This window comes from Cibotium barometz, chromosome 13 (assembly GCF_041138505.1).
Source record: "Cibotium barometz isolate CiBa-2024 chromosome 13, ASM4113850v1, whole genome shotgun sequence".
In the NCBI taxonomy this organism is placed as follows: Eukaryota; Viridiplantae; Streptophyta; class Polypodiopsida; order Cyatheales; family Cibotiaceae; genus Cibotium; species Cibotium barometz.
Window position 1 is genome coordinate 45,036,996 of NC_141058.1, and position 63,506 is coordinate 45,100,501.

At 44.6% G+C, this 63,506-nt stretch overlaps 1 protein-coding gene across 1 annotated transcript; it reads left to right on the plus strand.

The window, feature by feature from the left end:
* The first annotated feature begins 14,261 nt into the window (after nt 1–14,261).
* LOC147632730 (uncharacterized) lies at nt 14,262–57,268 on the plus strand. The gene is made up of 6 exons (XM_086807568.1): nt 14,262–14,775; nt 47,528–47,779; nt 47,942–48,277; nt 48,374–48,538; nt 56,234–56,317; nt 56,398–57,268. The coding sequence occupies exons 1-6, from the start codon at nt 14,353–14,355 to the stop codon at nt 56,515–56,517; spliced, it is 1,380 nt and encodes a 459-aa protein (XP_086663694.1). The 5' UTR covers nt 14,262–14,352; the 3' UTR covers nt 56,518–57,268.
* Nucleotides 57,269–63,506: the final 6,238 nt, after the last annotated feature.

The window sequence follows — 63,506 nt, forward strand, 5'->3', positions numbered from 1 at the left end:
ATTCGGATATGGAGAAACCGATGGATTTGGATAAGGACCAACATAAAATAAACCAAATTTTATTCCTGAATATTCAGTTTGATAACCAGCTACTAGTTCTTCTTCCGCTTCAGGTAAGGCAAACGGTAATTCTCTCACATTCTGCCAATGAGACGAAATGAAGAACACTATGAAACCTATGGGTTGACGCCACAAGTTCCATCCCCAAAAACCATATCTAGATTGCGTTTCAACTATATCAACTGTACTCAAGCTACCGGATAAGGATAGTCGACGGTATGGTTTACCTAAAAAGAAAGGGCATATCTATAGCATTTAGAGGGATCATATTTTCTTGCATCAACGGGTTCTAATTTTACAACAACATTGATTAATGTTGCAAGTTTGCAATAGTGATCAAGAAGGGACTCAAGATTTATAATGATGATAAAGTCATGCAAAAAATGCATTTTAGACCAAAAAGGACTTGAGTTTTTATTAGATAATCGCTCAATTTCTCCCTCTCCTTGCATCTCAAGTTAAGGTACTTCATGTATGCAATATAATCTTTGAAAGACTCCTCTAGCTTATTTTCTATGCTTTGTAGCTTTATGGTTGAGCTCAACCTCTGACCTTGGGGCTCATGAGAACCCAATAATAAAGGTTAATTTCACTAAGTGAAATTCATGCTTACTTTTTATTTTAAGCAGAACCATTACCATCAAGGTGAACAGGGTCACATATTCCATTATATTTGGTCACATTAGCTTGAAAATTTCAACTTGCCTTAGTTCTCATTATGATGGTGGTAATAGATGCTCACCCCCTTTCCTAGTTCACAAGATTGTCTTCTCTAAATCCGAAGGTCAATGGGGTAAGAGTTGGCTACCTAAGGGGAATAAAATCTTAGTTTGTGTAGATGGGCTGGGAATTAAAAACCATGCCCCCTACACGTTAGGTCCAATTGGTCTAGGGACATAAAAGGTGTATATGGTGGTTGATGTGTGCACAACAAGTTCCTTGAGGAAACTGATGGAATTTGAGAGGTTTAGATAATTCTCTACTTTTACCACTTGTGAATAAGGGTTGCAACTGCCTCGCAATGGTCTTGTAAGGAAATAAGTCAATTGTTCAGTTAAGGCTTCTATATTGAATATAAATTTAAGGGGGGCTCTAGTGAGATATGGGACATTTGTGGTGTTCTTTTGGATTTGTAGACCTAGTCCCGCTCATCACAAGTCTATATCTCATCATATCATAATGTTTGATTGAAAGCTAGAGGAAAATGGACAAGCCATATCACAATCATGAAGGATTGCTTTATACATGATTTGGACCTTTAGAGACGTTTTTACACTCTCTTATAACCTAGCAAACGGCCTCTAAAACCAGTACTTGCTTAGTTTGCAATCCCTCAAACCAAGGTACTTTTCATAGTTTAACAGTCATGCATGAGTTAGTCAATGTAATATGCCATGATAAAGCTTATAATAAATATTTACTACACAAAGCTCTGCATCAAAGGTGATTTAGAAGTGTAGAGCACATTGAGGTGGCCAGTTTGCACCCTTAGATGATGAAAATTGAACTTTTGGGTGCAAATCAGGGCCTAAAATAGTTTTCTAGAAAATTGCACACGTGGGACATGGAAAGTTTTACTCAAAAACATGTTTAAACTATGCTCGTACATGGGTTTGTACATAGATTATGGTCATGTGATGAGAGGTTATAAGATCATGGTTCTAACTTTAAACCTGACATGGTCTTCTTGTGCATTGGAGAAAGGATGTGGTTTTATAACATGTTTAAATATGTGAGTTCTTATCATGCATGGTGTGAAAGGATTTGGTTTTATAATGGGTTTAAATATGTGAGTTTTGATTGTACATGGTTGGCCATACAATGATGTCAAATAAATGGGTTTATTGGTTGAATATGTGTGGTTGCATATATAATTGATCAAGCTTGGTCATACAATAGGTTCAAACTTGGGAAGTTCAAACTCGAAGAGGTCCAAACTTTGGATTCACGCACCTTGGGCAATTCTGGATAGCGGTTTGATATTTGACAAATTTACTATCATAGTCGGCTAGATAGATATCTCTCTTTATGTTTTTATGAAAGCAGATGTTATAATTTAATTCTTCTTTTCTTCGACATTAGTAGGAGAAGAAAGAAAAGCTCTAGAAGGTTACTTTTTTGGGTCGAATGCCCATATATTAATGCTAGGTTACTTGTTTGGGTCAAACAAGTAACCTAGCATCAATATATGGGCATTCGTTACTTGTTTGGGTCGAATGCCCATATATTGATGCTAGGTTACTTGTTTGGGTCAAACGCCCATATATTGAGTTAATACTATGATAATGTTTGAGAAGAAAGAAAAGCTCTAAAAGGTTACTTGTTTGGGTCTAATGCCCATATATTGATGCTAGGTTACTTGTTTGGGTCAAACGCCCATATATTGAGTTAATACTATGATAATGTTTGAGTTTTTATTAATACAATTAGCAAAAAAGCAATGATTAGCTCTGATAAAAGCTATAATATGAGGAAATAATCTAAGTAAGGAAATGTATCAAAGTAGTAGAAAAAAGCTCTAAAGGTAAAGCTAGAGGATTAGCCTAAGAAGGGAGACCATCATGCATAATAAAATAAAGGAAGGCGCTTGTAAAAGCCCTTCATAGCCTATGCACTTGCAGGAGTGGCAAACAATTAATTAATGTGGAATATCCATTTTTAAAAAATGAACCTTAGGACTTTGAAAGGTCAATGTTCCAAAATAGAAGATTTCTATTCTTTTAGCACGAAATCTAGCATGCAGGGTTTTGCACATGGTGAGGCAAAAGGAGCGATTCTCTCTGTCACATAATTTATATAAATAGATTGCGGTTAGTGTCTCTCTCTCTCTATGTGATGCACTCATGTATGGATTGTGGTTATTCTCTCTCTCTGTGTGCTACATTCATGTTTGAGAGGTTGGAGGCATTTTGTTGTTAGAATATTCCGCTGGTGGTGGTAGATATTAGTAAGCACCTCAAAACACGAACACCGTGTCGATTCCGTGGATGCAAGCAAGAACCTTAGTTCATTGTTGTGTCTCTTTCCAACAGTTGGAATTATGGGGTGAACGTTATTTTTCCCTTCTCTTGTGTGTCATACCTGCTTTCTAGTGGAGGCAATACCATAACTAGATGTGGGGGCCCTAAATTGCCTCATGTGGGCATTGTGTCAAGGCCACTTAAAGAATTTCAAAGTCACAAAGCGCAAGTATTATAAGCCTTCCTTTAAAGAACAAGGAATACATCCTATGGATGTTCACGAAGCCCTGCCTATATTTAGAGAGAGAGAGAGAGAGAGAGAGAGAGAGAGAGAGAGAGAGAGAGAGAGGATACCAACAAAAATTTCTACTTATTATGCCCCAAAAACTTCCCTAGCCAAAAACCTCAAGTGAACACTAAGGCCTTTACATGGCAGCAGGGCTAATTTTTTATGCCACCCGTTTTACATGTTTTTGAGGGTTTTAGACGTTTTACCCAACAAATATTTTATATAATATATATGTCACACATAATTAATTAATAAACCTTACAAAAACTTTCACCTTACACTCTGACTCCCATAGATTTTACACTTTGACTCCCATAAATCTGTGGATAAAATTTGCCTGCAAGTTGATCATTCACTTCATTGGTGGCAAAAAATTTATCACCAAATTCAAATGCAGTTTTCAACTTTCCCGCCTTTCCATTGGTCTCAACACTTCAACAAGTAGCCTTATTAATTGGTGAGCTCTTTGAGTTCTCAACGATTCTTGCTTTTGTTAACTTGTTGTAGCTAAGATAGAATGTGATAGCTCATTTGCAAGAAGACAATTGATCATCAATAGTGAAGTAAAAGCATGGAATATTGCACCGAGCACAAGCAAGAAAGCAGCTCAGGCGTGAAGGAACATAGATGTGTGTGTGTGTGTGGGAGGTCTCATCATTGCTTGAGTAGGACATGTAGAAAAGCTAAGTTGGGTTTTATAGCCTTTTGTGTGGTTCTTGTAGTGCATTTGCTCTAAATATTTGAACTCAGGCCAACGACATTACTAGTCTACCTACGTAGGTGTTGCCCATGAGCAAATTAAATTGCTCCCACTATGCAATGTCTATAGTGAATGGCAATACGACGCAAACTAAACCACCCTCATTGTGTGAGCTTCTTGCCAGGACCTATAAGATCAAATTCTAATTTCTCAACACAAAAATTAGAGCATAACATATAATTCCACAAAGTAAAAGCATAAACCTTAATAAACCAAATTAAAAAGCCACTAACCCATAAACTTCTTCTAGTTCTGATTTCCACATCACTTGAGTCCACTACTAATTTGCATCGGATTCTTTCGACATTTAGTCCTTTATATGTATTAGAAAAGGCGCTTGCTTTCCAAAAAATAATTCCAAAAACAAAGCACAAGTGCTTTTGAGTTTATGAGCATGCAAGCTCTACAAAAATATAGCAAGCAATAATATAAAGTCTTGGGCCTACCAAAAGCATAAAATATTATTTGGTATGTACAAAGGTATGAGAACTTAGCCTTATAAAAATATTGATGCCTAAATATAAAACCATATAAAGTGTTTACATGTTTTCCAAAATATCCCATAGTGGTCCAACACATGTTCCACCCATGACGATTAACACATAATTTGCCACTCAATCATTGCCTTCATCTAAAATAATATCAGTAAGTGCACACAGTTCATTAAACACATTAATCCCGAATATATCATACCAGTGCACACAAGTGATTAGACACATCAATCCCGAATATATTATACCAGCGCACACAACTGATTAGACACATTAATCCCGACTATATTATACCAATGCACACAGCTAATTAAACACATTAATCCCGACTATATCATGCCAGCACACACAATTGATTAGACACATCAATCCTAGTACAGACATCATACTAGCGCACACAGCTTGATTAAACACATTAATCATGGTAGATGATATAAATAAAAGGTGCATCCAAATAAAATATCTCGAAATAAAATAATGGAAATTCCCATAAAGGCTACATTCCCTCTTTTTTGGGTTGCAATTGACCTCAATTGCATGAATGGTAAGAGTGAATGAGACTTTGGCAAGAACGGGAAAAAAATTTATGGTATCCATTTAGCATCTTTAATAGGATGGTTCTTGAAAGTCACAAGATACTTAACATAAGTGTTACCTATGCGTGCAGTGGTGGTCTCATGGTTGATATTAGACTTAGGCACAATGTTTTTCTAATTTTAGTATATGTAATTTCCTTGTTCTTAATTTGTCATTTCATTTTCATTTTATTATTATTATTAGTATTATTATAGAAGCATATGAGGTGAGAGTTTATTTTTAGAATCATTGAAAATATTTACTTTATATCATTGCTTGCTATAATTTTGTATAGTTTGCACGCTCATAAACTCAAAAGCACTTATGCTTTGTTTTTGGAATTATCTTTTTGGAAAGCAAGCACTTTTTCTAATACATATAAATATGGGTGAGAGGTACAAGGGACACATCATCCCAAGGGAGATTTAACCCAATCTTGTGTAGACAGTGATCTCTACTCTATTTTCCATCTCTCTTGTTTATTTAATTTGGTTTATTAAGGTTTATGCATTTGATTTGTGCAAGTATATAATGTTATGCTCTAATTTATGTGTTGAGAAATTAGAATTCCTTCTTCCAGGGTCTTAAAGGTTGCGATGATCTCTACAGTGAGGGTAGAATAGTCTCTTTTGTTGTGTCAATACGAGCACACTATAATGCTCGCCCTCATAAGTGTATCTTGAGTAATGATATCATCCAACATCAAGCACTGCAATGGATGTCATTTTAAATTGGTTTTTGTAAAAATATTTGTCTTAAGCATTTAGAAAACCTTAATCTTTTGATTTTTTTTCAAGTAAAGCTAATGCCCATGTTTTGACTAATTTGTTATAACTTTTTGCTTAACAAGTGTTGAGGCTAGTTGACCCCTTCTCTCCATCGCCAACTTACTATTAGCCAACAAATCTCCATAAAGTTTATGGTCCAAAGGTGTCTACAAGTCCCCATTCAATATGGGTGCCAAATTCTTTTGGACCATTAATTAATTAATGGCAGTGAAGGGTTAAGGCGGTAACGTTACATTATTATTATTTTTTAAATTGCATAAGGTTTAAGGCGGTGATGTAATTTTTGGAAAGAGAACTGTTTGGAACATCTAGAGACTTCTGGGATGAAGGTTATAAAAGCCATTTAAGTTGCATTTTCAGGCTGGGGAATAGCCCCACGCATGAGAGAGAGAGAGAGAGAGAGAGAGAGAGAGAGAGAGAGAGAGAGAGAGAGAGAGAGAGAGAGAGGAGATGAATAAATGGCTTAGAGCTCCGATAAACGATAAGAGAGAGAGAGAGAGAGAGAGAGAGAGAGAGAGAGAGAGAGAGAGAGAGATGAACGAACCCCTCATGATTGAGAGAGATGCTCAAACGATGCAAGAGTAAGGAAATATGCTACGTTAATACATTCATTTTTTAATGTGCAAGGTTTCACTTTAATCTCCAAGTTAGCAATTTTTCTTTTTTGTATTGTTTTCACATCTTTATTTGAGTTAAAATTTGATCGTTTTGTTAATCAACGTTTAATATTTGACTCGAAAATTGTAAGGGAGCTTTTAAGAGGGTGCAATAATCCTACACACCTATTTGTAATTACATTTTCTAAGTTTTCTTAACAAGTACAAAGCAACCAATTTCTTTTAGTCTTCTTTACTTTCCTCACAAAGTTTCCTTCTTTTTTCTTGGCCAAATTTTGCATTGTACATTCCTTAGTGCATAACATTCATTACATTTTCAATATGTATTTGGATTAGGAGGTACTAAGTTGAACTAGCTCAAAAAAAAGTACAAACTAAACTAGTGCAATGTTTTGATAGAATGTGTGTACATTTAGAATACATTACATAAAAGCCTATAATACAATGAAATTTTTGAAAGGCAATTTTATTTGAAAAACGTCAAATAAAGGGCACTATTAAGAAGGTGGAATAATCCATTGGTTCGCACAAGCAGCCCCCACCCGTGTAGCTCACAAGCATCGAACCCCGGTGCCCATCATGAGACTTGACCGTTCTACCAGCTCGACTACATGCCCAAGGGCCCTATCAGATAAAGGGCACTATCAAGCCGATTCTGTCATCAAAAATTTACATGACAGGCATACCTCCCCGTAAAAAAGCAACCCTGCATGGTAGGCAAAAAAAGGTATATATAAATTTTAGCCATGCTAAGTTTAATATGATTTTTTTAGTGGAAACAAAATAGAAAAACGTGCTTTAAAATAAATAAAATTTGATTTGGAGACGAAAAACATGTTGCCCATGTAAACATATTGAGAGGCTCGCATTAATTAACTGCTCAACTAAACATATATTGATAAGGACCCAAAATGTTTGTTTTGAAATAAATAATGCTGGTGTCCTAAAATCTTGTTTCATTTAATCTTAGGAAAAACCAAAGATTGGAACATTTTTAAAGGCTAAAAGACCTATTTTATTTTAGAAACAAATCTTCTAGAATCTGCTTAAAATAGTAGAGGCATGCATGCTTTTCTATCGCATCCATTCTCTCTCTCTCTCTCTCTCTCTCTCTCTCTCTCTCTCTCTCTCTCTCTCTCTCTCTCTCTCTCTCTCTTCTAGGAAGGGAGGGAGGCATAATTGAAAACTGTGTGGAGCTTGCCATGGCTGAGAACTGGCTTATTTTGAGGAATAGGGAACCCTCATAATTCGAGTGCTTATTAGTTTAATTGCTTTTTTTAGAATGCATTGCCCCTTTACGTGTACATTGTGTGGGATTTCCATAGACTCTCGAAGTGCCACGATGGAACATTAATCAATCCTACAAAAGAAGCACACAATTTAATTAATGCCCCACCAAAAAAACCTTCCACTCAATAATTAACAAAGATGCGGATTTATTAATATGTTTTTTTTACACGTGTCGTGTGCAGGTTTTTTGGTGAGGCCACGTTGTCGCTTGCATGTTTTCAAGGCACCTAACACTTGTTGCATGTGCTCGTATTAAACTCCACATGCGTCAACACATGCGCAGTTAAGTCATCTTCTTCTTCTGTGAGTGGCGCTAGTCTATCCGTTCAGTTTATTATATTTTGGGTGTTGTGTTTTTGTTTGCCTAAACCGTCCCTCGGGCCTCTGTTCGAGCAATGGTGGTGCCATCATGCCTTGTTTGAGCCATTTGTTCGTTTGCCTAAACTGTCTCTCTATTCGAGCCGTCTGTTCGTTCGAGCCCTCTGTTTGGGTGTTGTGTGTTCATTTGCCTAAACCGTCCCTCGAGCCTCTGTTGGAGCAATACTGGTGCCATCATGCCTCGTTTGAGCCGTCTGTTTGTTTGCCTAAACCGTCCCTCTGTTCAAGACCTCTGTTCGTTCAAACCCTTTGTTTGAGCAGTCTATCCCTTTGTTCTAGCAAGCGAACGTCGAATTTGTCAACTGTGGTAATTTTTGTTTTTTGGTGAGGCCACGTTGTCGCTTGCATTTTTTTTTTGGCAAGGACACCTAACACGTGTCACATGTGCTCATATTTAACTGCATGTGTTAGCATATGCGCATTTAACTCGTTGTCTTCTTCTTCTGTGAGTGGCGCTAATCTATCTAACTGCATGTGTTAGCATATGCGCATTTAACTCATTGTCTTCTTCTTCTGTGAGTGGCGCTAATCTATCTGTTCAGTTTATTAAAGTCATTTTGGGCGCATATTTTTGGTGCTGTCTGTTCATTTGCCTAAAACGTCCCTTGGGCCTCTGTTCGAGCAATGGTGGTGCCGTCTGTTCGTTTGCCTAAACCGTCCCCTTGTTCGAGCTATCTGATCCTTCCAATAGAACGATGAATTTCTCAACTATGGTAATTTCCCTATTTAACTTGTGAATTTGTTGTAATTTCCTACTGCTGGAGTTGTGCTGTTTTGCCTTCAAATGATTTTAAAAGTTTCGCATACGCATTTCTCATTCTCTCTGCTACTTTTTTTTAGGATTCTGTGTACATGCAAGGGACACAATTGAATCCGATCGTTTCGACGTTGACCATGTGCACGTAGTCATGCTGATATTACTGTAGATGCTGGCCATGTGTACGTAGTCATGCTGTACGTGCATGTCTCTTTTTTTGTCCATGTTTCTTTTGGAAGTACAATTTTCTTCTTCTTCCATGCTGTACGAATCATTCAACCCATACTGTGCTGTGGATTTCTTATTATAGACATAACATTGCTTATTTAAGAACTTCATTTCTTCGATTTCTACAGTAATTCTGTTATGTAATCGTGATGCCTCCAAGAAGAAAGCCCTTTGATGACATTAGTAATATAATGATAGATCGAGGCCCTTGCTCTTCGTCTATGTTATGTTGATGCATGGACCCTGGTCCATCTTCTACGCTGTTGTTGTGCAATGAGGCTCAACCCTCTGCATCGACTGTTCCAAGAGCTGAGTGCATTCCCGTATAGCGTCCAGAATCGCGACACCTCCAGAAGGCTCCTTAGTTGTTCGCAATTTGCATGCAGTGAAGCAGAAAGCCGGGTCCTCAGGTGTGGATGTATTCCATGAAGCAGTATACTACTGTGTTTTTTTCATGTCCCTTCATGGTTTAATAGTACATCTGCATCCTGTTTTTGTTGCAGGTTCTTCTGAAGTTCCAAACAAAGGCAAAAAGCTAATACCTCGACCTTTTGTTGCCCCTCCGCCCAATGATAGGAATACAGACTCTGAACCTTCTGTCCACAAAATCCCTAAATTTCCATCAAAGAAAAAAACTAAATTGTTTGAAGTCTCTGTAACAGTTGTTATAGGGAATAGAGATATTAATGTTTGTTCCTAGAACCACTAGAAGAATTTGTTAGGATGGAATGCCTAAAGGGTTTGTTTGCCCCTTGAAAGGAGGTACTCTAAATCACCTCCATTTCTAGATGGTGATAAGTATCATGGCTCCTTCACTCTCATTGTAAAACCTTCAGACGATACCTAGGATGGGAGTTCTGTAAACCAAAAGGAGCCATAGTCATGTGTAGAGGGCTACGACAGATTCGAATGCATACATTCGAAGGCATTGTTGGTTATTGCATGAAAGATCTTCACAGAGAACACTTCAAATTCTTCTCACACAATGTATCAGCAGAAGAAACAACTAGAGGCAGACATCTTTACGCACTCTATGGACAGGCAGATCTAAAAAATAAAGTTTGTTTATCTCCTGTAAATCTTTTTGAGAGAGCCTATGTTTTTTATGGATAACTATGTATCTAACAAGCTAGGTGCATCGCTTGAAAGCACGCTTCTGAAAATGGTACACACAGGCAAGTACTACCCGCCACGTCTTGGATAATACCGAAGACAAGGAATGGAATGAGGAGGAGGAGGTCAGCAACGATTTGGAAGGTGATGAAACTATCTCACCTAACACAATGCACCGAAATTGATGAGATTTTCTTTGCAGAGAACCCTGGAGGTAGAGGGAGATATTTTGATGCAACATATCAACATCCGGACAGCGATGAAGATGAAATTTCGAGGAACAATGGAACGGATGTCGACATGCGGCCTGGGAGTCAGAACAATCCTATTATCATAGATGATAATGATGGTAGTTCCACGCAGAGCCAAATTACAGTCAATCTTATCTCTCTGTTTGTGAGAGAACATATAAGTTCAAAAAATCTATCGTGGATGGTGATGAGTTTGTTCCACTATCACCTTCCGTCTATAAATATGTTGGCCTTACAGAGGAAGAGGAATGTTTTCTCTAGTTAAATTTACCTTTTGTCTGTAAAAATAACATACAATGGAATATTCTGGTTTTTTGCGATTTGTTTTGGAGTCCCTGTGTAATACTGTGGTTTTCACAGGGAAGATGGTTGCTACATGTACATTGCTTTTATTATGATGCCTTTGCACTATCACATGTATAATTTCTCATGAATATGATGAGCAGTTTTCCAATATTGGGTTTCTCCAATTTTCCTTGTATATTTTGTCGTCAATATAACATATAATACAATATTTCCAGAATTCTCGATTATTTATTGAATTCGTCAAATATTTGTTGTTTTCAATAATAGTTTGGTGAATTTGTAATTTGCCTTTAAGTCTAATCTTCAAACCTTCGTTTATGAATATTTTGTTTGTCAAATATTTATTATTTTCAACAAATGTTAATTAAATTAAAATATTTACCTTTAATCCTTGATGTGATGAGCTTCGAAGCCTTTGATTATTAATGTTATAATATTGATTAGCTGCATTTATGCAACTAATTAATGCAACAAGGAAAAAAAACTTGAATATGCAACAACAAAAAAAAACTGAATAAAGATGATATATCCTCTTTAGATAGGCGAGAAAAAGCCTTGCTGCATGCCCTCCACGCGGTTAGGGTGTCTCTTCGGCACTGTCACTTCCGTTTGTTGCATGCCCTCCATGCGGCCATTCCTTAGCAGAGGCGGCCACTTACCACATGAGCCACAGGTTCTCTCTTAGATCCCGCGTAGATATGTCATCATTAGTATTACCCCAGAGTAGCGCCGCCGGTTGGCGCGTTAGAGCCTGGGTCATTCGGTGGTCATATTCGAGAAGACACCAGGGAGCCCACGGAGAACCAACCTAGGGCTTGGTCTGGGGCTAGGTGAACCTGTCCATGGAGGAGACGCAGGAGCTTCAGTGTCTGTTGGAGTTCAACTCGATGACGACAGTAGAATGGATTACTTAGCCCATCACTCGCAAGACAGCCATGCAGATGCTGGAGGAGGCGATAAGCGAAAGCAAGAAGGTAAGTCCATCTCCGTCTACCTGCCTGAGGAGGATGTTAAACATTTGGAGATAGACTACTAGTGTAGGGCCCTTATAGGCCTGATCTTTGGGGCTAGACCCCTTGTAGAAGTTCTCAGGTAGTGGATCAACCACGAATGGTCTCGGAGGGGGTCAACGTCGAGACTGTGCAATTCCTCCCGAATAATTACTTTGTGTTTCTCTTCAAAGAGGAGGAGATGGCGCTGAATGCGTTAGGGGCAGGGCAATGGTTGATTAGAAACACCCCCTAGTCTTGTTTAGGTGGTCAGCTGACTTCACCCCGGATGGGCCTAAACCATCCCTTTGTCCGGTCTGGGTGGAGCTTCCCAATCTGCCTTTCATCTCTACCCGCCGCCACTGATCAATAGACTAGTGGCTCCCCTAGGGAAAGTCCTCGGTGTGAGGCCCGCACAGGAGTTTAACCCTAGATGGCACCCCCAAATCCTGGTCAAGTTAGACCTTAACCCCCAGGACTTGACCGAAAACCTCATCATTCACGTTGGGGGAGGCATCACTATCCACCAAAAGGTGTTATACAAACAGCTTCCCAATGCCTGCTTCCACTATGTCTTGAAGGGACATTTTATTAAAGATTGCCCTTCCAAGGCTCCACCTCAGACCCTTGTTGATGCCAATAAGCAAGATAATGGCTTTAAAACAGTTCAGAGAAAAGCTAGGTACACTGGCAAACCAAAACCTTCCAAACCAGGGATGAGACCCAAAAATGGCAATCGGTTCACTGCACTTCTAGAAGATGTGAATGACCCCTCTCAAGACATGCTACAACGCCCAGTCATGGAGGCAACAGATAATGATGACGAAGAGGGATTTGTAATGGACACCCAGCTACAAACTCTGCCAGAGCCAAACCCTTTGATTGTTAAAGTCAACAATATGGACATTCAGCTCTATAACCATATGGACAATATAGAAATGGCTGATACCCACTTAACCCAAGCTGAGGAAGAGAGACTCCCCCTTCCACCACCACCTAAGGCAGACCCTAAGGAAAGGAGAAGGCCTGCCAACTCGGCTTTTACTCCCCCAGCAGAGCTGATAAGATTCCTAGAACAATGGAGCATAGGAAAACTTCCTCACATCAAAAATGAAGATTATGTCATTCAACATCAAAGGGCTATGTGAGCCCTCTAGAGCAATGGTCATTAGCCAATGGCTTAGAGATCAGCAAATAAATCCAGATATTATATGCCTTCAAGAACTGAAATGTTCCTCCTTGAACATCTTCAAAAGACTCAAAGCTATAGCAAAGGACTTTGCTTGGTACTGTACTAACCATGTCCAAGGTTCAGGTGGTACAGCAATAGGGATTTCCCCTAATCTCTCACCATTGATCTCAAAAACCTTCACTAACCCTGACTTATGGGAAGGGCATAACACTCATCTTCTGAGCAAAGGTAAAGTCCACAAAAAATCCTTCTCGTGGAGCAAAGGTGAGCCTCTCCTCCCTATTCCAAAGTCTACCAACCCTACCCCAACTCATATAAAGCTAAATTAGAGATGGAATATCCTATGGGATAGGGAAACATGGAATAACATGTTCAAAAACATATGGTCCAGCTTAATCCCCCCGAAATTCTCCTGCCTCCTGTGGGGTTGATTCTCCACCATGCAGTATGGACCAATGAAAGGGCAGCCAAGCTGGGTATAGGGCAAAGTGTCTGCCCTAGATGTCGGAGGAACCCAGAAACAGTCACCCATCTTTTTTTGGTCTTGTTCAGCTAATACTCATGCGCGTGAACTGCTCTGCAGGAATGCCTTTCTTCAGTTAGGACAACTCTATCATGGACTCAAGTTCTTCTGGGCGAATCTATAGGATGCTCTTCTCATTTATGGTCCTTAATAAAAGCTTGTTTTTTATGGGCTATTTGGTTATCCAGAAATGCATTTGTATTTCAGGCCTTGCACAGGGACCTGGTTCATACCCTGAGAAGCTTTCTATGTCTGCACAGCTACAGGTTCTTACAAGCGTGGACATAGCTTTTGTCAACACCAAGAAGACAACCTTGGAATTGGACAAAGAGCAAACAATGAAGAAGCTACAATGCAAGCACCAAGAGTTAGTGAGTAGAGCCAACAAGAAATTCGACAAGCTCACCCAAGCAGCTAACTCCTAGTTCAATCAAGCATGGGAAACAATAGAAGAAGAGATGAGGATCATCAACCAGAACTATGAATCAATTGTAGGAAAAATTTCAGAACTTGTAGCTTTCAAAAGATCTATCCGTTAAGAGTTATGCTTCTTTGTTTAAAAAGCATTTGGTATTCCATTATGTTATAATATAATCCCTCTTGTCTGTTAAAAATAAAAAAAGAAAAAAAAATAAAAAACATTTTTTTTTGGGGGCCGTGATTTCCGAATGTACACTCCTAGTTTCGTCCGACTTTTATGAACTCCTGGCCTTAAACAAACACAAAATTGCTTCTTGCGTGCAAGGCCTGCGACGCAGCGGCTTCCAGAATCTGCAGAAAAGCCATGTCGGAGCTCTCTTCACTGTTGCCGTCTCTGCAGGCCCCAGTTTCATCCTCAGAGCTTCGTCCTCGCATCGCCATTTCACCTCGTCTCTTCAGAAACCGAAGGGAAGCCTCTGCAGTGGCTTCTAGGTTTTGCCAGCAAGCAGTTTTTTCACAGTTTTCTGTTTCTAAGGTTTCACCATGCCCGAGTTTAAGAGAGAAAGCAGAAGCAAAGGCGTCTGATTCTCAGATTTCTGTTGAAGAAGAAGAGGGAGAAGAAAAAGGAGGGGATGGAGATGACGAGAGCCTGCAGGATGAACTTAATACGAAAGCAAGTAACATGCTTAAAGAAGCTATCATCAACTTTGCTCAATCGGACCTGGAAGAGGCTGCACAAAAGTATGACATGGAAGAGGAACTCTTTGCAGAAATTGACTTTGCTCAGGTTAGAAGCTTTGCACGCTCTCCATTTGCATGTGCTTGCTTTCTGTATGTGCTGCTGTGCTATGGCTTTTCGTAGAGTTTTGTTTTTCTTTCTACGTGTTGCTCTGCAATGGTTATTCATAGACGTTTTTTTTTTGTTGGTTTTTTTTGGGGTTTTTTGGTTTTTTTTTTGGCTGGCTACTTTAGCATTCCATACAAGCCTTTATAGACTATTTTCATGCCTATTTCATCTTTTTTGTTGATCATTGAGGGTTTACCATTGGTCAATAATGTTTTAGATGATAGCTCAAAAGTGTGTGGTGTAGGGTTAAGCAGGGAGCTTTGATACCATGAGGAGTGTAACCTTGACTTATTTAAAGGTTTAGTTTCTGAATCTTTTTCATTAGTCAAGTCATCCAACTTCTGTGTGTTAACAGTTGAACGCTGATATGGAGGTGTACTCTGGTGATCATCGAGATGTTTTTTGATCCTTATATTAGTTGAAGAAAATCTGCTGGGAGGCATAATACAACCTTGTCCGTGCATGACAGAATGAAAACTGAAGAAAATGAAGGGGGGCTCCTGATTGAAAATGCACAGGCGGAAGCATAAACAAGACAAGAGAGAGAGTAGAGAGAGCTTGTGGACAAGATCACTTTTTATATTAGCTTGAAGCTTTACAATGGCAATTGGCCAGCAAGAGAATGTTGAACGTGTGGATAGAATAGTGCATAATGGGGGAACTCCTTATATAGTCCATGTGAGAGCTAGCCGACTGCCTCTAGGACTGGTTGACTAGCACAGGACAAATAAATAGGAGAAAAATATATAAAATACCCTAAAATAGGTACAACCCCAAAACACTGAGATGCATAAATTCTAACACCCCCTTTGTAGCTCATAATGTGCAATAGTCGGAAGAAAATAAGCTGATGAAGATGCAACCATGGACCCTCCAGCACCGCGAATACTAGAATCACCTCGGATAGAGCATCCATCAACCTGTTTCCTCGAAACAAAATGCCACCACGAATAGCAAGGAACTTTGCTTGGCCATGAATTCCCACACAAGTGTGCAGTGAACTCCAAGAATAGATGAGGAGCTGCTGGACACATTGTTACAAGACTGAGTATTTTATCTCTTTTTCTTAAGCATTGTGATTTTGTTTAATCCTATTTAGCATTCACTAATCATGTTTAATCCTGTTTATGCATGTGTAAGTTTGTACACATGTATGGATGCAGATACATTTTTGGTGTGCGTGTGTGCATGTGTGTGCATGCTCATGTGCATGTTTATGTGTTTTTTCACTTACCTTGTTGCAGGTGTAGCAGTTTCTCTCTTAGGATTGTTCGAGGGTCGGCCCAGTCAACAGTTGACATGTGGCACTGATGGCAAGCAGTTGACGTGTGGTACCTGGTTGCAGGCGATGAGGATCGCAAGGCAACCGATGTGGCTGTTGGGCTGACAGGGTTGCAGTTGATGACATGGCACAGTTGGCTGCAGGCGCTGAAGCAGTCGTACAGGCGGCTGGCACATATGGCTAGTCAGCTGATACAGGCGCACCCAAGTAAGAGAGGCGAAGGCGGCAGGCATGCGCTCACAAGCAAGAGAAAGAGAGTTGAAGCGATGGGCAACCGGGCAGCAGCAAAACGCGCAAGGAAAAGCACGATGGAGAAAAGCACCGAGCAGCCCAGTTTTCGAAAAAGAAGAAAACACTAAAACGCTACTCGTGTATTTTTTTTAAAGAGAGAGAGAGAGAGAGAGAGAGAGAGAGAGAGAGAGAGAGAGAGAGAGAGAGCTATTTCTTTTTGGGAAAAGCATTGGTAGTAGTTTTTTTTCTAAGGGGCAAAAGCACAGCTTTTCACCCCTAAACTTGTATAAATAGGGGGCCAAGGCTCCTGTATCCCACAACACAAATTGGGTGAAAGTTTGAGAAGATCTCCTCCACGTGAAGCAAGGAGGCATCTTCTCGGGAATTGTACAAGGACTATGCCGACCTCGAGTGATAAATAAATACCTGCGGGGGCACCACGCTTTGGGGCCATATGGTCTTTAGTGCAGGAGCACTCTAGCTCCACTTATTCTTTTTCTTCTTCCTCCAAGTTTATTATTCCAGTTCGTAAAGAGTTTTAAGTGTGATTAAGTGTGCTCACTGCCCGTCAAGTTTCTGAAGGCCGGTTTCAAGGTTCCATTGCCGAGATTCATCGTCAACTTTTTCAAGGGGCGAGCCTGTGGTCGACACATTTAATTCTATGGCTGGAACTAGTGCGGAGATGAAGGATTTATCTTCAGAAGAGGATGACTACTCTGAAGAAGATGAGGAAAGCGAGCAAGGATTACCTCCCGATATGCAAGAATTTGAAGATGATGATGTCACCTATGAAGCAAAGATGCAGAGCTTGATGGAGGGATTAATGGAACTCGCGAAGGATTCACGTTTTCCACAAAACTTCAAAGCTGATTTTAAACCACGGAAGCAAGGTAGATGTTATGATAGCTTGGCATCGAGTAGATTCGAGAGATTGTAGCAATCTGGAAGAATATAACTGAAATTGCTAAGGTTGCGTAACAAGCTTATCACTGCTAAATCACATTAATCCACTTTTAACCATGGCTGAAAATTGAAGTAAAACTTGTGAATTTTCAGCCAACAATACTTGAGCCAAATAGATGGAAGAATAAATGAGAGAGAGAGAGACGACACAGCATAGACCCGGAATGGCCGGGCCCCTTCATAGGAATACGAATTATTCCTCCAAAATTTTACAAGTGTATGGGCTGATTTGAATCAGCATGGTACCGCCATCAAACAAGATAGAAAACAAAGCCTTTGGAATCTCCTAGTTTGTATGTGGTGGCCTACCACACACACACAAGTATTGGAGAAACCATAGTCACAAGGGACGGGGGACGGTGACGGGGACGGGACGGGGGATGGCCATAAGTAGGGAACGGGGACGGGGAGGGAACGGCACTCAAAAAATACTTAATTTTTTTTTCTACTCTACACTTTTTCTACTTTGGAAGTACATCAAAATGAGCACAAATTTACACTAAAATGGTAAGCTTTTGAGTCATATTAATAATTAAGTAGATACAAAATCAGTCATGACGAGTCAGGACTAAGCCTTAAGGAGGCAGAATACATGGACGGACTCAAATGAGTCAATGACAAAAAAGTGAAGTGCTGAAGACTAGAGGCTAGAGGCTAGAGCTAAGTAGTAAGACCCATGAATCATGATCCATGAATGATCATCCATGTGAAGTGCTCGCGTCATGGTCATGGGTAGCTTGTGCCGAAGAAGCATCAAGCTCATCCTTAGTCTCATCCTCACTGGCATGCTGCTCCTGCACCTCATCCTCTTGTTGCTCTTCTTGTTGACTCATCTCCCACTCGGTGAAGGAATCTGCCTTCTTGGTCACGCTCTTGCAAAGCATTCGCAAGTTCGCGCTGACGAAGACAAGGTCATTGGCACGCTCTACCCCGAGTCGGTTCCTCTTCCTAGAGGCAATGTGGCTGTAGGTACTCCAAAGTTGCTCCAAGCAAGAGGAGCTGACGGCCTGGCTAAGTATGCGGATGGCAAGCTGTTGCAGCTCTGGTCCATCCGAACCAAAATCCTCCCACCATAGAGCAGCACCAACTTTGGAACGGTCAACCTGTGCATCATGACAGCCATAGGAGCCATGAAATGACATGTACATCGAAAGCTGGTCCCTGATCTTGTGCCTAACCGATGCATCAGGCATAAGACGATCCAAGATGATCCTCCATCCAGCGCTCACCTCCCGGTCGCTCTCCTGCTTGTTGCCTTGGAATTTTGGGTCCACCACATAAGCTGCTGCATGCAATGGAGAGTAGTAGGAATTCCACCTTCCTAGACACAAGGCATGGATCTCCTTGTATCTGTCTTTGTCAGGCACGAAGTCTTTCAACTTCTCTATCATGCGATCCATGGCCTCGTAGACCTTGTCTATGCATGGTTGCATAGCGTCTACAATCCTCAATAGGTGGACTATGGGCCTCACCATAGCATCTGTGGTCTTCACACGCTCCCACCAAGAGGCGTCATCCGCCCGTAGCCTAGTGTTTGTATGGGACTCTTGTATGGCGACAAACTCGTCGCTAAGGAAAAGCCCCCTCAAAGCACCGCTACAATCCTTCAACCGGCCCAACATGAGAAAGTTGTAGGCAAACCGGGTGTCGGAATATTTGAGGAGAGAGAGAGAGGACCTCTTGTTGAACTCATGCCGAAGTCTTTGGTGGTTGAGGACAAAGGAGACCATGGTGTTGGCCTCCTCAATGAGCGGGTTGATCCATGGTGTTGGCCTTCTCAATGAGCGGGCTGATCCATGGTAATGCCTCGATGTCCTTGAGGAGGTTGTTTAGGCAATGAGCCATACAAAAGGACACCGCGAGGTGTCCATACATACCATGGAGAATAGCTCCCGCCGCCCTATTGGAAGGCTCCCCATCCGCAACAAAGCCCACCACATGCTTGGGGCCAACGATCTCCATGGTGGTAGCCCACTCCGCCGCAAGCACATCCGCGCTCTTCCCAATGCTGGATGCATCATGAGATGAGATGAAGTACATCTCTCCGCGGGAATATGCAACCACGCTGTGAATACTCCTCTTGCGGGTGTCACTCCATCCATCGACAATGAGGGAGACTCCGTTCCTCTCCCATTGCCGCTTTGTGTTGTCGGCCACTTGCTCTACAATGCGCTTCTCCTTCTCGAGCAATGTAGTGCGCAAGCTCTCGGATGAGGGGGGCGTATAGGTTGAGCCATACTCCCCAATCTTCTTAACCATGACCTTGAAGTATTCCGACCTATTCAAGAAAGTAATTTACTAATGAGAAGGGGACTAGGATGATGAAAACATGAATGATGAATTGGCAATGATCGATTGCACTTACCTAGCCGCTTGAAAGGCAATGTGGTCGTGGAAGAAGAAGCGGGCCACCGCCATATCCACCTCCTCCTTCAACTTGGGGTTCCAGTTCTCCCCAAGTGTAGATTGTCGTCGTGGGCCACGTAATGGTTGAGAGGCCGTGGAGATGGAGGGTGCCGGCGTCGTGGATGGAGTAACATTCCGACTTGATGGTGAAGGTGATGGTGTGCATGATCCCGATCCACCACATGACTCCATTGTAGAGGCTTGAGTTCCTCTCCCCATCGTCGCGGGATCCACGGCCACTTGTGGTGTCCTTGTCACTTCGACCGCCTCGTAGACGCTAAGCTTGTCAAGAAGTTCCCGTCTCTTCTCGGGCGTGACATTCGTGCAAAACCTCACCTCATGCCCACTCTCATGCAAGAGGTGGGCTCGCACTTTGTCGGCGCCACCCGTTCGCCGGTACGGGCAAAGCTTGCATACCCATGGCCGTAGAACCGCCTCCATGAGCGGATGGGGTGTAGTTAACCTCCTCCCACCATGTCCATCCCGTTGTCCTTCTATGAGAAGCCCCGGCACGTGAGGATGATGCCATGGTTGAAAGATGGCTTGACTCTTGAGCCTTGAGGAATGAGAGAGAGAGAGAGAGAGAGAGAGAGAGAGAGAGAGAGAAAGATTTTATTAATGTCTTCCAAAAGACCGAACTCGGCCTATGAGACAAATCGGAGTACCTGTATGGGGTATCCTCTGTCATCCCAACAAAATGAAAAATAACTGAACAAAAAAAAACTGAATTTGGGTGTGCAGGGGATGGAGCTCTACTACTAGGAGAAATGCAAAGCTATATGCATGGAGTATACAATCATGATATGCAACCTAGCTAGCTCCATCCTATACCATACTAGGGGTATAAAATGGTATACATCAGTGAAGGGGGTGTCCACAGCTCCTTGAAGAACATGCCTGGGTGTGCTCTGAAGCGAGCCAGTTGCTCCGCACCCTCTTTGTGAAACTGAGCTCTGATCTCTGTCATCTCTCTTTGGTATAGTCGTGGTGTCCGAAAGCCAGGTGTCCTCTGTCTCCTGCGGGCTCTAAGTGTCTCTGCTCTCTGGAGAGTAATTCCCTGCCGTGTAGGGGCTGGGAGGGGGATGGGTCTCTGAAAAAATGCAATAATCTGTCTGTCGCCCCCCCCTCTGGAGCTGTCTGAGCCTGTAATAATGTCTCTCTGTGTCGCTGTATGTCTAGAATGTATCTCCCCAGTATGCGCTGGTCTGCTGCCTCAAAGATTTGGCGTAGGGAATGTGGCTCTCTGAATAGAATGGGATCTCTCTCTCTGATGGCTGTATATGCTCTGCATCTGCATACATAATGCTCCTCACTCTCCACCTCCTCTCTGCACAATCTACATACCCTCTCCTCTCGGGGGATCCGTGCTGCTCTGCCAATCTCAATCTCCAATCGGTGTGATGAAACTCTGAGTTGACCAATAGCCACTCGGGAGCCGTGTGGTAAAAAGCCCTCCATGTATCTAGGCCTCTTTATAAATCCATCATCAGTGATACTCATGAAGTGATCTCTGTAGTATAGCATCTTCGGTGGAAGAGGTTGTGTAGGCGATATCCATGTCTCTCGTGTATAGAGCTGCCATAGATCCTGTCTCAATACTCTGTTCCTCTCACTATGAGAGAGATGGATATGTGGTGCATCCCTGTCATACTGGAATGGTGGTAGATGATCCATGTCTAGGCCATGCTGTGAGAACCAATGTGTGACCTGTGCATACCATGATCCTCTGTCTCCTGCCTCAGCCAGCTGTCTAGATGCCTCAAAAGCTCTGTATGACAATCTGTCCTATGGCATCTCTCTGAATCTGTCTAGCAGGCATATAGTCTGAAATATGGCCTCTACCATCATAGGAGGCGCAGCAAACTCTACTCGGATAATGTCATGAGGTACTGACGGTTTGCTGCGTATCATGCGTGCCATCATGAGGGCCTGTGGTCTCTCTATCTGTGTCCACCAATGGGTAGCAAGGCCTGGCGCCCATACCGCTGCTCCATACATCAATGCCGGTGTGACTAATGTGTCAAATAGCCACCCCTTCGTCCGGGGCTCCTGAAAATGCGCCTGGTGGCACTGTCTCTCTAGCATAGCCAATGTTGCATATCCCCGTGTCAATCTAGCTCTGGCTGCTGAACCCATGGTGAAGCGTGTGGCTGCTGCAGAGAAGGTAACCCCTAGGTACACGTATGATGTCACCACCTCCACCTGGCATCCTGCGAGAGTGAATGTCAGCTGACTCCTGCCCTTTCTCGATGTATGAAAGACCATAACCTTGGTTTTCCCAAGGTTCACAGTAAGACCCCTCTGTGTGCAGAAATCATCGAGTGCATGTAGATGCTGCTGTAGACCTCCTGGAGACTCAGACACTAATACAATATCATCAGCATAGAGCATAATATGTACTGAGGTACCTGCAAAATCAACTCCATCTCCGCCTCCCCGTGTAATGAAGTCAGCCACCTCATCAATGTATAACCCAAATACCGTGGGGGAAAGTGGGCATCCCTGCTTCACACCAATGGTGCTAGCAATAGTCTCGGACATACCTCCTGGACATCTGACTCGCCCAAAAACCTGCTCATATAATGCATAGATGCCCCATGTCATATCTGCTGGTATGCCAAGAGATTGCAGGCGCTGAAAGAGCCTCTCTCGTGGTACTGTGTCAAATGCCTTGCGGAAATCCACAAAGCAGCAATAGAGCTTTCTCTTCCTGACTCTGGCCTGATCAATCATACATCTCAAAGTGAATACATGGTCAGTGGTAGAGAAAGCTGTCCTGAAGCCTGCCTGCCCTGATGAGCGTAAACCTGCTCGCTCAGCATATAAGCTAAGCTCTTGCTCCAGCACTGCACCATAGAGTTTGGCCAGCACGTGGCCAACCATAATCGTCCTGTAGTTGCTCGGATCGAGCATATCCCCTGTTTTGTGAATCGGCACAATGGTGTGCATCGTCCACTCCGCAGGCAAACCCTCTGCTAGTGCCCTGTTAAACAGGTGTGCAAGAAAAGGAGCTAAAGAATCTACTGCATATATGAGATGCTCACCCTGCAGGCCCATATGGTCGGCAGCCCGTCCATGCTGTAGGCGGCGGATAGCTTCCTGTACCATCGAGTGGGTAAAGAAGCTGGCTGTGGTAGGTCGAGGCTCCTGTGGCTGAGGTATAGGTGGCTGCTGTGGGGCATGGTATAGGCCCTCTGCATATGTGTGCCATGTCTGTGGGTTTGCAATAGGTGTCGGGGTCCGGGGCTCTCTGAAGTGCCGCCATGAGACAGGGCTATCTCTACTCATGAAGAAATGAAAGATCTCTAGCTCCTGTATCTCTGCGAAGGCCCGCCTTTTGCGGCGAGTAAGTCTCCTCATCTCTCTCCTCGACTCCTGCTCTGTGATGGCTCCCAAGGCTCTTTGTATGCGGAGCCGTGAGTATAGGGCTTTGCACTCGTCATCATACCATCTGTTCTGGGGCATAGTCCCAGGTCTCGCAGGCTCTCTTGAGGCCTAGAGCCTAGAGGCTTGGAAGTTGGAAGACTCAAGACTCAAGAGGCTTGAGAGAGAGAGAGAGAGAGAGAGAGAGAGAGAGAGTAGGGCGGCGGCTTGTGGGCCTTGTGTGAGAGACTTGGAACTTTGAGGTTGGAAGCTAGAAGAAGCTTGAAAGCTTGAAAGTTGTGTGCTTGTAGCCTTGTAGAGGCTTGTTCTTATATAGATAGGCAAGAGAGAGGCAAGCCTCAAGGGCAAGAGAGAGAGAGAGGGCCAAGCCTCAAAGGCTCAAGGGCCAAGGCCCAGCCATAAATGGCTAAGCGGTGACTGCAACGGCTGGAAACGGCGACTGCAACGGCTATAAACGGCGAGCGCAACGCAGAAAAACGCGCAAACGGCTCCCTACCGTCCCCTCACAGAACCGTCCCCCACTGGCGTCTCCGTTCTTGAGGCGTCCCCGTCCCCATCCCCTCTGAGTGACGCTTCTTAGGGGGCGTCCATCCGTCCCTTGCCGTTCCCGTCGTCGGTCCGTCCCGTTTCGGCGTCCCTCCGTTCCAAGCACTCGTCCCTTCCGTCCCCTGTGACTATGGGAGCAACTCACCCGTCTGTGTGCCACCCCAATGGCCTACCAATGGGTCACACAATCGGTTATCTTCTCTTGTTGCAAGGATGCTCACAGGAGTGAAGTCCTTTGACGAAGAAAATCAGCAAGCTCTTCCTCAACTCTTCAAAGCCTCTTCTTGAGTAGCACCTCCGTCTTCACATGATAGCCTTCTCTCTTGAAAAATGGTTCTCTACACTTGGTAGAGAAGAAGCTAGTCTTCTTGCCTTCCTGCTCTAAAAAATGCACAAGTTTACATGAACTCTCCTCTCCCAAAATGAAGGGAATCACCTCCTTTTATAGGTGAATTCCTTTCTAAAAAGCTTTCTTAGTTCAAAATAGAAAAAGATTACACATGTTAGGTTGCATGGGAAACTTTTACACATGTTTAGTTTTGCATGGGAAACTTTCCTTCGTCAACAAATAGAAAGAGTTAGTTCTCTTTCCCTCTTTGGAAAATAGAAAGAGATGCTTATAACTCAAGTTCTAAAACGAATTTGCATGTGCAACTGAAGAGACAGTTGCTGAGATGGCTTGGGCAAGTCGCCACGTCACCTCAAAAAAATAAAATAAAATATTTTTTTATTTTTTTAAAAAAAACAAGGGGGTTTTCGACCGTTCTGATTTCGATTCTGATTCCAGCCTTTGTTTCCCAAAAGATGAAGGAAAAGGCCTCAAAATCGACCTCCAACTTAAAAGGTATATATCTTGTAAAACTATCAAAATTGAAAGTAGTTTAAGTAAGAAACATACTTAACCTCCTACAAAATATAAGTCGCTAGAACAACAACTAGTATTATGCACAAGTTCGATGCTTTAAGATGAATGCCTAAATGTTCAAGCATTCTCAAAATCAGCATTTAATGCAAGATCTTCAAATAGCTTATTGTGCATGTGCCTAAGGCGAGTATCATCCATTCCATACACTTGTATTCATCTATACGCTCTCCCATAATTGTAAGAGTGCATAGTCCATCATGCTTATGAAGCATGTCCAATCATACTTCCCCACTTCGGGATGGAAGCATGTCCATTCATGCATGCAATATTATGCTCTCCCATTTCGGAATAGAAGCATGTCCAATCATGGTTCCTTGGAAAAGAACACATGTCCAATCATGAAGTTTGCCATGCTAGGTTAGACAACACATCCAAGTTTTATTAACTTCAAAATTCTTGATACAAAAATTCATGTAAGCTTATTAGGGTTTTGGATTGGGGATTTCTCACAAATACAGGTGGGTGACAATAACAAGAAATTTTGGAATGCTCTGCTAACGGTTACATCTTTTAGGCTCGTGTCATTGGTTGAGCAGGTAGAGACATATTGCCTTGGGTTACCCAAGGAGCTTTGTGATTATTGCATTAAAACAAAGGTCATTAATATGACTCAGATGATAGAAAATGCTCGGACTGGATGTTACAGGATTGAGTATTTTACCTCTTTTTCTTAAGCATTGTAATTATGTTTTAAACCTGTTTAGCATTCACTAATCATGTTTACCTGTATATGCATGTGTAAGTTTGTACACGTGTGTGGATGCAGATACATGTTTGGTGTGTGTGTACATGTGTATGCATGTTCATGTGCATGTGTTTTTCTCTTACCTTGCTGCATGCATAGCAGTCTCTCTCTCAAGGCTATTTGTGGGTCAGTCCTGCAAGTATAACAAGTACTGGTACTGTGACATGTGGCACACGTGGCATAGGTGACGTGGCAGCTGATAGGACTGGCTTCACAAGTGGGCTGCAGCTGATGTGTGGTTGGCCACGAGGCACATTGTAGCACAGGTGGCAGGGATGCAAGAAAGCGCAGGTGACTGGCTGCTGGTGGCTGACTGCAGAGGCTACTGATGTGGCATAGGAGGCTGGCGTGGCAAAGGCAGCTGGCTGCCACGTAGCAGGTGCTGTAGTCATGCAGGCGCACCAGCAAGAGAGAGAGAGAAGCGAAACACAAGGCAGCAGCGAAGCGTGGGCATCAGGCAGCAAAATGCGCAAGGAAAAAAAGCAATGGAGAAACGCCGGGCAGCCAACAACACGCAAGAGAAAAGCTACGTGGAATTCGAAAAACGCATGCGCTATGTAATGATTTTTTTTTAAAAATAAAAAAAGAGAAAAAAACCTTTGAAGAGTTTTTAATAAGTGAAAAGCACTCATAGAATTTTTTTTTTCTCTAAGGGAAAAAAGCATAGCTTTTCACCCCAAACTTGTATAAAAAGGGGGCCAAGGCTCTTGTATCCCACAATACAAATTGGGTGAAAGCTTCAAGGAGATCTCCTCTACGTGGAACAAGGGGATTTCTTCTCAGGAATTGTACAAGGGCTACGCCGACCTCCTTTGATACATAAATACCTGTGGGGGTGCCACGCTTTGGGGCCAATTGGTCTTTTGTGCAGGAGCACTCTAGCTCCACTTATTCTTTTTCTTCTTCCAAGTTTATTATTCCAGTTTGTAAAGAGATTTAAGTGTGATTAAGTGTGCCCACCGCCCGTCAAGTTTCTGAAGGCCGGTTTCAAGGTTCCATTGCCGGGATTCATCGTCAACTTTTTCAAGGGGCGAGCCTGTGGTCGACACATTTAATTCTATGGCTGGAACTAGTGCGGAGATGAAGGATTTATCTTCGGAAGAGGATGACTACTTCTATGAAGATGAGGAAAGCGAGCAAGGAATACCTTTCGATATGCCAGAACTTGAAGATGATGATGCCACCTATGAAGCAAAGATGCAGAGTTTGATGGAGGGATTAATGGAACTCGGGAAGGACTCACGATTTCCACAGAACTTCAAAGCTGATTCTAAACCACGGAAGCATGGGTCTGAGAAGAAAGCCAAGCCTCAACATTCAACTCCCATCTACCCAAATTTTCAGCCATACCTTGATTCTTCTTCTTCTTTTCCCCCACCTACCCATGGAAACCCTTTTAATACTTGTCACCCTGGTTACTTTGGCAGAGGCTCTGTCTTTCATTCTATGATGGGTGTACCCAACATGGGCATGACTAGGAGCTATGGTATGCATGGAGGTACGTATGGAGGTATGCCAGGAGGTATGTATGGAACTTTTGGTGGTGGTGGAAGTGCTTTTGGTATGCCTTGTATGAGAGGTGGTATGACGGGCATGGGATCTAATGTTGTGGGTAATTCTTTTCTCAAACCACATCCATATGATAATCTTGTTCAGGGCGAGAAGCCAAAAGATTATAAAGAGGGTGGTGCTGCGGTAAAGTTTGGTACTTTTAGTGGTGCAAAGGATCGTTTGAAGGCTCTCACCTTCATTCAACAGTTTGATGCAGCATTTTTTGGTGGTAACTTCACAGAGGCATCTAAGGTACGAAAGGCAGCTTCTTTCCTAAAAGGAAATGCTCTTCAATGGTGGTCGACACTTCTTCATCAGGGAATAGCACCTAACACTTGGGTGGAGTTAAAGCAAATCTTCTCTTCTTTATGGTTGACACCGACTTTTGAGGTGGATATTATGACAGCTTGGCATTGATTAGATTCCAGAGATTGTAGCAATCTGGAAGAATATAACAAGAAATTTTGGGATGCTCTGCTACCGGTCACATCTTTTAGGCTCGTGTCACTGGTTGAGCATGTAGAGACATATTGCCTTGGGTTACACAAGGAGCTTTGTGATTATTGCATTAAAACAAAAGTCATTAATATGACTCCGATGATAGAAAATGCTCAGATTGGATATGCCATGCTTACTGGTCAGATGTCAGGATTCAAGGATCAACGTCTCTTTTCCAAGAAAGCATCAAAAGAGGCAAAGGATTCAAAGGAGACCAAAAACACTGAACCACGAGAGAGGGGGCAATCCAAGAAGAGAAAATTTAAGCCCTTACCTCAAAGAACATATGAAGAAAAGAAAGAGCTTATTGCTGCTGGCAACAAATGTTTCTCTTGTGGAGAAGAGGGACATCGGTACTACAGCTGTCCAAAGAGAGCACTTAAAAACGCAGATGATTCACAAGAAGAGCCTACAAAGCAAAGAAACAGAAACCGTCTGCTGGACTAGTACGTGACTTGATAGGGATGAAGCAAGGGGATGCATCTTTATAGTTGTGCAGAGCATGGGGAAGACTTGGATATCAGCAGGTTTTGATTTTTTTTCGATCTTGGGGCTCGTGCAAACTTCATCACCCCTGAGCTTGCGGCAAAGTTGGGCATCAAACCAGAGGAGATGGGTGTGTTACATGAGGCTACTTTGGCTTGTCCTGGACATTCGCTTGAGGTTACACCGATCATTGGGAAACTGCGTCGCAATGTGCAGACTCACACGGACAGAGAGGATGATCTCTACATTATGCCTTTGGAGGGTTGTGATGTTTTGTTGGGTATGCCTTGGTGCCATAAGGTTAAAGCGGTAGTAGATACTTTCCACAGGAAAATCTCTCTCACTCACAAGAATAAGAAACACACTCTTGATGTAAAGCTTTAAGGAGAATGTATTCCTGTTGTATCGGCTTCGGCCATTTCTCGTTTAATAAAGAAACATCTTTCTGTTTACTTAGTGTTTGTTAAAGAGAATCAGGATACCACAGATTCTAACCTGTCTGAGTTGGACAAGGAAAGATTGGACCTTCTGAAAAGTTTTCAAGATTGTTTTTCAGAGACTGTGCCAGGGTAGTTGCCACCTTCCAAGCCTGAGGATCATGGGATTGATTTGATTCCTGGAAGTTCACCACCGAATAAGCCACCCTATAGGGTGAGTGCAGTCCAACAAGAAGAGATAATGAGCCAAGTGCGTGATCTGTTGGACAAAGGGTTGATTCAGCCGAGCTCTTTGCCCTATTGTTCACCAACGCTTTTGGTACAAAAGAAAGATGGTTCTTGGCAGATGTGCATTGATTAGAGGGCACTGAATAAGATTACCATCAAGAACAGATTCCCTATACCTCGAATCGATGATATTTTGGATTCGTTACAGGGAGTAGCTTACTTCAGTCGTATTGATATGAAGAGTGGATACCATCAAATTCGCATCAGGCCAGAAGATGTGCACAAGACAGCTTTCAGGACAACTTTTGGACTTTGAGTTTTTGGTCATGCCTTTTGGTCTTACGAATGCTATAGCGACTTTTAACAGGATGATGGATCAGGTTTTCCGACCCCACTGTGCTTTTGTGGGCACTTTCTTTGATGATATGATTGTGTTTTCTCATTCAGAGAAGGAGCATCGGGAGCATTTGACCAAAGTCTTTGAGGAACTCAGAAAGCATAGGTTGGTTGTCAACGGAAAGAAGAGTGAATTTTTCATGCAGGAGATTCACTTTCTTGGGCACATAGTGTCTAAGGATGGCGTCAGGATGGATCCAGCGCAAATTGAAGCAATAAAGAATTGGTCGGATTTGCAAACTATACATGATGTGCGAAGTTTCTTAGGGCTTTGTTCATATTACAGAAGATTTATCTGATTCTCTGCAGAGATTGCTTCACCTTTACATCACTTGGCCAAAAAGGATGTAAAATTTCGATGGACAGAGAAGGAAGTGGAAGCTTTCAACAAGCTTAAGAAAAAGCTAACCACTAGTCCAGTTTTGGTTTTACCAGATCTACAAAAACCTTTTGTGGTACAGTGTGATGCATGCGGGAATAGCATTGGAGCTGTTCTTATGGAGGATGGACATGTTATTGCTTATGAGAGTAGAACTTTGTCACCAGCAGAAAGGAATCTACAAGTGTATGAGAAGGAGCTTCTTGCGATTATTCATGCTTTTTCTACTTGGAAGCATTACCTTCTTGGGGCTGATTTCATTGTTCAGAGTGATCATCAGACTCTTCGATACTTTCTTACTCAAACGAAGCTCTCAGAAAAGCATATGAGATGGGCAAACTTTTTGTCCATGTTTCACTTTCAGATTGTTCATGTGGATGGCAAAAAGAATGTGGTTGCAGATGCCTTGTCTAGGAAACTGTCAGAATGCGCAGCGGAGATGATGACCAAACCTGGGAACACGAGCAAACGCAATGCAGAAAAAATAGCACAAGAGAGGGAGAGAGATAGAGGCGTGTAACACTGCTCTATATACACAAAGAAGATCCCGAATACAATACACCAATGGCAAGGGGTTGTGGGGCCATTTTATATGGCCCCAAGCATGCAGTCGGCCTGCATCAGGGACAGCCGACAGGACACCAAAGGAGCCCACGATCTGCACACAGGAGTCGGCCTGCATAAAAAAGTCCACGACCTGTCCAGACTAGTCGGCCAGCTCCACAATGTGAACACAAGCATACTGATGCAGTCGGCCAGCAATTGGGTCCTCCTGCCATCACAGGGCAGCCTCCCATGCCAAGAAAAAGTAGAGAAAAATGGGAAAAAAATATGGGGAGTGAGGAGAAATGAGAACAACACCTACAAGGGCCGGCACACCCACAACAAAGGCCCTGGTGTGTACAGAAAGACAGGAGATGACTTCTAACACCCCCTCTCAGCTCTTGGCTGTGAAACCAACCACAGGAAGCTAGGGTGCCGCCTGAGCAAATCCTGAGATAGCGACTTCGTGAAGAGGTCCACCGTACTGTCCTCCGTCGAACAAAACTCTAGCAAGATGTCATCAGCAATGATCAGTTCACGAACAAAGTGCCTCTGGATGACCATGGGTTCCTCCAGTGGAAGCCCGATTGAAACCGGCCTCTGGTAGAAACCAAAGTGCGGTAGACTAGCAGTCACCTATCCAATTGTAGTCCAGACAATTAACAAATAAACAAGAGCTAGAATGCTCCGAAACAAAAAGGAAAACGACACCTGTTGGCTCCAAAGCTTGGCGCCCCTTTTGGTATTTCTTTATTCAATTTCAATGGAAAAGTTTAATTGAGTACAACAAAGCCAGTCAAGGAAAATAAACCTGCATGTCCAATCTGGCAACTCTCAAGACCTCTTAGCGTCGAGGATACACATACAGATTTGTGTTCCACAAAAGCAACACACTGCTATCTCCTCTAATCAACCAAGACAATGCAACAGGGAAGCCTTGAGCATGCATCTGGCTGTTCCATGATCATAGCTTCAAACTCAGCCAAAGAACAAATCCACCATCCAACTCTGTTTCCACCCTTCAAACTGCCACACCCCTCCTCTCACAAAGGGCCAGAAGAAACAACTCTGAAGCAGTCGTAAGCCAGTGGAAAGAGAGAGAGAGATATTCAGCAGATCACTGCTGTCCCTCAGTCCAATCCTCCTCAAAAACACCAGCCTTGAGAGTATAGAGTATGCTATCCTGAAAGTGCAACCACCTGCCTTTGCCCTCTAGAGCTCACACGAGAGAGAGAGAGAGAGAGAGAGAGAGAGAGAGAGAGAGAGAGAGAGAGAGAGAGAGAGGTTCAGACTGCACCAGCTACCCTGTACAGTTCTTCACCAGTCGGCTTGCGCCAACTGACCAACAACCGCCTGTCTCAGCAACCGCCTGTACCTGCTGGCCTACACCGTATGTACCCACCTGCATCAGAAAAAACTGCAGTCGCCTGCGTTAGAAAATCTGCAGCAGCATGTACCTGTCCTTACCAGTCGCCTTGCAGTCGCTTGTGTCAGAAAAACTGCAATAGCCGCTTGTACCTATCCGTACCAGTTGCCTTGCAGCACTTGTACCAGGTTGTACTTGTCCGTACCAGTCTGTACCTGCAGTTGCTGTACTGTACGGCTCTCCTTCACGCGACTTGTACCAGCCTGTTCTCCACACAGCTAGCCGATTAGCCCCCTTTCCAAACGTAAGAGAGAGAGAGAGAGATGGAGAGGGAGGCGTGTACTCTAAAAGTGGAGAAGCCCCCCCTCCATAATTATCCTAGTGGTCCTTAAAGTTTTTAAAACTTTGTAAGGGCCACCCAAGGTTATAAACCTTATAAAGTTTAATACCTTGGTCCCCCTTCACACTTGGGGGTGTCCACACATGTTACCTTTTTGTCCGAACACCCAAGTATGAATCTTTAAAAATTTATCTTGCTCACCCACCACCATGCCCACACTTGTGCCGTTCCAATTTCACAGGGTCATGACACCAATCTTGCAATGCAACCTCTGCAACCTCACCACCTCACAAGCAGCATCACAAGCAGCCCGGTACTCTGTCTCTATTGACGACAAGGCAAAAGATGACTGCCTCTTACTGCTCCATAAAACTGTTCTTGGGCATCTCCTTGTGTCCTGATCTCCTCCCCAAACTGAGTCACTCCAACCGTGGAGTCGGACTCCATCAATCAATCCCCCTCTTGTGTAAAAGAGTCCATGATCCTTCGCATGCCACACGGTAACTCCCCTTCCTCTACTTCTGGCCGTGGAACCTTCAACCCCAACAACGATGAAATCAGCAAGGTCGTAAGACTCCAGAACAGATTCCATCATAACCTTCCATATGCTGTAGTTGTTCTTGTCCAACTGACGGTCCACTGGGAATGTGGGGAGTGTAGGGATCTTCACATGCCTCTCGGCCATCTCTAGCAGATCTGCCGTTGCGGGGATGTACACTAAAAAAGGGTGGGTGGGTGGGTGGGTGGGAACAAAGAAGAACTTACACCTGCAAGTGGCTGTCCAGCAAAGCAGCCCGCTGTTCTCTTGCTTCTCCTCTTCCCGAACAGTCCACCAATCAGCAACGCAACAGTCCCCCTCTTGCTCACACAAATCCCAAGAACTATCTAGAGCCTAGGGCTCTAATACCATGTCAGAATGCGCAGCGGAGATGATGACCAAACCTGGGAACACGAGCAAACGCAATGCAGAAAAAACAGCACAAGAGAGGGAGAGAGATAGAGGCGTGTAACTCTGCTCTATATACACAAAGAAGATCCCGAATACAATACACCAATGGCAAGGGGCTGTGGGGCCATTTTATATGGCCCCAAGCATGCAGTCGGCCTTCATCAGGGATAGCCGACAGGACAAAGTCCACGACCTATCCAAACCAATCGGCCTGCATAAAAAAGTCCACGACCTGTCCAGACCAGTCGGCCAGCTTCACAATGTGAACACAAGCATACTGATGCAGTCAGCCAGCAACTGGGTCGTCCTGCCATCATAGGGCAGCCTCCCATGCCAAGAAAAAATAGGAAAAAATGGGAAAAAAATACGGGCAGTGAGGGAAAATGAGAACAACACCTACAAGGGCGGGCACACCCACAACAAAGGCCCTGGTGTCTACAGAAAGACAGGAGATGGTTTCTAACAGAAACCACATGTGGCCACCGTCTCTATTATCTTTCATCATGAACTTGATGATATGCGAGAACAGTATGCTCATGACTCAGATTTTGAGCGGATTTTTGATCGTTTGACTGAAGGAGAGCGAGTAGATCATTTTTCTCTCAAGGAAGGATTTTTGATGATGCATGACAAATTGTGTGTCACATCTCAGTTGAGGCAGAAGGTTTTGACAGAATGCCATGCTCCGCCTTATGCAGGCCATCGTGGTATTGAGGCTACAGTGAAAGCTTTGGAGGCATTCTTTTATTGGCCTACTATACATAGGGATGCTGATGCTTTTGTTCGTGATTGTATCATTTGTCAGAAGGTGAAGTATGACCGTCAAAAGACACGTGGGTTACTTCATCCTTTGCCTATTCCAGATAGACCGTGGGAGAGTATTGCTATGGATTTTATCTTTGATCTTCCTAGGACAAAGAGTGGGAATGATGGCATCTGGACTATCGTGGATCGTTTCAGCAAGCATGCTCATTTCATTCCAATCAGGAAGAATATTAATGCAGAGCAAATGGTGAGGATATTTTTAACAAATATCTGCAAGTACCATGGGATGCCCAGATCTATTGTTAGTGACCGAGATCCTCGAATGACGAGTTTATTTTGGAGAGCATTGTTCGAGAACATGAAGACTTCGTTGAAGTTCTCATCGTCTTTTCATCCACAAACAGATGGGCAATTGGAAATTGCCAACTCAGTTGTGTTGGATCTTCTAAAGTGTTATGTTTACTGCCACATGAACATCATCAATCCCTGATTAGGACAACATTTAGGGCATCATCAGTAGTAGCAGCATCACCATCACCATCACCATTTGATCGATAACATCAACATCAACATCAACATCAACGTCAACGTCAAGGTCAAGGTCAACATCAACATCAACATCAACATCAACATCAACATCAACATCAACATCAGCGTCTATATCACTAGCAGCAATATCATCATGGAGGACATGGATGCCCGGTCGGCAGTGACAACAATGCAGTTGGCTGCTATTTGGAACATCCAAACAGCCAGTCGGCCAGGCATCAAAGGTCGGACAACAGCTTGGGCAAGACATGAGGTCAGCGCAGCATTTATAGAAGAAAAAGCAATAATTTTCTTGTCCAAGAGCTGGCCGACAACAATCCTGCTGGCCGACCAGCACTCCAATCAAGTATATAAGCATGAAGTCATTAATCAAGTCATACATTGAGTATTGTCATCATTTCATCAGTAGAAGTTATCAATAGAAGTCATGTAGGGCCAGAGGTCACCCCTATGTGGCTGACCAAGGGTCTCAAACATGTAAAGTCAATCAACCACCTTTTTGTACCATATGAAATACAAGAAAACCTGACTTCGACTATCTCTCTCTTCTTCTCTCTCCTTTGTCTTAATCGTGTTTATTTCAACATCTTGTTCTTAATTAGGCTTAGGGTTGCGGATGAGTACAACAAAGTCTTCTATGCATGCAACATAACCCCTCTAAGAGGTGGCTCACACACAAAGTACACTTTCACATTACCACTTCTAGGAGATGGTTCACACACATAAACAGGTAAGACCTTGATTCCCAACAAACCTCCCCCCCCCCCCAAGGAATTCCCTCATAGTGTTTCAAGGATAAATCTAGGGTCATGGCTCTAGTTTAACATGCCAGTCTCATGGGGTCCCAAGGGTAGAGACAATATAGGCTCAGGTCACTTACACACAAGAGAAAACAACACACAACAATATTGAAAAACAACATACAACTTGGACTTTAGAAAGCCTAATCGTCATGACAATAATTAGCTTCCTCTTTGGGAAGCTATGTCTCCTCCATGTGTCAAGGATAAATCTAGGGTCATGGCTCTAGTTGTCAGAATACGCAGCGGAGATGATGACCAGATCTGGGAACACCAGAGCAAAAACGCATGCAGAAAAAAACAGCACAAGAGAGAGAGAGATGTAGGCGTGTAACTTTGCTCTGAAATACACAAGAAGATCCTGAATATGATACAAGTATGGTATGGGGACTGGGGGCCTATTTATATGCCCCCAGATGGGCAGTCGGCCTGCTGAAAAAGCCTCCACGACTGTAGCATCAGTCGGCCAGCACTGAATGAAGCCCACGACTGTATATTTCCAGTCGGCCAGCAGTACAGAGGTCCACGACTGCTGTTGGGCAGTCGGCTAGTTACCTGTTTGCTGATGGGTCAGTCGGCCAGCTACTCAGTGCTCTTGCCAAATCAGAACTGCCTCCCAAGCCACAGAAAAAATGGGAAAAATAAGGGAAAAATGCGGAGAGTGGGAAAAAATGATAAAACACCTCATAAGGGCGGGCACACCCACAACAAAGGCCATGGTGTATAAAACTGGACAGGAGATGACTTCTAACACCCCCTCTCAGCTCGTGGCTGTGAAACCAACCACTGGGAGCTGGGGTGCCGCCTGAGCAAATCCTGAGAGAGCGACTTCGTGAAGAGGTCCACTGTACTGTCCTCCATCGAACAGAACTCTAGCAAGATGTCATCAGCAACGATCTGTTCACGAACAAAGTGCCTCTGGATGACCATGGATTCCTCCAGTGGAAGCCCAAATCTGCATTGCAACCTCTGCATCCTCACCACCTCACAAGCAGCATCACAAGCAGCCCGGTACTCTGCCTCTGTCCGCGACAAGGCAAAAGATGACTGCTTCTTATTGCTCCGTAAAACTGCTCCTGGGCCTGAAGTAGATCTCCTCGTGTCCGGAAGTCACTCCAACCGTGGAGTCGGACTCCATCCAACAATCCCCCTCCTGTGTACAAGAGTCCATGATCCTTCGCATGCCGCAAAAACCACAGGAAACGCAATCGTGCCTCCCAAAGAGACATCTGCAACCATGAGCTCAACTGCCTCATCAGGAAGCTCTCGTCCAATCTGGTGTCCATCAACCAGATCAATGAACCATTCTGCTTCTGAGTCAAAGAGGCATCACAAGGATCAACACCTGTTACGGTGCACAAACAAGTCTTGGAAACCTCCTGAAGACCACGCAAGGCCTTTTGAAACTTGTCAACCACCCCCTCTGAATCCGGAACCACAAAGCCTGGAGAAACCACCTCCTTCTGCAAGTAATCACCTGCCACCTGCCTGGCTTTCCGAAAGGTCCCCGTGGAAAGAACATCCTCATCTACTGGAGGTTCTTTGTCCCGAACACGAGAGACATTAGAGCATAAGTGACCTGTTCAGTTTCCTCTGACTCACGAACACAAGAACCACCAACATCAGTACTGGGAAGTTCTTGCCAACTACTGCTATCTACTGGTAAGCTATCCACCATTTGGTCTCGGAAAGCCTGTACCTGCAGCGTATCCACACTTAAGTGGCCATTACCAGACTGCCACTCATCACAAACCTGAGGACCTGGGAGAGAGAGTGCTATAAGCTTGTAAACTCCATTCTCCACTCCATCTTCCCAAACCACTTGGCTGGTTGCTTTGTCCCGGAGAGCAACAAAAAGCTCATCAAACTTCACCCGTACGCCAGTCTTGCAAACTTGATGCACTGACAACAGATGAAAACCAAGTGCCGGAACATACAACACCTGGGAGGAATGCTTCCTCCCTCTGCCATCGGGAACTATCTCCATCCTGTCCTCACTGTGAACTGGGATAGTGGACGTATCCCCAGTAAGAATATGACCAGAAAGCCTGCAAAGATCCTATAAACCGGAATGGGAAGGAGTCATGTGCCTGGAAGCACCACTATCGAGAATCCACTCCCGGGTATCCGTTGCAGAGAATCCTCCAATCTCCTCCTTGCCTGAAGAAAATGAAACATCGGTGTCCATGCCTCCGAACCTCCACCCTGAGGAGGGTTCGTGAATCGTTCCTCCTGGTCCAGGACCATGGGCACAAGCTCCTCCCACGTGATGGTGCTGAGCCTGCCACTGGTAATCAAAGACGAGTAAAATGCTGAGTACGAAGAGGGCAAATGTGACAGCAACGTTATGGCCATGTCCTTTGACGATATCTCCTTCCCAGCCTGAAGAACTTCTTGCTGAAGAGCCTGCAGCTTGTTAATATGCTCCCGCATCGTCGACGACTTTGCAAGGCTCATAACCCGCATCTGTACTTCCAAGGAAATCCTCTTCATGGGCGATACCCTGTTGTAAAGTGAGGCCAAATGCTGCCATATACCTCTGGCCAGCGTCATATGCTTTACATGATTGATTACCTGTGGTGTGCAGTTGAGGAAAATAAACGAACGGACCCTGGCGTTGACATGATCCCACATCTGTGTATGGGCCTCCCGGTCCTTTCGGGTTGACGGTAACTCCCCTTCCTCAACTTCCGGCCGTGGAACACCAACAACGACGAAATCAGCGAGGTCGTAAGACTCTAGAACAGATTCCATCATAACCTTCCATATGCCGTAGTTGCTCCCGTCCAACTGACGGTCCACCGGGAACGTGGGAGTGTCGGGATCTTCACATATCTCTCGGCCATCTCAAACAGATCTGCCATTGCGGGGATGTACTCTGAAAAGGGTGGGTGGGTGGGAACAAAGAAGAACTAAAACCTGCAAGTGGCTGTCCAGCAAATCAGCCTGCCTTCCTCTTGCTTCTCCTCTTCCCGAACAGTCCAAAACAGTCCACCAATCAGCCACAAAACAGCCCCCCTCTTGCTCACACAAATCCCAAGACCTATCTAGAGCCTAGGGCTCTGATACCATGTCAGAATACGCAGCGGAGATGATGATCAGATCTGGGAACACGAGAGCAAAAACGCATGCAGAAAAAAACAGCACAAGAGAGAGAGAGATGTAGGCGTGTAACTCTGCTCTGATATACACAAGAAGATCCCGAATATGATACAAGTATGGTATGGGGGCTGGGGGCCTATTTATATGCCCCCAGATGGGCAGTCGGCTTGCTGAAAAAGCCTCCACGACTGTAGCATCAGTCGGCCAGCACTGAATGAAGCCCACGACTGTATATGCCCAGTCGGCCAGCAGTACAGAGGTCCACGACTGCTGTTGGGCAGTCGGCCAGTTACCTGTTTGTTGATGGGTCAGTCAGCGGCTACTCAGTGCTCCTGCCAACTTAGAACTGCCTCCCAAGCCACAGAAAAAATGGAAAAAATAAGGGAAAAATGCGGAGAGTGGGGAAAAATGATAAAACACCTCATAAGGGCGGGCACACCCACAACAAAGGCCCTGGTGTATAAAACTGGACAGGAGATGACTTCTAACACTAGTTTCTCATGCTAGTCATGGGTCCCAAGGGTAGAGACAACGTAAGAATAGGTCACATACACACAAGAGAAAACAACGCACAACAATATTGAAAAACAACATACAACTTGGACTTTAGAAAGCCCAATCATCATGACAATAATTAGCTTCCTCTCTGGGAAGCTCTATCTCCTCCATGATATTTGCTTCTGCCTTTTTGTGAAAGGAGTTCTTCTCATTGTGGTTATTTTTTCCACAATGTTGGATGGCTTCTTTTGTAGCATGTAATAGGTTGATTGTTGTAACATGCAATAAAGCCTTCTTTATACCCGTGAGTGTATGCAATTGCACTTTGAGTGTCATGTGCATCCCGCACTTGGATGCCACGTGGATATATCTGAACAAGAAGGTGCAAGACTTGGAGTGGAAACTGGTCCCAGGTGAGCCCAGTCCGGGACGAGTCAGCCAGGATCCACTCTACGTATCCGAAGTCAGGTGTGCATTGTTCTGCACAGGAAGCAGTGTCAGTCTGTACTGTGAGTCTCTCTATGGAATGATGTCAGATGACCTGAGTGTTTGATTTGTAGATGCCAGGCATATGTAGGAAGCATGTAGCATTGCATGTAAATGGGGGCAGGCCCCTCTTTCGGTGTGACTCGTGTCCCTAGAAGGACGGTTGGTTTTTAGCCTCTGGAAGTCTCCCACACGCATAGTGGATGGTCAAGTTTCGGTCCAAAAAGGAAGTGCATTTTCTCGCTATAGCGAGCTTCGACGAAGAGAGAGAACGACAAACTTCGGAACAAAGAGCACCAGGCAGTCCTTCGAGGGCGGCAGACATGAGTGTGCATGATATGTTCCAGCAGATGAAGTGAGCAATCGTAGAACAGAGCACCGAATTGGAAGAGCAGAAGGCGCATATCTTGGCCCTGGAAGAGCGCACCCATTTTCCAGGTCCTTTTTCTCCATCTCCTCTTCCCTCCCCTTCTGTTTTCCAAATTTTGATAGTAGATCCTCTACCGAATGACCCTTTTGAAGGGTTACGACCGTAGCCGAGTTCGACCCTCAAGTTGCAGATGTGAGCAATGGAGATTTGATTGATAGAAGACCGTGCGGCAGCATGATGAGGATGACAACTATATGCTATCCTAACTGTTGGATTAGTAAGGGATTAAGGTTGTTCATGCAGATGATTAGCCATGGCATGGGCGTGCATGTGACATTCCCTTCCGCTAAACTTGATGACAAGGTGGACACTTTGTCATCCTTCCTCCCTAGACTGCTATTGACTTTGAATTGCTATTGACTTTGACCTTCTACTTTAGCTGACTTTGACTTTAACTGATATTTTTTGTTTGAACACCTTCACTCCTGAATTTTACTTCCAAGTCTTGCTGAAGAACTGAGCATCTGTTCAACTGGTGTCCCCATGCCTGCTTTTCCCTTACCCTCAACACAATGGTGGGTCACTTGCCGGAACTGATCATGCCTATTGCTAGGCCTTTGGAACTGATCTGAGAGCTTAATGATGTATTGGTTATGCATACATACCCTCAGGGAATGCTTCCTCTAGCTTTGCCTGTTGCATACCGCTCCATTTGCTACTTTGCTGCATTCTTCTTTGGAATTGTGCACCTTTCTTGGGACTATGATTAGTGGGCTGAGCGTGAATGCTCTGATATCAATGTTGCATGTGTGGAAGGCCTTTGTTGTATTGATCCACAACCCTAAACTTGATTAAGAACAAGATGCTGTTGTGGGCCAGTTGTTTGGACAAATAATCATCAAAATTCTGATAAAAATATTGCGGTCGTCTTCAATGTTGCCCCTTGTGCTGGCCTTCACACTGACACTAGTCGACTGGCTGCTTGAATCCTTTATGGGCTGCCGATTGTTGGTTGGAGGCCCTTGATGGCTGTGGACTTGACTCATTGTAAACCGGCCTCAGATTAACCAAAGGGCGGTGGAACAAACATTTGCACATAAAACACTTCAACACCATTGAGGACCTAGAAAAGGAAAACAAACAGGGGGAGCTAGAATGCTCCTGCAAAATAGTACACGGACACCGATTGGCCCCAAATCGCAGTGGCGCCCCTTGCGGTATTTCTTTAATTGATTTTAAGAGCTTTGATTACAATATAAGGCTGGGAACTCAGCCGTCCCAATAGAACTCCTGAAGCCTGCAAAGAATCTGCATCTGGCTTCTTGTCCACACGGCATCCACAAACAAGTCCAGCCATTGTTCATATCAAAAGACTCTCTCACACTGAGTCTGCATACAGAAGCTTTCTCTCATGATCAAGGCTGCCACAACCATCCATAGCCTCTCACACTATGAACAGCATCACACCCTGACACATCCAGTGCTTCTGCATCACAACACAGACTCCCAAACTGTCTCTCAAAAGAGAACTCGCATCACAGCACAGCATACCATACAGTTGACACACCTGTACAAACCCTCTCTACCATCCAAGGGTACTATCCATCTCTGTCATGGATTCCCTGTCCCTAGTCCTATCAGTAGCAAGGCTGTACCAAACATGTGTCCACTCCTGTACCTTCTGCCTGCATGTGACCTATCTCCTGGAGAAACCCAAAAACATGTTTCCTCGCCAACAACGGCATACATCTAGTTACCTGTTCCCTCATGAAACATCTGGCAACATAGAGATGCCCATAGCTGTAGGTCCCACTGTTCCTTTCTAGCAGGAAGAACACAATCTGCTCCATGAGCACGCAGCCATGCGAGCTTGCATCACTCCCATGCCAAGAAACATAACCACATGACCTGTACTTGCAGCCAAAAACCCAAGCACATGGCTGAATTTGCGACCAATCAAAAACAGCCCATAAACTGTCCCAAAACAGTCCTGAATCAAAGCATAGAAAGGCTGAAAGTTCCATCTGATGAACGCCATCGACATGATGTCTATGTTCATGGAAAACCAACCACTGTCCACCTTTGTATCAAGAGAGACCAGCCCTTGTCTACTCTTCAGCAGAGGGAAAGGGAGAGAGAGAGAGAGAGAAAAGTTGGCCCGTGTCTCTGCCCTGTAGCGCAGCACAGCAGCCAGCTTCAATCTCCTAAAAGCATGCGTAAAGGAGTATTAGGCTGCCCCTGAAGCCTCAGTCGTACGGCCCGCCTGCAGCCCTTCCAGAAAGTCACCTGTGACCAGCAGCGCAGAGCTCCCTCTAGCTGTTTTTCCAGGCCTGAATTCAGCGCTGCCCACCTACAGTCCTTCCAAAGGCAAGAGGAAGCGAGGAGCAGCCCTGCAACCAGCTTGTATGCCTTATTTTCAGAAAAGCTTTCCTCTCTCATGCGCTGCCCGCCAGCCTTCCTCCTTTTCCCAAAAAGCACATGCGCATCCCACAAGAGTAAGGCGCCTCCTGCTTTTTCTGCCCAAAAAGCACACGTGGCCCCAAATATAGCATAAGGGCCACGTTTCTTTAATAAAGGGCTTAAAAAATGACTTTAAAGGTTTTTAAACCTTCAGAGCTAAAATTCCTTTGTCCCCTTTCACACATGGGGTTATCCACACATGGGCTGCCATCTTCACTCCCACCTGATGCCATTCACACTGTCCACCATGTCCCCGTGCACACCTGCATACTGTCCAGAGAAAAACACAGGGTCGTAACATACCCCCCTCTTGAAAAATGGCAAGCGTCCTCGATTGCACTCAATGGCACAGTAAAGCATCTCATGAGCAAAGATACCCCATATGGCAAAAACAATGGCCTTCCAATGCATCTGGGTGATAAAATAATCATCCTGCACAATAAGCCACACTGTCCTCTTGCTTGTTCCTTCAGAACCTACAGCAAAAGTCTAAAACCAAATGGAAACACGTTAACTATGTTAGCCAAAAACAAACCATGCGTCATTTTACATATGACAAACATATGCATGACACATACATGCATTCGCAAACAATATGCTCCTCAAAATGCTCTACCTACTCCAAAGTAACAGTCTGAGGGCTGCTCGCAAGCCTTACGCCCATGGGCATCCTGCAGGACCCAGGACTGATGGTACAACATGAGCATATGCAAGCACTCAATGCATCCAAACACTACATCCACTAAGTACTTTCCCACATATGTTTCATGGCTATCCCGCAGGAGTTACACCCAATAGTGCATCCATGAACATAATAAAGCACTTGATGTATCATACCAACATACATGCAGCACATGACACAATGCAGAGTATTTCCCAATGTATTCTCAATGGTACCAGGATCCAATGGCACCCAGAATACAAAAATACCTCTACCTCAAAAAGTGTATGCATACATGCACAAATAAAGTTCGATCCATATTTCCATGAACCAAACCAACTCTAGGACTGCTCGCAAGACTTATGTCCTCCATAGAGTTATCCATAGTTGCAGTTAGAATTCCAGGTGCGCGCGACTGTGAACCATACTCAACCACCATCTCCTGTGACTAGTACACAATATCATAGAAGTCCCATAAGCAGATGTACTGTCAGCCTCAGTACCTTCGGGTGAATACAAACATGTCACCAAGCGACTCCTAGATAACAACTGAGCCTGTCTGTAACAAGGGAGCGGAGGTGCTACCCCCCTCTTGAGCATCAGGCAATGCTCCAGACCTATGCTCTGCTGAACCTGAATGAGCCGTAACAAGAGTCGACTCCAACTCATAGGCATCAAGATAAAGCTGCAACTCCTGAGGTGAATCTGCTAAGTCACCCTCCTCCATCCACTTCGCATCCATCAGTGAACCTCCTCCATCCACTTCGTATCCATCAGTGAACAGCTCTTGAACTTCACAGGATAGCGACGGAAACTTTACCCTGTACCTAATGTGCCAGTATATGCTCAGGAATAAGAACCTCGTCAAGTTCCTCCACTTCCATCTGAGCCTCATCTGATACATCCTCAGGCACCCAAAACCTGCTTGCACTCCACCCAAGTGATAAGCACAAGTCCTCGATGAAGCATAGTAGATCACCACTGCTAAACATAGAAGGAAACTGTCTTCCGAACCCATGAAGCCTCTATGAAGATACCACCGGTGACAAACTGTCGAAAGCCATAGCCTTCAACGCATCTCCTGCACCATAACACTTCAACTGCTTCTTGTTCCTGGCCGACTACTTCTTGTTCTTGGTGTCTTTTCTCCTGAACTTCATCTTCAGCTTTTGCTCTTCACCTCATATAAGCAAAGACACAAAATCCTGTAGTGTGTCCTGCACTTCCTTTTCACTTTCCTCATGTTGAAGCTTTTGATGTGACTCTCATGAGACAACCACGAGCTCGCCTCCTTGAGAAAGTCGACGATGTGTCCCGGCAACGGAACCTTGTAAACCGGCCTTCAGTAAAGCAAAGGGCGGTGGAACAAACATTTGCACATAAAACACTTCAACACCATTGAGGACCTAGAAAAGGAAAACAAACAGGGGGAGCTAGAATGCTCCTGCAAAATAGTACACGGACACCGATTGGCCCCAAATCGCAGTGGCGCCCCTTGCGGTATTTCTTTAATTGATTTTAAGAGCTTTGATTACAATATAAGGCTGGGAACTCAACCGTCCCAATAGAACTCCTGAAGCCTGCAAAGAATCTGCATCTGGCTTCTTGTCCACACGGCATCCACAAACAAGTCCAGCCATTGTTCATATCAAAAGACTCTCTCACACTGAGTCTGCATACAGAAGCTTTCTCCCATGATCAAGGCTGCCACAACCATCCATAGCCTCTCACACTATGAACAGCATCACACCCTGACACATCCAGTGCTTCTGCATCACAACACAGACTCCCAAACTGTCTCTCAAAAGAGAACTCGCATCACAGCACAGCATACCATACAGTTGACACACCTGTACAAACCCTCTCTACCATCCAAGGGTACTATCCATCTCTGTCATGGATTCCCTGTCCCTAGTCCTATCAGTAGCAAGGCTGTACCAAACATGTGTCCACTCCTGTGCCTTCTGCCTGCATGTGACCTATCTCCTGGAGAAACCCAAAAACATGTTTCCTCGCCAACAACGGCATACATCTAGTTACCTGTTCCCTCATGAAACATCTGGCAACATAGAGATGCCCATAGCTGTAGGTCCCACTGTTCCTTTCTAGCAGGAAGAACACAATCTGCTCCATGAGCACGCAGCCATGCGAGCTTGCATCACTCCCATGCCAAGAAACATAACCACATGACCTGTACTTGCAGCCAAAAACCCAAGCACATGGCTGAATTTGCGACCAAACAAAAACAGCCCATAAACTGTCCCAAAACAGTCCTGAATCAAAGCATAGAAAGGCTGAAAGTTCCATCTGATGAACGCCATCGACATGATGTCTATGTTCATGGAAAACCAACCACTGTCCACCTTTGTATCAAGAGAGACCAGCCCTTGTCTACTCTTCAGCAGAGGGAAAGGGAGAGAGAGAGAGAGAGAAAAGTTGGCCCGTGTCTCTGCCCTGTAGCGCAGCACAGCAGCCAGCTTCAATCTCCTAAAAGCATGCGTAAAGGAGTATTAGGCTGCCCCTGAAGCCTCAGTCGTACGGCCCGCCTGCAGCCCTTCCAGAAAGTCACCTGTGACCAGCAGCGCAGAGCTCCCTCTAGCTGTTTTTCCAGGCCTGAATTCAGCGCTGCCCGCCTACAGTCCTTCCAAAGGCAAGAGGAAGCGAGGAGCAGCCCTGCAACCAGCTTGTATGCCTTATTTTCAGAAAAGCTTTCCTCTCTCATGCGCTGCCCGCCAGCCTTCCTCCTTTTCCCAAAAAGCACATGCGCATCCCACAAGAGTAAGGCGCCTCCTGCTTTTTCTGCCCAAAAAGCACACGTGGCCCCAAATATAGCATAAGGGCCACGTTTCTTTAATAAAGGGCTTAAAAAATGACTTTAAAGGTTTTTAAATAAAAACCTTCAGAGCTAAAATTCCTTTGTCCCCTTTCACACATGGGGTTATCCACACATGGGCTGCCATCTTCACTCCCACCTGATGCCATTCACACTGTCCACCATGTCCCCGTGCACACCTGCATACTGTCCAGAGAAAAACACAGGGTCGTAACACTCATAGACCCTCCTTGATGCCGGTGATGATGCTAATGATGTTGATGACGAAGACAACGACTATATGCTGTCCTAATTGCCGGATTAGTCAGGGATGAAGACTGTACATGCAAATGAATAGCCATGGCACGGGTGTGCATGTAAGATTTAGTTTTTCTTGCTGATTAGCCAAAGTAGAAGAGGACGACACATGAATGGCATTTGCAGTAGAATTAGAAAGTGAAACTGGCGCCATCAGAGGTTGGCCACACTTGGTGGTTTATGAATGACAGCAGTACATTTATTGGAAATATGCCCAAACTATTTACATTTAAAGCATGCACCAAAAAAAGTGCCGAATAAGCTCATAGTTGCGGCGACCAATCCCAAGTTGTCTATTGTCAGTACATTTTATTTCAATAGAGACCGAGGGAACAATAGGTCTAATTGTATCCCAGAGACTCATAAAACGATTTCCATCTTCAACAGGTTGAGGAGGACAAATGACCTTACCCAATATGAAGCAGCCAACATAGGCAAATGTTCACGGAAATGTTTTGGGAAATGCTTCGCTATGACCCACCTTGAGCATTTATGCTTAATGACACTTTCATAGTCCTTATTCGCCGACCATGGCAATACATGAACCAATTGAGTGCCAAACATGAGAGGTGACTGTTCCAGCAAAGCTACTTTGTATTTAGGTTCTTTACTCATAAAATCTTTTGGCAGCCCAGTACACACCATCAACTACATTTCTTGCAAGTTTGATTTTATCCATTGTGCCACCTCAGTCGAGAGGCATCTTGCCCAGGAAGAAAACCACCGTAGCATTTTTTGAGAATTTCTTCAGTGGTTAGACCACTAAAGGGAGATGAATATCAAATCGGAAATTAGGATCTGGCAATTGCCAATCCTTTTTATTGGCCACAAAGTCATCAATCAGCATATCATGAACAAAACGTTTGTCAGAAGATAACTCTTGGAGAGATTTGCCAAGCTCACCACAGAGAACCTTGTTCCTGTGTTCATCATTCTTGTGAGCATGATGATAAACCTTGATATTCACATTCTCATCTGAAGCCATTTGGTCTGGAGAAGAAGCCATGCTGAACCATGCACTAAAGAGATACAAACTGTTCACTGCACACGCGCGTGCGCACACACACAGGGTTATACAGAGAAGAAAATCGAAGAGCTGGAGCTGGGCAGAGGGAAAAAATAGAAACAAGTGCTGGTCGGAAGTAGGGAAGCATGAAGGCGTCAGGGTGCAACAGGGCTTGACAGAGGGGAAACAGGACACGTCAAAACACCAACACGAGTAGCGAACTCCTGTACACGCATAGCAGAGAGACACGCAGACTCACGTGTGCGAAGGTGCAAGAAGCAAGTGCACAGAAGCATAGACGGCACTGCACAGTCAGCAAAGACGGCTTTGCACAGAGGCGAGTCAGTGTACATAGCTACACTTAACACACACTAAGAGGTGGTTCACACACACACACTTGCAAAGGGCTGATTTACACATATAAAGCTTCAAATTCCAACAAGATATTCTTTTTCTTTTACCACATAACCCATTGGTTGTTGAATGTAAACTTCTTCTTCAAGAAAGCCATTAAGAAATGCACTCTTTACATCCATTTGAACAACATCCCAATTATATAATGTGGCAATGACATGAACAGTTCAAATTGTGTTCATTTTAATAGTCGGAGCAAAAGTTTTTTCATATTCAATGCCTTCTTTTTGAACATATCCTTTTGCTACTAACCTTGCTTTTCTTGTGTTTGTCAATGCCACCATCTGATTTGTACTTAAGCTTGTAAACCCATTTAGTTCTAATTGTTTTCTTTCCTTTTGGTAATGGGACAAACTTCCATGTATCATTCTTAAGGATGGATTTGTAATCCTCATCCATTGCTTCTTTCCATTTTTTACTTTGACATGCTTCTACATAAGAGATTGGTTCGAGATTTTTCAATAAATTTGCAATTAATGCTAAAGTCAGATACCTCTTTGTCTTTCTTTCCTCAAGACATGCTTTGAAGCTTGTTCACTAGATTCAGGTTGATCTTCATTTGTTTTCAAGTACCTCTTTGGAGGCTCCTTCACCACTTTTGGAGGGGACTTTGGGATTGTTGGTCTCTTCCCTTTGGCTTTTTTGGACTGAATTGTCATCAGGTCCTTTTTGTAGAGTAACCTTCATTTAATATGCGAGTGACCCTCTTAATTAATTAGCTCCTAGAAAATTTATAAAACTTGCAAGTTTGCATTTATTGTTTTGTTGATCCCAAAATGTAAACTGCTTGTTGAAGATAAATGCCTTCACTGATCGACCGTTTGCGGGAAACCCGGCAGCGGTGTGCTACCTCCCCTTGAAGAGAGATGACCAATGGTTGCAGCTTGTAGCAAAGGAATTCAATCTATCAGAGACTGCCTTTCTTATGAAAAGAAGTTCGGGCAAGAAAAAACCTTTGGTCTTTAAAAAGAAAGTTGAAGAGTCTTTGGAAACCAACACAGTTGCTGTGGATGAATTCGATCTTCGATGGTTCACTCCCAAAGTTGAGGTAGGTATTGAATTCAAGTTGCATGCCAGCCTTTTCACTCCTTTTAGAGTCAATTGTATGTTACCGTTCGATTTAGTGTAATAGTATATGTGTAGTTTTGTGCTTTTGGAGATGTCCTGTTTTCTTCTCAAGATTTAGAGGGTGAATTGGTTTGTCAATCAGGTGAATTTGTGTGGACATGCAACTCTTGCTTCTGCACACCTCCTGTTTTCTTCTGGAATAGCTGAAGGTGACACAATTGTGTTCCATACAAAGTCTGGAGTCTTGAAGGCCAGGAAGGTTTCTGGGTACAATGACAATGAAGCCATTGAAAATGAAGATAAATCAGAAGATTTAAATACGAAAAAAAAGCTCCCAATTGGAGTGGGTGTGGTGGAGCTTGATTTCCCGCTTGTTTCATCTACAAAATGTGATGATGCAGAGGCTGAAATCGTCTCAACTGCATTAGGGGGGGTTAAAATTGTGTGGATTGGGAAAACCAGTTTGGGCGATTATCTAGTAAGCATCCTGTATAGCAAGTTAACCCCTCAAATAAGTTAAGAGATATTTTATAATTTCAATTTTGATAATGGACAACTCCCACTGCTTTGCCAGGTAGAGGTTTCCAGCAGCAAAGAGATTGAACAGCTTCAACCCCAGTTTTCAAATATGTTGAATTTTAGTGGCAGAGGTGGTGTAATAGTGACTGCTTGTGCGGAAAAGGATACTGGACTGGATTTTGTGTCTAGGTTTTTTTGCCCTAAAGGTGGTATTTTTGAGGTGAGTATCTATTGTGAAAGATTGTTATTGTGTGCATGCTTTGGAATTCTAGGATGCCTAGAAATCCATAAACTGGTTTTTTGCTCAAGAGAAACTAGGGCCATATTTAGTATTTTATAAAAAGTATTTTGGGAGGCAAAGCTTAGGGATACCTCTATGAACACCATGGCAGAAGAAGAAAGAGACTAAGACCATGGATCCGCCAATTGGTCTTAGGCACTAAGTTCTAGACTAAGAAGTTTCAAACTCCTTCTCTCTCTCATGTACACTTGAGGCTGCCTCTTGTATCGAAACACAATAATATCATTTGGCCATCATGAGAGAGTGTGTGATGAATCATAAAGCTTGTCACCTTCCGGTGATATGCCATGCTCAGTCAACCAAGAAGAGCTGTTATCTTTCACAAACTAGCACTACACCTTACTCGTACCGGAGGTTAACTATGCCAAAGCATAGAGTGTCCCAGATTGGCATCCCACGCCACACCCCACATAAAACCCCCATTAAGCATACGGGCATGGATGGAATGGCCAACTTTCCTCCCCACAACTCAGTCTTGAAGCAACCGAATTTCCCCCTAAACACCAAGGTAAAACCTTAGGTCAATTTAGAGTGTTAGCGGCAAAATCAAGGATGAAAAATGCGATCAGACTTGCACTTTTTCCATGTTTGAGTCAAAGCTAGTTACGAAACGATTGTCTGGTGTTAGTTCCTTCTAGAACCCTGGCTTTCACGTAGTTAGGACCAACTAGCCATCTACTAGCCATCCGGAAACCTTGGCAGCCTCTGTTATGATTATTACCACAAGACTGCTTGACACGATTATTACCACAAGACTGCTTGACACGACATCTTGGGCTATCTCAATCCTGACAAGATCGCCTGCTACCCTTCCATTCACGGAGAAAGGGTGAGAGCATTTCAAAAAAAGATTCCATCACTATCAGCAATCACAAAGGGACCTTGAAAATTAAATTTCATTAACAAGGGGTTTTTACAAAAGTACCTAAAAATTTTCTCATCATGACTAAGAGCTGTGGAGTCGAGACTATTAATCCACTTGTGGAACCACCAATAGGTGTGTAATCTTGCTCGAATCCCACATATCATGAGCCTTCTGACACCACTTGACAACCAAATGATTGTTGTTTGGTGGAAAGAGGGAGTGCCCGTGAACGTCGGACTTAGCACTATCCTCCCTCACAGGATCCTAGACCGTGCTTTTCCGACCATCTTCTAGTATCAGAGCTGACAGAGGGTAGAGTTCAAGCCAACGTGGTGGTTTTACGTGCTCAAAGTCATTATTGTTGACGGATGCTACATCGTTATTGCCAATTGACTCCATGGAACGACTGCCCACCGACTACGTATATCTCCACTGCACACTAAACTTGCATGCTTACTTGGAGAAAAGTGGTGGTAGAAAGGTTACGGGCTGAGGTAAAGTGAAAGGTTCGAGAAGAAAATTAGGTTCGAGAAGAGTGTGGTGAAGCTTGCTTGGAAAAGACACACCGTAGAGAGGAAATTGTCCGAGAGTCGTCTTGTGTTTGTATTGCTTTGATAGTCAAGTATGAGGCTTATACTTGTTTTCTAAAGAGAGCGCAAAAGAAAAAGCAGAGGCTTTAAAAATAACTGCCCCTAATATTTTCGGTTAGCTAGGAATGCCTTCATATTTGATGCAAAAGTTCGTATTACAGCTCACATAGGTTGTATAAAAGGGCTACTATTGTGGTAAGTCTCTTCCTTGCAGTCAGCTCATTTGGTGGAGAATGACACGGCTATATATTGGATGAGGGTACTCCGAGCTACACCTGTGGTTTGGAGTAATTAGTGAGGGAAAGCTAGTACATCACATGGCGGCCATGTGGCCATTTGTAAAGTAATTTTGGTAATATATCTTCTATTACGAAAAAAAAACTGCCCCTAATAGGGCGCCCCTCTTTTTTATAACCAACGCGCTTTTTTTCTTAAACAATGGACTGTCCCCTTTTTTTTAAACTTGAAAGTGGTTGCCCAAGCCATATATGGAGGATACCTGCTTTTTTATATATAATAAAGCTAGCTGCCATATTCTTGGCCGGCTGCGCCACCCTTAGAAGTTAGCATGCACAAAAAAAGCTCTTGCTCTCTCTCTCATTGTATCAGATCCACCATGATGTAACTTTTGGTCTCATAGGTCATTATGGCCTTTTGAAGACGTTAATATAACATTTCATTTCATTTCATTTCTCTCTTTCTCTCTCATTGTGCACTAATTAGGCCTGCCCGAGCTGCCTGTACACCTTCCCGTGCTGCCTACGCTACCCGCATGGTTGCCCATGCTGCCTGCGCTAGACTGTACAGATGCACACGCTCCTGACACCACAGTGGCCCTTCCCGCATCAGCCTGGCACTGCTTCTTGGCTTGGTCTGCTTCTTGGCTTGGTCTGCTTTTTCAGGCTGTGCGTTTCACTGCGCAGCTGTCTTTCTCTGACTGGCCCCCATCATCCATGACTGGCCAGCCCTATGCACCTTCTGGACACTTCCTTCTGGCCATCCACATACCCCTTCTCTGCCGCTCATGAACATGACCCTACATTGGTAGTATCGGAGCCAATCTGATAAGTCATTGAACTTGAGGCATGGAGGTTGTACAGATAGTACCCTCATGTGGGCTGATTTGGCAAGAAAGCCAAGTGCTTTCTCTGCATGGATGTGCAAGGGACAGAAGACGGTGAAAAAGTATGAGATTTGCAGGCTGGACACCAGGCTGTTTGGTGCCTAAAACCCCAGGACAAACCCACCTGATGCACAAGGGTACGGCCCTTTGGTAGTTGACTAGCATCCCATAGCAGCCATGAAACTAGGCACCCATAGGCTGGTTTCTTTTTCTAGAAGGCGGCCAGAGTTGAGGCAGCCGGGGGTATTCATGGGTGGCCAAAGGAGGGGTGTGTGAGCAGCTGAAAGGGGGTCACATGACCTAACCAAGGATCATCTGATGTAGAACCCCCTGAGGACTAGGGTTTGATTGCATACCAGATTAACCGTGCAGGAGGTTTCATAGACCCAACATCGTATGCCTTGCATGCCCGTGATAGATTGTGGCTAGTGACTCACCACCCAGTCATAGCTTCGATGCCTCAAACCACCCCGGAGCTGGAGGCCAGATTGTCGCAAGCTTGCCAAGCCTAGATGACCCCAATTGGGCATTCCATACCACTAGGCCAAACCACCCGCTCGCAACTCCATGGCCCTGAGGTCTTGCATGCCCCCGACAGGCTGCAGCTCTCTTGCCTGCCTCTTGGAATCTGGATACCTATAATGCCCCCAAGGTCACTGATTTAGCAATAACCCTACTATTATTGGCCCTTGCTTTATTTATAAGCTTTTTAGCCATAATGGCTGTAATTAACCCTTGGCTATTATTTATAAGCCGATAGCAAATCTAGACCTCATGTGAACCCTCTAGGTCCCCATGCCTTGTTAAGCCTTAACCCTAATCTTAATAACGTTGTCCACCAAAGCTCTCTCCCACTTCATGTCAGGGACTGTGCTCAATGGAAAGGAGAAGACAGAAGCTCCAACATCAGAAAGGGTGGGTTGGGATGTAAAACTACACATCTGAGGAGGGAGGCCACCTCCTCCACATAGGAGGTGGTCTCTACAGGAAGGCTCGTGAAGAAGGCATAACCCATCAGGTGTCCTAGGGTCTCTGAGGGGCCATTGGGGGACTTAAGGGACAGGGCTGAGATCGAGAGGAGGCAATGATAATTTCTATTGGCTTTGAGAAACACTGAACTGGAGGGGCACCCAGTAGTTTTTTTTTTTTGTGGTGGGTGGGGGGGGGTGATGTTTTGGAAGGAAGAGAAATTTGTTGGTGAAGAGATTGACGTGGGAGGAGGGGTGTCTGAATGTGCAGTGGAAATGAGACCAAGAACTGAGGGCAGAAAACACAGAAGTGCAAGAGAGGAGAAGTGATGTAAAACTTTGCTAAATACACAGTAGATCTGGTACAATGTGTTGGGGGGGGGGCAAGTGGCCATATATTATATGACAAGGGACAGCCAGTCGGCCTTGTCTAAACAGGCTGACAGCCCCCTATAGGGCCCCACAACCATGCATAAGCTGGTCGGCTGGCCCACGACTAGGCATGGCCTGCTCGGCTAGCATGGCCCTGTTGGCCAGCCCCTAGTCGGTCCCTCTTGGCCAATTGCCTCCTACAGGCTGACTAGAGAGTAGTGGGTGTAGAACTTGGTATCGATATATGCTCCCACGCACACACAGCATACATTCATACAAAGGTCTGTGTATTGAGTTTCTGTCAGAGCTCCGGGGATGTTAGCATTCATCTCCTATCTGTACCACACTGTACTGTAGGGAGTGAGGGCCTATGGTGTGGGTGGGGCTGCCCGCGGGAGGAGTCCCCATTTTTTCCCTTTTGTTTCCAGTTTTGTAGGCATGCCGTGGGTCTGTTTTTTCTTTGGGCAGTGATGACGTTTGTGGGGATGCCATAGTATCTAGTCCATACTATGCATGATGGAGTTGATGGTTTATTGTCTTGTGGATGACTACCATGAGGTTATAAATTGCACTTTCTTATAAGGTGAATTTGGGTATGTTCCTGGATTCATCTAGGTATATGAATGCTAACATCCCCTCCCAGCTCTTGGATGTGAAACCAGTCCCAGTGAGTTGGAGTGCTGATGGAGCATCTGTTGAGGAAGAGGCTTCGTGAAGAGGTCCGCCGCATTGTCCTCCGTCGAACAAAAGGCTAGCAAGGTGTCACCAATCTTCTCTCGAACAAAGTGATATTGTATCTCTATATGCTTGGTCGGGGCATGGAAGACCGGGTTCCGAGCAATAGTTATACAGCTCTGGTTGTTGCACTGGATGACCGTGGGCTCCTTCTGCGTAAGCCCAATCTCGTCAAGTAACCTCCTGAGCCACACCACCAAAAAAGCAGCACCACAAGCAGCCCGATACTCAATCTCGATGGAAGACAAGGCAACAGTTGGCTGCTTCTTGTTGCTCCAAGAAATCGCTCCCGAGCCAAGGGTAAAACCGTATTCTGAAGTAGATCTACTCGTGTCTAAATCTTCTCCCTGATCAGAGTCACTCCAACCTCGGAGACTAACTCGGTCCTTCGACCCCCCATCCAGTGTCATAAAAGAGCACCCTTTAGATACCGCAAGATCCGCAACCTTGCATCCCAATGAGTCTTCAAAGGTGTCTACATAAATGAGCTCAATAGCCCCACTAGAAAACTCAAGTCCAACCTGGTGTTCAGCAACCAAATCAATGAATTGACAAGTTTCCGATATAGAGAAGCATCAACCTGCTCACAAGGATCATGTACAATAAATTTGGTATTTGGGTCCATCGGAGATGAAATAGGCTTGCAGTTCTCCATCCCAAAGGCCTCTAGTAACTCATGAACATACCGCTACTGAAAAACGAAGAACCCCCTTTAGGTGTGGCAAATCTCGAAGAGGACAAGATCATCCACATAGAGGATAATCAATGTGACCATACCGCGTTCAAGAAAGAGATACAAGTTTGGATCTGCAACTGATCTCTGGAACCCCTGTCTCTAAAAGAAAGCATCAATCTTCTGGTTCCAAGCCCTGGGAGCCTGTTTCAAACCATACAAGGCCTTTTGCAACCTGTAAACCACGTTTCGACGATCTCGGAACCAACTCCCAAGTCCCTTTCTTCTCTATGGCATCTAGTTCCACTTTCATGGCTTTCCTCCAAGTTTCTTGGGAAAGAGCTTCCTTAACTGAAGTAGGCTCTTTGTCCCGAATGATACGAGACATCAAGGCGTAATTTACCTGTAAATGCTACTCTGACTGACTTTTGTCATGAACTCTGTGCGATTGTCGAGGTCCATCCTTTGTGGTCCACTCGGAGGGATACTCCGTCACACCACTCTCACACCACTTCGGTACCTGAATAGAACGCGGAGCTTCTTGCTATTGCGGTGGCAAATCTCCAACCTCGGGATCAACCTCTCTTGCTGACTGAGGCTGGCTAGTGGGAACAATAGCCCGACTCATCGTCATACTCATTTGGCTCTCCAATAAATGGTGGCTCCTCAACAGTGGAAGCTAGAACATGCTCATCAAAGACAACATCTTTGCTGACAACCTCATTCCGCTTTGGGTCATATAACCTATAGCCTTTGGAAAGAGAGTTATATCCCACAAAAACAAGCTTCTGGGACTTGGAGTCAAGCTTCCCCCTCTGCTTCTTTGGAATGTGTACATAGGCATCACTCCCAAAAACACGGAAATGGGACACATTTGGTTTCTTGCCAAAAAATAGGTCTCAAATGGAGTCACCTTAGGCACTGCAGTCGTTGGAGATCGGTTGAGGATATGGACAGCCGTAGGCATAGCCTCTCCCCAAAGTGGACGAGGAAGGTCGCGATGCTCCAATATCGTCCTTGCCATCTCCACCACAGTCCGGTTCTTTCGCTCAACCACTCCATTCTCTAAAGGAGACCCAGTATTGGCCAGCTCCTACTTGATGTCATTCTTCACACAAAACCGCACAAAAGCATTGGAAGAGAACACCCCTCCTTTGTCAGCCCGAACGGTCTTCACCAAAGCTTCATCTTCTTCGAGCAGGGAGGCAGTTGGTCTCACGGGATACTCGGGAGTGGATTCTAGACACCGGCTGAAATTTCTTGCAGGGTGGCTGTCCAGCACCGACGCCCTCCTTCTATCCGCTTCTCTATGTCCCGTACGGCCTGAACACTCTCCAATTAGCAGCAGAAATGAGACCAAGAACTGAGAGCAGAAAATGCAGAAGTGCAAGAGAGGAGAAGTGCTGTAAAACTCTGCTATATATACAGTAGATCCCCATGACCATGCATAAGCTGGTTGGCTGGCCCACGACCAGGCATGGTCTGGTCAGCCAGCATGGCCCTGTTGGCCAGCCCCTAGTCGGGCCCCTCCTGGCCAGTCGCCTCCTACAGGCTGACCAAAGAGAAAAAACAGCCCCCACGATGTGCCTACAAAACTGGGAACAAAAGGAAAAAATGGGGACTCCTCCCGCGGGCGGGCACACCCACATCACAGACCCTCACTCCCTACAGTACAGTATGGTACAGACGGGAGATGAATGCTAACAGGGGGGTGGTGGAGGTGTCTAGGGAGGAGGATGTGTGGGCAAGAAGCCTTCCTGGAAGAGGTGGAGACTGGCTCCTTGTGCCAAAGTCTGGGTGGGTCTACTGGCCTGGTGGCCCTCATTTTGTAGAGGGGGAAGTCGGTGATGTGGGACCCCTTTGGCAGGTTGGGCCAACTGACCCACAATATTTGCTTGCTGTGTGTTCTGCAGAGATATCCTGAGATAAATGCAAGTACCCGTTCTCAGTGGTTATGTGAGAAGGGTGCAAAGGGAGTGAGACCCCCTATGCCAGCTGTCTCTCCTTCTTGGCCGACTGTGGAGTGTCTGCTCGGGGGTTGCTTGCTTCTGCTGCACCTTATCCTGCTGGGAGGGCCCACCTCTGTACAGCCTCAGTAGCCATAGCATCATGAGGCCTAACGCATGCAACACAAGTGGGATTCCTTACAACATGTACAACCACCACCTCACTTTCACTACATGGTTTGATTACCTGCAATAAATGTATGGCATGACTTCATTTGGACCCTGCCTTGATGTGTCTGGTCAGTGTTTTACGCTTCTATATTTATTGTTTTCCCGATGCAGGATCCAGTGACTGGGAGTGCACACTGTGCTCTGGGTCCTTTTTGGGCTGAACGGCTTGGCAAAACAACCCTAAGAGCTTTCCAAGTAAGTTTCGTTTCTTTTTCTTTGAGCACATCAGCCTCGTCACACCATTACATGTCTGCATTCATTATACATTTTTGCAGGCCTCAGAACGTGGAGGCAATATCATTGTTCGTGTGGACAAGAGTGAAGGGCGTGCTTATTTACAAGGTTCTGCTGTTCTTGTGATGGCTGGGGTGCTGCTGAACACATTGCGTACATAGAGAGTGGCGTGTCAACACGCTGTGCCTTGAAACTTGGTAAACATTGAGGCAACATCTTGGATGCCTTGATTCAGTGACAATGAGATGAGCCTCACTCTCAGAGCAGCAAAAACCTCTTGTCAACATTCATGCAGAAATTTTGAGAGCCGCATGGTAGTGGTTGAAACGGAGATTTTACTTATACATGGAGACTTCGCACATCAGACATTAGCTTGCATTTTTTTAGTAGATTATATCCTGAAACCATGGTTGCTGACTGCCGCCTCTATGCATTATAACACTATACCTACGGAGGCCAAATCGTGTAGGCAAAGAATTGTAGAAGATTTTAACTGTCAGTCTATTCAGGTTAATTCTCATGGCATTATTTTAAAGAAAAAAAGGGAAACACCCGCATTAGGCAATGTGAAGATTATGGGCCTATTTAATTTACGAAAAATCACAAGAATAGTATGTCTAGTGCCACTGGAAACAGGATATGGTTGCAGGTATGCATAGACTGGATTGTTCCTCAATGTGCTGGTTGGTGACTCAGGTTTACTTGCACCATGTCTAGTTGCAGTGTCCTTCCTTAATTGGCAAGTAGATCCAGTGGTAGCAATTTACACATCTTGTGAGAGATTGTATAGTAATCAAAGAGGGACTATAAAAGAACAGCACCAGGACTGCTTGTCATGTAAGCATAATTTGTGAGTGGTTAAAAGTAACAGGACATGTAGTGAACACTCTTTTAAAGGAATCATTTGTGGCTGTAAAATCCCAATGTATATTTTCTCTGCCTGGCTTCTTGCAAGAGAACCTCCCCTCCCACCTTTATATATATTTATATATATATCTTTTTTCGTAAAAAGAGGGAAGCGCCTTGCCGACCACCCCCCACCCCACCCCCCACATTAATCTCCCTCGTCTCCTTCTCAGCGGTGCTTGGACTCCCCTCCCCCATCTCCCTCTTGTCTTCTTCCACAGGCCAGCCCATGCAGCTTCCCTCCTCCTTGACTCTCTCTCTCATGCTCACGCACCCCAGCCCCCTCCTGCCCCTATAAAACCACCCCCCTCTCCTCTCAATGGCGACACCTCCCTCTTGTGACCTGCTCTCAACTGCAGCCTTTCCCTCATCCTCCCTCGCAACCTCTGCCACCACTCTCTCCCTCTCCTTCACTCACCCTCTTGTCAACTTCCTCGCACCTCTCCCTAATCTGCTCTCGCATTCATTCACACTCCCTCTTCCTCATCCACCCCCCTCGTCAACTGCAGCCTCTCCGTTACCCTCTCTCTCTCCTTAACAATCTCTGCCACCACTCCCTCTCCCTCTTCCTCTCCCTCTCCCTCATTCACCCTCCCATCAAACTCGTGCCTCTCTCTCTCTCTCTCTCTCTCTCTCTCTCTCTCTCTATGTAGAGCGGGAGGGTGACAGGGGAGCACAGCTAGCAAGGACATGGATTCCGCTGTTATTGTATGCTGATGATATTGTGCTGATCTCAGATTCTTTAGAGGGGATACAGCATCATTTGGATGCATTGCACACGTTTGCACAGGACAGTGGATTGTCTGTTAATCTTGGTAAAACCAAGGTGATGGTGTGTAACACCACATCACAGTGGGTTAGGAGGTCAATACCCACCTTTACATATGGTCAGGAGACAGTGGAGTATACAGATGCATATACTTACCTTGGTGTGGTTTTTAGTGGTCCACTATTTTCCTTGAGAGCAGCGGAGACCAGATTGACCAAAGCTTATGCAGCATTGGGGAGACTAGAGGATGCGTTCGTAGGTTCAGTTTCAGGAACCTCGAATAAAGCTCTGGCTTTTTGACACTTTGGTCACTTAAGTCATGCTGTATGGAGTGGAGATATGGGGGCCCTCAGTGGATCACCACAGCCGAGCTTGTAGCATTGATGGATGGAGATGTATGGAGAGGCCCTTGGTTTCTATGATTTCCCGGATGATTAGGACCAAGGCCGTCGTACCACATGATATTATCCGTGCAGAGATGGCTGCCCCCCATTGGTAGTAGAGGCACTCACTCGATCAATCTCTTTTATACATAGCACTTGGGCTCTCCCTAGAGACAGATATGCTCGCTTAGCCCTGGAGTCTTCACGACAGTTGGTATCACAGGGAGACGGATCATGTTGGTATGCACAGATGACAGCTTGTTGGTTCTAACTGCATGGCTTTAGTATGGATAGGCTACCTCCATTTCAGTACTCCCTAGATGCATCCTTCTTCTCTCTCACACGGGCAGAGATTACCAGACTTATCAGGAAGGACTTGACTCAGCTGGACACTAGGAGGTCATGGATACAGCCGACAGACGAGCTTGGTACGAAGATGGCTTTCTATAGAGATTATCTTCTCCAGCTCACAGAGCATGGATTTGTGATTAGACTCGGCTACATGGATACTCATCTTTCTCATGGGGTACGGTGTGCTATTGGTCAGATGCGCACATCCTCACACCAGCTAGAGACTGAGATTGACAGATTCAGAGGAGTACCAGCTGAGGCCAAGATTTGTCAGTTGTGCTAGATGGAGCCAGAGGCAGTTACATTACACAAGAGATGCCTCGGATTATACTCGCTGGAGCTGCATAGACATAGAGAGGGTCTCTTGAGAGGGAGGGGATCAGAGAGGGAGAGACCTACAGAGGCAGATTACAGACTTCTTTCGACTTGAGATTGAGCAGTCAGGCCAGCAGGCATTGTAGCTAGTCCCAGAGTATAGCCGCACCAGAGGTACACTGATTGATCGAGCTATAGAGCTGGGACGGTCCAGGTGCCTCAGGATGAGAGGCCCATCTTGACACCGGCAGAGACTACAACAGAGGATCACGACCATACTAGCACGGCATGGGAGACGTCCAGTTAGAGTACTCACCATGGAGGACATTGAGGATATCCGCCATCGATCGATGAGACATCTTTGGATAGTGATGTATATGATGCTTATCTTTGTTGCTGGAGTTTTCCTCCCCAGATGTTATCCATTAGGAGCTCCTAGTATCTTACTTTTTCTCATAGTTATTGTTTCAGTTTTAGTTAGTTGTTTAGTTGTTTTAGCTTTTCTTACACAGACATTGTATCAGATCTACCAATTGTTGTAACCTTTTGTTTAGTTGTTTTAGCTTTTCTTACACAGACATTGTATCAGATCCACCAATTGTTGTAACCTTTTTGGTCTCATAGGTCATTTTGGTCTTTTGAGGACGTTAAATATCATTTTATTTCATCTCTCTCTCTCTCTCTCTCTCTCTCTCAGAAGGCTTCCCACCCTCTTGGACTACCAACACCAGTCCCCATCCACAAAGCAGGAGACCCCACGGACCCAGGTAACTACAGGACTATCATGATTGGTCACACAATGGCCAAAATCTATGGGGCAGTACTAGAGGACATGATGAGCTCTATGGCAAAGAGAATGGGAAATAGAGCATCAGACTAGGTAGGCTTTAGGAGTAACTTCTTCACGTTGGACCATATCTGTACTTTACAGGCATCATAGAGGCGACAAGGTCTTCAAAGAGACGTGTATTGTTGCTTTATGGATTTCTGCAAAGCCTTTGACTCCGTCTCTCGTTCCCGTCTTATAGGACGCTTGCAAGAGCTCCAGTTCTCACATGCGATGATATGGGGTGTGATGGCACTATATGAGGCAGTACTCTCACCTACACTCTTTGGCCTATACATTGATGAGATCGTAGTATTTGTGGATACTTTCAAGGGGAGAGGTTCACCATTGGCTTAGACAATAGTGCCCATATTAGAAAGTAGTGCCCGCATTGCTATATGCTGACGACATTGTCTTGATCTCCGATTCAACCGAGGGTTTACAGAAACACTTAAATGCATTGGATAGATTTTGCAAGGAGAGAGACCTTACGGTCAATTTGGAAAAAACCAAGATTATGGTTTTTAACACATCCTATGCAGTCTCCTCAGGATTTTCTTTCATATATAGAGATGCCCCAGTAGAGATTGTGCAGAAGTATGTGTATCTAGGAGTCACTTTTATAGGTTCTTTGTTTTGCAAGCACACAACTATCCTTGACTGACTTGCGAGGGGACATGCCTCCCTAGCCCGTATGGAGAGAGAGTGTTTCCAGGCACATTTTCAAGAACCTCGCACTAAGTACTGGCTCTTCAATACTCTAGTACGACTAGCGGCTATGTATGGCGTAGCCTTTTGGGGGCGAGGCCTAGGGAAGGATCATTGGAGGAGCATAGAGAGACTACATGTGATGATGTTGTCACGCATGATCAGGAGTAAGCCATCTCTACCACATGACATTCTACATGCAGAGTTTGGAGTGGCACCACTAGTTATAGATGCCCTTTTTCAAACTCACTTCTATTCAAGATGTATGAGATCGCCTCCCACACCTAAAACTAGAGTCCTCTATACAATTATACTGTGAGAGGGAGAGGGAGCAATTGAGACGAGCTGGATTGTCGTCCTCAGCGACACGACCACCACCATTACTGACACATGCATGGTACTCTGAGGTAGTCGAGTGGTTTCATGCACATGGCATACAGATGGACCGTCTCTCCCCGTTTCAATATAGCATGGATTTCCCCTACCTTGATCTCTCACGACAGGAGATCAACCGGATCATCCGGTTAGATCTACTCGGCTACACATACACCAAACATGGGTGTCTCCATTAGAGATTGGTAAGAAGTGTGAGTTCTACAAAGATCACTTCTTGGTTGAGACTCACTGAGGATCGATTCTTTGAGATATCGAGATACATACAAATATACACGTCACATGCTATACGTATCACGATCGGCCAGCTCAGGGTATCCCCCCACCGCTCAGAGCAAAGATTGACATAGCTGAGGATATCCCACATGAGGAGGGGACATGCACATTATGCATCACAGGAGCAGTAGAGGATGAGGTCCAGGAGCAGTAGAGGATGAGGTCCAGGAGCAATAGAGAATGAGGTCCATTATTTGTTTAGTTGCCTGGCTTACTATGAGATACGGAGGAGATTCCACTGCCTCTTTCGAGAGGGATTCGGACCACTCACACGGGTGATACAGTTTGAGGCTCAGAGGTGCTTGGGCATGTACTTGATGGAGCTCAGATGACACAAGGATGTAGTGTTGAGGCATCATATTGAGAGACGGTCCCGGCTCCGATAGGACACCTCACCGAAGCCTCACTCCTCTCTCTCTCTCTCTCTCTCTCTCTCTCTCTCTCTCTCCTGGGTTTTTCTCCTGCTCTCTCAACCCCTCACTCATTTTCTCTCCCTCGCTCTCTCTCACTCCCTCTCTCTTTCCCCCACTCATATCACTTCCTCTCCCTCTAACCGCGTAGGATAGCATAAAGTAAAAGCTCTTTTAAATTTCGTTCTTTTTATCCAAGTCAAATGAATTTGAGTATTTAATTCTCATTTTTCAGATATAAAAATACTCAGAGCCTAGTGGATGAATAACTCTTTTATAAGAGGATTCCCACCAAGATTCATCGTCCTTAAGAGGAGATCCATGCCCAAATGCCTCAAAGACCACATTTTTTATGCCACAAATGACCCATGTGTCTCATCCCACCACCCAAGCTGCAATTTACCATCCGCCTATTGACAAAAAGATGGCCATCCATTTAGTGCCACCAAAGGTCGTCTATTGCAATACAGATCCCCAACTTCAAGATAATCACCCACCTCTATGTGACTTTATACCCACACAATGCATCCTTTGGAGGGGCTGCCTCTTGTCCTTTCCTAGTAGCTTGCCTTTCTCATGGTTTATAGGCAAAGTAATGGTGGCCCTTATCAAGCCAATAAACACCCAATCCCTTGCCCTAATAAGGCCACCTAAATCGAGCGTAAAAGGTCATATAGATTGCCTAATTCAAGCACATTGGCTACCTATCATAAGAAAATGGCTACCCATCTTCATAGTATGGCTGTCTTTCCTTAATTGCCACTTTTCCTAAACTTAATAGGATCATCCATGCTAAGGTCATAAGGCCACCCTAGTAAAGCCCATTAAAGTTCCAAACCAAGCCTAGGCAATCTCACCTTTGCCTTGATTCATCTTCACTAGCCCATGCTCCATGTCATCTGTGTGTCCGTGCGCACGTGTGCGTGTGTGGTAGGTCGAGTGGCCTACTTTTGTACCATCTAGAAACACCTCATACTTAAGCTCTCAAATGATATGCCAACCTTGGGTGTTATCCACTTCATGGGCAAGGGTGCACTACACAAAACATAATCCCAAGGAGTTATCCATTCTCCATGCATGCCATCATGATGTTAAGAGCTTCAGGTTCCATGCTTCACACTTCCACCCCTCCTCATGAGTCTGCTTAAACCCCCCTTAAGGATCTCTCAAACTTCAAGGCACCTTTGGCCTCATCTTATATACTTTAGAGACCTTCTGAACTCCCTACCTTTCTCTTGGTCTCTGTGAAATTTATTTGCTCCTAAAAGCTTCCTTTAAGGTTTCACTTCAGTCCATTAAGGTTTCCTTAATTCCATAGCTCCTTGAACTTTTTCCTTGTCCCATGAGCCTCTTCAAAGCCCTTGTGCCACTTAAAAGGCCTTGCTTAGCTTTTCTAACACCTTTGTCAACCATGTTTGAGCCTTCACAATATTCTTGCATCTTCACAACCATCTTGAGCCTTCTTTGAGTTCTTCTCAAGCATTTTCATCACTTGCTTTAGAGCCCGTAAGTTTTTTATGGTATTACCCATATGCTCCTTGTGCTTGAGTTTTTCCAAGCCACTTAAAAGCCTCTTTGAGCCCTATTGAGCTCTTCTTGCACCCCTTATAATTTTTTGCAAGCCCTTTCAAAACTTATTTAAGCCTTAGGAAATCTTTAAAGTATTTTTAACGGCCTTCTGAGAAGCATGGGTTTTTAAAGCATGGTACTTGTGTCTTTGTTGTGTTTGAGTGTCATAGTTTCCATTTGAGAGCTCTCATGTTGGTTTGGCAAAGGTGGATGTGGTTTGTAGTTGAGGTTGTGGTTTGCGTGA

What these genes read in the sequence shown, in the direction of transcription:
- LOC147632730 (XM_086807568.1), top strand. Translation starts at nt 14,353, where the DNA reads ATGTCGGAGCTCTCTTCACTGTTGCCGTCTCTGCAGGCCCCAGTTTCA. An exon ending in CCAGTTTGGGCGATTATCTA is followed by an intron (nt 48,278 to 48,373) that starts GTAAGCATCCTG and finishes CTGCTTTGCCAG; the next exon opens with GTAGAGGTTTCCAGCAGCAA. An exon ending in CTAAAGGTGGTATTTTTGAG is followed by an intron (nt 48,539 to 56,233) that starts GTGAGTATCTAT and finishes TTCCCGATGCAG; the next exon opens with GATCCAGTGACTGGGAGTGC.